This window comes from Triticum aestivum, chromosome 3A, assembly GCF_018294505.1.
Source record: "Triticum aestivum cultivar Chinese Spring chromosome 3A, IWGSC CS RefSeq v2.1, whole genome shotgun sequence".
In the NCBI taxonomy this organism is placed as follows: domain Eukaryota; kingdom Viridiplantae; phylum Streptophyta; class Magnoliopsida; order Poales; family Poaceae; genus Triticum; species Triticum aestivum.
The window spans coordinates 667474490-667536199 of record NC_057800.1 but is presented as its reverse complement, the minus strand read 5'-3'; the positions used below and the strand labels follow the sequence as shown (position 1 = coordinate 667536199).

Sequence of the window (61710 nt, the reverse complement as noted above, 5' to 3'; positions counted from 1 at the left end):
GCACGATCTTGTTGTAATCATATGGTGTTCTTTCCTCTCTATCTTTGTTGTGATAAATTGATTCTTGTTCTTTCAAGTTCGGAATCGAAACTACAAAGGACAATTCCGCTTCGAAATCAAAACTTCAAAGGACAAGCAGAGTCGTCGCTTTTCGGGTCGTTGTCGCATCGAGGGAATGCCACATCCACTTGAAATATTTTTCGCGCTTGAAAGATTATTTTCTCGACGCAAACATAGTAACGATGGGCCGTCCAAGTGCTTTCATAGTCTATTTAACCGGCCCAAAATCATCACATCGTTATCTCCAAACGAGTGCTTCAAAAATGTTATTTTTTGGCGGAATCAAATTTTCGCCCGTTTCCTAAGAGTCTGTAGGTGAACTTTGTTGCCATGGTTCACTTCAGAAAATCAAGAGCATGTTTAGATGCAAGTAAGCAAAAGCATCAGTTTTGCTGTTACCGAAGCATGTGCAAGAAGTATGCCATCCATCACACAATGACCGCAAATACGATTCCATTGATAAAGTTGAACAGAGACATCAATTTTCTGAAATATAACGGCAAATCACAAGCATATGTTCATCCTTCTCAAAGTTTCTAATCCTTTAATGCATCTTTGAAATCATCGTGTTCTCAATTACATCCACGAATTATATTAGAAAATTGTCGACGCTAGAATAGAATATGTACCCCCAAACCGCCACATTCAATCGATACAATTCCACTTCGGAATAGAAACTTCAAAGGACAAGCAGAGTCATCGCTTTCAGGTCGTTCTCACATCGAGGGAACGCACATCCACTAATTGATGGCGCGTGGGCGGCGCAAAGTCTTCGGCCCCATGGCATCACAAACGGCTGGTCACTGTTGCATGGGGGTGGCACCGGGTCACCGTGGCGTGAAGTAGCGCAACAAACCCCAATTTATCGCCGCTTGGCGGAAGATCGGCCTCGTTGAATTGCAGCCAAGTTCGTCAACACTGTTTGCCTCGAAGATCATGATGTTGCGTCGAGATCTGGGTACGGGTTCTCCAGATATTTATCTAATGAGAGATTATCTGCTAATTAGCATTTAAGTAGTTAGGTAGAAATTATGCTTGCCCTTGAGCCCCCCTCCCAACTGAGGTAGGTCGAAGCCGCTCCTTAGGTCATGCCTGTAGCACCGCTCGTCAAGACCTCCCACCCCTTCTACACACTTCTTGCTTCTTTTTGCTGAGTGCCATGCATCAGTTTGGGGAACAACACTCCACTCTTCTCGCTGCCGGCGTGCGGTATAGATGAATTCAATTTGGTGAAATTCATAGAAGGGGTAACTTGGTTTTTTCATGTCAGCTAAATTCTGGAGATGATATAAATTTTAGAAAAGGGGCAAAAGGCAAATGGTCAAACGGCAAATAAAATTAGGGTAAAATATCATGTATACCATGCAAAAGAAGGGCTAAAAAATATACAAAAATGATCAAAAGGCTTGGAAAAGATAGGGCAAAATCCCATTCTCTGAACGAAAATCCAACGGCTAATTCAGCCCAACCGCCGCGCACACATCCGTAGTTCTGTTTACTCCCACGCCGCTTCGTTTTCGTTCTTGTCGGCCGTTCCCCATCCATCTCCATCCAGATCGCGGAACCCCATTTGACTACCACCGGCTTCGCGGGACCCCCTCTCCCCTCCGGGATGGACGATGGGCCCGGCCTCGCCGGCGAGCCCGCCCCTGCGTCCTCGTCGGTATCCTCTTCCGGCTCGCGGGCCTCCCGGCCGCGCAAGGGGGTGCGGCTCCGCCCGCTGCGCCGGCGGCGCGGTCCGGCGCCCGCCGCACTGGCTTCTCGGGGCGGCGACGGCGAAGGCGAAGATAATGGCGGCGCCGCCGCGCAGGACGACCTCGCGCTGCCCCTGGGGATGTCGTTCGCGGCAGTTCTCGCGCGGGTACGTGCTCTGCCGGCCGGTGGTACACAATAAAGTCTCGAATTTTTTTGCTTGGTATTACATACATGGTTGCGCTAGTCCAGCATTTGTACTCCCTCCGATCCGATTTAATTGACGCTGACAATTAATTCGGATGGGAGGGAGTAGCATTTTCTTTAAAACTATATGCTGCCTTTACACACAGCTGATAAGTTCCTAGTATATCTTTCAAAAAAAAATTTAAGTTCCTAGTATTACCATCTTTTGGTTTTGAGGTTTGCACATTTGTAATTGTACTGCACCAATGCATATGCTGTAAAACCTCCTAGTCAACATAGAAACCGGAAGAAATGTTTGCGCCCTTAAGGTGTAGTTTCATGGAATGAAAGTTTAGTGTGCCTATTGGAAGGAGAACCTCCTTCTGCAAACTGCAGCAAAAAAATAAAGGAAAATTGACTGTTTACTTGTACTAGCATGGGGTAATAGAATTATAAGTAGATGAAATAACATGGGGTTTAATGTTTGCGAACCGTGGCTGCTTGTCCGATTGAGGACAGCTTGTCGATTTAGGCAACGTCTGCTATTGGTTCCAAGATTCGACGTTGTTACTAATTTCCATATCTGTGGTGAACGCTAAATGATCTAAAATTGAACTGTTGAATGTGCTGCCTTTCTTTCCTCCACTTCATCTTTCCAATGCCAACTTATGCATGTCTGCTTACATTCGCCGCCTTTTCATTCGTTTGCAGTTCCCACAACTGCACACTTGTTCTCTTTAGTAAACGATACATTGTACTCACCCGTGTACTACTACACATTTGCGTTTCATGATCATTTTGTTAAATGGTCTACCTTATTGGTCAGGGTAATAAGGAGTTACCTTCCCTGATGACAGGTTATGAATTCGAGCAATGATTCAGGCGAAAGATTGCATCCGGTCATCCTTTCCAAGGTACATGATTTATAATTTAGCAATAAGCCCTGTAAACCATTAAAAATGTTGTCTCAAATCGCAGATCTGTACATCAGCGGTGAAGGAATCTTTGGCAAATGTAAGCATGGCCCTCTTTTTGTTGGAGCTCACCTTTCTGTTGACATTCCTTGTATATCTTTTACTTATCAGTTGTATAGACATATGGTGACAGGTTTGACAGTTTCATGAGAAATTTTGAGAATTCATTTAGCAGCACACTGAGGACGCTTCATCGTATTAATGAGATACCTGTCTATGAGAGTAGTCCTACTCCTGAATACTCTTCTACACATGGAGGCTCTGGGGCTGTAGGAAACTCGAGCGCTGTTGATCTGCAAAATCATACAAAAGAAATCGAGCAGGACCTCATGAACTCTGTAGAAAGTCAACTTGTTCTTTATGCCAGAGACAATCGACAGCTGGCTGATCGTGCTCATAGCAGATCCTCTCGTGAAGCTGATCAGTGCATTCTCAGTGCTTTTGAGAGATCTGTGAAGGAGCAGGCTCGCTCAAACGAACTCAAGGAGCGTGAGATTAGTCTTAGCATGAGAAAGCTGCAGCTGAAACAGACTGAATTAGCTCTTAGCTCCTCCTCGCACATGTTAGAGAAGATTAAGTTGTCCTTGGGTTTTCAGAAAGCTTCCTTCCAAGGAGAGAAATTCAAGACTCAGATGCAGGACACAAGGCATGCAGAAATTCTGAGGACTCTTATAGATTTCCTTGTTAGTGCAGTGGTAATTATGTCAGTGTGTTTTGCTTATGGAACTTATGTTCACTCGTACCAACGGATAACTGATGTTACAGCAGCTTGTTCAGCTGCTTCAAGGGTACGTTCATCTACCTTATCGCTCAAAATTACTCTTGATAAGTCTCTTTGTTAATCAGAAGCTTCTCACTGTCTCTTTTCCCACCTCATACAGGGATCTAAATCTTGGTGGGTGCCAAATTCAGTGTCAAACTTCAATTCTGGCTTGCAGTTCGTCAGATGTCATGTGATAGCAGCAACACGTATGTGCTTTGGCATAGTCATGATTGTGGCAATTGCTTGGTTAGCATCCCAGCGTTCCGCACTGACTGGATCAAATATGCCTATAACTTTCAATTTCATTTTGTTGGGAGTTATTTGCGGCTTTGCTGGAAGGTTTTGTGCCAACACTCTAGGCGGTGATGGAAATATCTGGCTTGTATGGTGGGAAGTCCTTTGTTCCATCCATTTACTTGGAAACTGTTATCCATCTGTTATTTACCACGTTCTTCATGGTCCTATATCAGTAACTCACAGCAAGGATGGTATGTGGCTCCCGTACTGGTTTCGCCGGTGCATATTTTATGCTGTGCTGGGGCTTGTTATCCCAGCCTTGACTGGCTTACTTCCATTTGCTTCTCTCTCTGACTGGACGGACCATTTTACGGAAGAGATAAAATCCTTCTTTGTTGGTAACGAAGTTGAAGCCTGAAGTATCTTGTGTTCAAATAAACCTTTTGGACTTCTGGAGGAGTAACATATGTTGAATTTGATGTTTGCCTCAGAAGTTTATCTTTGGAGAAGGAAACTTTGGATGGGAGTTGATGGCATTGTTGAACCATAAAGGAAGAATAGTTGAAGGTATCAATGCTTGCAGTCAGGCGGTGCAAGCTTCTTCGTTGTAGTGAACTTGTGACCTTGCACTCAGATGTCAGGTATCAATGCTTCAGTTTGCTGTATATATTTTTGTTCTCAAGGTGCAAGGTCACAGTATAGTGTTAAGAGTGCAGATCGGTTAACTGCCACCTGTGTTGTAGTTATGTTTGTTTAATCTTTCTCCTGGAATGATGCTTTTCTTGCCTCACTTGGGTAAATTTAGAGACAATACAGTGTTAAAGAGTGCAGACCAGTTGACTACCACCTTTATTGAAGTTATGCTCTTCTAATCTTTCTCCTGGAATGGCGTTTTTCTTACCTCAGTTGTGCAATCTTTTTGCTCACTGTCAATATCAAGAGATGTAGTTCCTCTACTGTTGACCGCTTACGGCTAAAATGTTTATGCTGCCATTGTTTTAGCTGTATGCCTGTGTGTATGATCCTCAACTATTTTAGATGCAAAGCTCAAAAGTATGCACAATTATGTGTTCTGCTGAACATACTAGGCATTTATTTTCTCTCATTTGCATATAGTTTTTTTTCTTCTCCCACTCATGTACACAATTGTTAACCCCAAATATTATAATTTAATAAGAATTATCGGCTATTAATAACTGCCTAGTGAAATACCCCGTAACATAATATAAGACCTTTTTTGACACTGTCATAGTGTCAAAACGTCTTGTATTATGTTACGGAGGGAGTACTACTGAATATTTGAGCTGATCTCATAAAGATGCAGCAGTTGATGTAATTGAGAAGTACATTTCTGTTTTGATTATAAAAACTCCTTCCAAAAAATATTAGGAATATTAATTTCATCTCAAGTCATTTTAAAAAGTTGACCAAGTTTATAGAAAGATATCAATATCTACTATACTAAATAAATACACTGAAATTTTTTCATGATGTATGTATTGATACTGATTTGGTATTGTAGCTGTTGATAGTTTTTTCTATGAACTTGCTCAACAAAACCAACATGACATATTTTGGGAAGGAGGCAAATGCACTGGTTACTGATTTGATAATATTGATATTAGCATTTTGCGCCGATTACATCATCTTGGACCACCATTAGCAGATTTTCTGGCATCATACAAACACACCAATGTAAACAAGAAATACTAAATCTTACAACTGTTGCAACTGGGACTTGATACAAATCTGAAACTATGGCTCCAGACCACTCTACACATCTACACATAGCTTTAAGCCTTAGCCATGTCAGTTCACATAATCTCAGCTCTGCGAGTTGTTTCGAGTAACCAAGACTTGTGACACAAAAGTCTCAGTCTGCAGGACAGATTTGGCATATCATCGGACTCTCTTGCATGGGAGTGAGGTGACCATCTCCTCATCTCGTGCTCGCTTTCCATGCCCGTTGATGAAGCTGCAGGAGAATTTGACTGGCTGCTGTGTTTCTGCTCAATTGGTTGATTATCCAATGCAAGAACAACCAAATAAGGAAGAGTTCAGATTTCCGGATATGATGTATTTGATTTACGAATATGAATGATTAAGTTAAGAGACTGAACTTCGGCTGTTATAACTCACCTGAGTTGTAGTCTACTTGTTTGATCCTCTTAGATGGAGTCATGTCGTCCAACCTGAGTCTTCTCTTCAAACCAAGGGTGATCTCATCACTAAGTAGCTCCTCACTAGATTTTGAAAGAGCTGAGCTGCTGTGTTGGAGCTTGCTCTTCTTGGAACAATTTTCTGTCTCCAACCCAGACTTCCGCTTCGAGGACTGAAGAACTCCAGGATCTGACAGGAATATCATGCACAGATTCAGATCAAAATGTTTACATTAAGCTTTTTATCGAGTGCAGCATAACAACATTTTTCTAGCACGATGCACATACTACGTACTAAGTAACACAGCTTTGCAACAAGTAGATGAGAATGTTGTGAGCCTATGAACATAGTGTATGCCAACAGTTCCGAAACCAGGAAGAGCAGAGTTGAGTTGGAAAATAACAGACGCATTAGCACCGGAGCAGTTGAATATCCCAATGCCCTTGCTCGAATGTCAGGAAGAGTGGAGTTTCTAATACCCCTGATTTGAACATGCATCCAACTTGCTCAAATAAGTTGCTACTGCATCTTTGGACCCTTAATATCCTGTACTAATATTTGATGAAACTGACCCAAAACTCAACCAAGCATTGGACCCTGAAGGCCTGAACAACATTTGACTGCTATGTTGCTCTCTATCTCCAGTAGCGCCGGGAATCAAGAAGTCGGGGTTTGCTCAAAGAACACTGGCGCCGCAAGAACTTTTTTCATAGTACGTTTATACTGTAAGAGAGGCACACCTGGGCGTGGGGGCGAAGGCGCGGGCTTGCCGCGGATGGCGACGGGGGCGGCGGGGTCGGCGCCGGTGGGGAGCCCGCGCGCGGCGAAGAAGGCGAGGAGCGTGCCCCAGGTGACCGCCGTAGAGACGTGGCCGGGGCCGCGGCTGACGAAGTAGCCGTTGAGGCGGACGCTGGCGGGGTCCAGCCCCAGCGCGCGGCCCACCCGGGCGAGGTCCACCCCGCCGCCTCCGTCGACCACGATGGCCGCCGACTCTGGCGCGGCGTCGGGCGGCGAGGGATACCGGCGCAGGTGCACGGTCCGGAGCGGCGGCGCAGGCATCGGCGGCGATTCTTCTTGGATGCTCGCAGCTGGTACGATCGGGGGCTAGGGAGAGGAACAATGGCGAACACTCTGGTTGCTTTGGCTCTGCTGCTAGTGCTGGCGCTGGCGCGGATTCTTGCGGGGATTTCTGGAAGTGTCGCCGCGGCGCGGCGCGGTTGGTAGTCGGATACGGACTCTCGCTGCGGCAGGGTCCCGGCCCACCAACAGCGTGATCTTCTTGTAGCAGGCTCGGCCCTCGGCCCCCGCTCTCATCTCGGCCCATTTAAATCACACATACTTGATGCAAATACTTGAACGCTTTCTAAACAGGCCACTACTAGGCGCCGGTGCGCCGGCCCAACTTTGGGCCGGTTGTACTAGCAACGTCCGATCGAATAACTCATAGCCGTACGATTCTCTCCTTTTCTTTCACCGGGCGTCTTTTTCCTTCAAAAAAAACTCCCAGCGCTGCCATGGATGAGCGATGCGCCCAGCCTGAAAGTACCGCCCGCCTCGGTGCGGTCGCCTGTAGCCACCCTCCTCGCCGGTTGTCCTCATCGCTGCCGGCCGTCGGCATGGTGGAAGCAAAAACAAAAGCTAGATCTAGCAAAAACAGAACATGGTGGAAGCAAAATTTGAAGCTGTTTCTAGTAAAAAATTATGGTGGTGGCAAAATAATTTGCTGGATCCAAACTTCTGACGATGCATGTGCTAGCAGTCAGGGTGGCTAGATGCATCATCTCTGCGTCTCCAACTCGCCGGGTTCGAGTGCCAAGGCAACAAAAATCTTTCAGCAAAAAAATCACCCCGGGTCGAAGTCGGGTGGTTGGTTGAAGCAAAATCAAAAAATGCTTGTAGCAAAAACAAACTTAGGTGCCAACAAAAACGACATGAGCATTTGAGAGCTCTGTGTCCAAAGAAGCAAAAAATTATCTTGGTTCCAGCAAAAAAATACACCGGTTCCAGCAAAAACAAAAAAATTGGTTCAGCAAAAAATGCATCAGCAAAAAAGTGGCCACCCACTCTTACAGCTCCCCCGGTAGCCGGTTGCAGCTCCCGATGTTCGAACAGCGTTGGATACAACACTCCTTGCTGTTGGATGTAGCTTCCCCGACGAGGCACCGACCTTGTAGCACATACACCAGCTGGTTGCAGCAGACAGGGGCACCAATTCCAACAAAAACGAAGATGTTCATCGAAAACGAATGGGGATGGTAGCAAAAAACAAAGGGGTTGTAGCAAAACAAAATGGTGGACCCAACAAAAAAAACCCAGTTCCAGCAAAGCCCCTTGGTTCCAGCACAAACTCACCGCCGTGGCCGTGGCCGGATGTAGCTTGGCCATAGCGACCGAAGCACCCTAACTGCGACGACCATGGAGAGGGCGTGTGTCCAGCTGCCGGCGAAGGCGGACAAGGTGACGAGCGTCACAGCCAAGGAAAGGTAGGAGCCGCACGAGCACCATGGAAGGAGCTGCTCACCGGGGGGATGGCCGTGCCATGGCTGATGAGATTGGGATTGGGAGGAGAGAGACTTGAGGGGAACCAATGGCTGCAGTGTGTTTTCAAGAGATAAGATGAAGAGGTAGGCGGTGGGTGGTCCCAGATGTTCACATAATCACATGGAGAGAAAAACTAAAGCGAGCTACGCGGCGCGGCGCGACCGGGCGAAGCTTCGGCCGGCGCGCCGTCTCCAAACGTTTTCCTTCTAAATATTATTTAGAAATGAGCAATTTCTAAAATTTACATATAAATAGCTCTATATGTACGCGAACAGTTTTTCAACATGCGACTATTTCCGCTTTAGTTTCTAAACTGAATATAAGACATAAACATTTTATTCCCAAAAAATATACTACTACTATATATATGAAAAAAAGAAGCAAAAAGGGCTCAATAAAGCTCGCTGCAGCTCGCCACTGCGTACCAACGAGTCTTCCAGAATCGTACACGGTTTGCTAAGTTCTAAACCGATTCGTTTCCTGCCTTATCTCTGATCTTTCCGTGATTCTCAAGCTGATGTAATCCGTATACGCCACGGCCAGGCTTTGGCCTCGATCAATATATACGTACGCGGCCTCTCTCCTGAGGAGTAGAGAACGCTTCCTGAAATCCTGTAGAGAAAATCCTTCAGAGGCAATCATGGGGAAAGGAGCCCGCTCGAACGCAGCTAAAAGGACCGCCGTCGCTTGTGCGGGTGACGGAAAAGAGCAGCAGCGCAAGGCGATGCCGCCGGAGACAAACGCGCAGAAGTTGGCCCGGCTGCGGGCGCTGGTAGCGTTCGGCAAGGCGGCGAACGCGGAAGCCGCGCGCTACATCGACATGGAGGAGGAAGAGGTGGTGGAGTACCGGCGGGAGGGCAAACTGCACAGCTACGACCCGGACAACGAGTGGAAGAAGCGCTTCGCCAGAGTCTACAAACTCCACCCGTGCCCCTGCAGCAAGAAAATGGCCGCGGAGATCGAGGAATACACGTTTCACCTCGAGGAAAACGAGGACGACTTCAGGATGGGGCTTTACTCGTTAATCGGGCCGGGTGATGAATATTAGGGTTTGTTTTTAGCATGATGAATCTAAGATTACTGTGTGGTTGTTTGTGTATGGAGAATTTGATGCCAGATTTAGAAAAAAACGAGTTTGCGTGATTTTTCTGGAAGTATTTTTTCTTGTTAAATGCAGAAAAAGAAGTTTTCCCATGCAAAAAATGAAATGCATATATTTTTAAAAATAGCTAATTTATAAATGAAATAAAACGACACTTTTAAGCTTGACGTTTATAAGAAAGGAAAACCGCATAATTGTTTTTCCTATTTATCCATTTCAATTACTAGATTTGTTACAATTTTTTTTTATAAATCACCAAAAATGTTTGTACAAACCATTATCTGGTATCAAAATACACACAAAATGTTCATGTATCGCAAAAAACGTGTTAATGTTTATCAAAATAAATGTCCACCTACCCAAGAGAAAACATGAGGAGTTTATAGTGCTAAAATTAATTCCGTAAAACAATAGAAATTAAATATAAAAAGAATACCTATGGGAATTTTTTTTGCGGATGAGAAAATCAATCAGATGATGTGTTTGAGAATCTAATAATATGGTTGAAAAAACTGAAGACAAAATAAAGAGTTCTAAACCAGGCATAAATGAAAGGCGACTGATAGGCGCCGGTGCGCCGGCCGAAAATTTCGGCCGGTCCCGCCTGGGCCGTTCGATCTGCCTAATACGGAGCCCCACCGAACCGTTTGATCACGCTCGTATCACTGAATCACTACCCCACTCCAGCACGCCCCAGCACCTCCTCCCGTGCCGCCGCTGCCCGCCGGAGGTCCAAAACATCCACCCTGCATCTTCTATAGCGACCATGGTTCCAGCAAAAAATTGATGCAGTCCCAACAAAATTCACAGTCGGTTCCAGCAATTTTGTGGGAAGCGACCACCGGCGACCTATGGTTCCAGCAAAAAATTGCTATGGTTCCAGCATATCTCATAGTCGGTTGTAACACTGGCTCCAGCAAAATATCTCACAAACAACAAATCTCTGTCAAAATCGACTGTAGCAAAAAACACAACCATTTCCAGCAACAAATTAATATGGTTCCAGCAAAAATCCTACAAACAACAAATGCAGCAAAAATTCGCCTCACTGCCACAACTTGAAGAGAATTTGTTTCCAGCAAAAAAATCATGGGGTTTCAGCAAAACAGGATCACGGTTGTAGCACCTAGCTCGCCGAGCCCCATTACAAGCTAGGGAAGAAGGCCGGTTCCAACAAATTTTTTTGCTGCTTCCAGCAAAATGAATCGCTGGTTCCAGCATCGTGGGACTCCTCGTCTCGGGTGGCAGCATGCCGTACCGGTGGTTGCAGCTCCTCTGCGGCCGGTTGCGGCCACAGCACGCCACACGGGGGCGCGGTGTAGGAAGTCATCGATTCCAGCTCGCCGTGGCGCCATTGCAGCATCTCGCAGCGCGCGGACCAGGACGTCATTGCAGCTCGACGGCGCGTCGTTGCAGCATCTTCCTTTGCCGGATTCTGTCACCAGTAGGCGGATCTGCTGCCTTGGGCTCGCCTGATGAGTGGAGAGGAGGGGGAAGGATCAGTGGAGGAGTCACGCCGCCGGGATGGAGAGATGGAAGAGGAGGAGAAAGGGAGGTGTCTCGTGGAAGGGAAGAGGTTGAGCGGTCGACAACGATGGGAAAGGATAAGGTTGAGTGGTTGAGTGGTTGAACAGTCAAGCGACGCGCCGGTGGCTTAGTAGCGAGGGTTGCGCGAGCGATCGAGCGGTGCGACCGGCCCAGCGTTCGGCCGGCGCACCGATGTAAAACGTTTCCCTAAATGAAAGCAATTTCATGAAGAAATATTTGTGATCCCGACAACTTAAAAAGGACGATAGGGTTATTTAAAAACAACAGGAAAAACAACCATAAAATAAGAAATGGGAAAATCACTTCAACAAATATGCAATTAGCATGTTTTTAGAGTTGTTTAGTCATCCAACCGCCTGCTCTTGCTTTTAAAGCCACGAGCCATTCATTACATGTTTATATTAAAATGCCAAGAGCACCAATTTTGTGCCATGCCACAAGCTAATAATAAAAAAGAGTCGTAGAACATCTAAACAGTCTCCGGTCTTGACACCTTGCTTTTGATAGAGGACTAACATGAGAATCACAGCTGCGAATCTGTGCAAAATAGAACAAACAATTATAGAAGAATTAGTGGAAAATATAGATGAATAAGGGCTCAATATGTGATCAAATACAACTTCAGAACATAGTCACAGTTTGTTTGGAATCGTAGCTCCATTCATACTAGAATCCACAAAATATTTAGATAATTTAAAAAACATACAAATCATTTGAAACTAAATAGACTTGGATGATATCACTACTAAGATACTTTGATAAAACACTGGAATATTCAGTTCTCTTGCTATAATTTCCTTAACCAGTGTTATACTAAATCTCCCACCAAAGCCTATATGACACTATAAGATAGTGATATAAAAATTCCAACAAATGCTACACAAGAGTTGAGACATCACATAAATACAAAACAACTCATTATGGCTAAAGAAAAAATCTAATTAGTATATCAACCCAAAATCTTCTTGCAGACGAGAACCTTCTTAATTAAGATGTAATAGCAATTAAAAAAGTAGCAGTGCTGGTGCAACATCTTGCCGCCTTGTATTTTGGATTATTGCCAGAAATAGTCATGGACTGATTTGTTTGCTAGTGCACACAGAGAAAAATAGTCCATGGAGTTCTGAGAAGAATGCTACATTCCGCCTTGAAGTTCGAAGAACTTCATCGAAGAGCATCTGCGTCACAGAGAAGGAAGAGATACATTTCAAGAAAATATAGTACCACGATGACTGTGTGAAGGAATTGACCTCTTTAAATTATTGCTGATGCAAAGCAATTTTCACTCGGCGTGTTCGAAGAAGAATGACTGCAGTCTAGAAGATTGAAGGCGAAGCGAAAGCGTAGCATTTTGTTCCGTTCTTCTTCTTTCTCTTCTTTGAGTCATAGGACTACCATACTATTATGAGGGGTATAGGTTCTCGATGCTTAGGTCTGTTGTGATGCTTAGCCGTAATCTATGGAAGACCGGGAGAAATTGGATCTCTTTGAGCTCTGAATGATTACTTGTCAGCCAGAGACGATGTTCTTCTGTGCTGCAAGAGATATCATTTGAACCGAGGAGTTAGCATTACTTGTTTTGCAAGCAATGTTACCGCCATGCTCAAAATTTCGACCGTTGGAAATGTGTCACTTGGCCATTGGTTGGGCTTTGTGTACTAAATGGTCATTTCCCATCCAAATCTGAGAAGGCTGCGGTTATAAATAGCCACCCCCTCCAACGTTTTTCATTGGGTGCTTCGCTTGAGATTCTGAGAAGATTGATTGAGCACCCCTCTCGAGAGAAAATCAAGAACCGAAACTTAGACAACGGTTGAGCATCACAATAGATCTGAGTTAGAGTACTTGTACCAGTTACTCTTGAGAGGTGCACACTCTCTGGACGGATATGTGTCAGCTTGAGTGTTGAAGAGTAATTATATTCACCAAGCAAAGACTTCAGCAACCAATAGTAATTGTGGTTTGAGAAGAAGTCTGCCGAAAGTTTGGAGATTGCCGACAAGTATCTACCCTGAGTGAACTCAACCGAAGTTTGATCAGCTTTCGTTTGAAGGAGAATAGGACGGAGAGAGGTTTGCTCTTGTGTTCAACCACAAGTCCCTCAAACAAGACGTAGCTCTTTTTCAGAAGAGTGAACTGGTCTACCAAATCATCTGTCGCCATCGAGCATCACTGGTTCATTCTACTCTATTGCGATACTTTCAATAGTTTATCTTCATTACTCTATGTACTGATTGATTTCACTGGTCAAGTTTCTATATCTATATTTTATTCCTTGCGTATCTCTGTTGGTTGCCACTGCTGTGTGTGTATGTTCGTTCACTCTTACCTTCTCGCGCTACTAGCTTGTTAGTCGCCTGTCTAGTTCAGCTTTATATCTCCTTGCCAAATCAGTAGTGTAGATCTTCTGTCCTTTGTTGTTCTCTGGTCATCCATGTTGTTCATCTTGATTTCATTCTGTGCTACCATTGTCATAGCGGAAGTCTTATGCTAGTATACCCAGAAGACCATGCTATTTTTCCTTGAAAGATTTGCTTAGTCTTTCTCGGTGTACTATTTTTCAGTTGTGTCTTCAATCTGTTTCACTTGGTGCTCTGTCAATATCTTTTATTCCGCAGTTGTGATTGGTTTTGGTTTGAAATTTCGAAGAAATTTTGAATATCTCATTCACCCCTCCTCTGGTCGACATACTCTCGGTCCTAACAAGGAGAAAAAAATTCTCATTATCCATCCATACCTTAGTAAAGCAAAATGACTCTTCCATCCAGCAGTATATTTGTTACTACAAAGCAACAGAACAACACCACCACTTGCACCTTCGTAAGAAAGGATACACCCTTGCCCATCTTACTGATCTTTTGAGATGTAGTTTCATAAGAAGCAACAAAATCCCGCATCTTCTTTTTTGCACTACTGAACTCAGCCAAGACCGAACTCTCCATATCGGTCACGTAATACAAAACCATAATTGTATTAACCGACAATACCAAATACAAAAGCATAATTGCATTAATTGACAATACAACAATGCAATCGTAGTATAATAGGCAATTTCTGAAAAGTAGGCTAAATAATCTTCTGGTGACAATGTTTCTGCTCCATTGGTTGATGACCCAATGCAAGAACAATCGACAAGGAAGAGTTCATATTTTGGGATTTGATGTATTTAATTTACAAATATGAATGATTCGTTAAGACATTGTGAACTTTGTTTGTAGTCTACTTGTTTGATCTTCTTAGATGGACTCATGACGTCCAACAATTTCAGTGTTCTCTTCAAACCAAGGGTGATCTCATCACTAAGTAGCTCCTCACTAGATTTTGAAAGAGCTGAGCTATTGTGTTGGAGCTTGCTCTTCTTGGAACAATTTTCTCTCTCCAACCCATACTTCGGCTTCAAGGATTAAAGAACTCTAGGATCTAATAGGAATATCATGTGCAGATTTAGATCAAAATTTCATGGGAATATCTCTTCCTATTAAGCGTTTTATCGAGTGCAGCATAACAACATTAGTCTAGCACTATGCACATAAGTAACACAACTTTTGCAAAAAGTAGATGAGAATGTTGTGAGACTATGAGCATAGTGTATGTCAAATATGCGACACATAGTACCGAAATCAGTAATAGTAGATTTGAGTTGGAAAATAATAGACACATTGGTACTGGGGTTGTTCAATATCACAATGCCCTTTCTCAAATATCAGGAAGAGTAGAATTTCTAATACCCATGATTTGAATATGCTTGCATGCTTGCTCAAATAAGTTGCTACTATCTTTGGACCCTTAATATCGTGTACTAATATTTGATGAAACTAAACTAAAGTCAATCAAGCACTGGACCCTGAAAAACATTGACTGCTACCCCCTTCGTCCCATAATATAAGATGTTATTACAAGAGAGAGGATTTTCTAGCGGAATCGGTTTCAACCAGTGTCCTGGTAGCCAATTGCATTGCGCCATGCGTTCACGTACAGGTCACATACGAAGTACTCTGCTCATTTTCTTTATCATATGTGATTTCTCCTTATTGTTGGGGCCCACCCACTATTTAGGAGCAAGACTTTATTGCACTCAACATATTTTATTCTCTCACCCCACAGTCCATTCACTCATGCTTTTAGTTTTATTCTACACTTTGTAACACTTGTAACTTTTGAACCAATGATCCGATTTAAAATTCTTTTGTTGATCTGGGTTCAGAATATGTAAATCTTGAAAAAAGATCAATCTCAGACATGTTTTGAACAAGTCTAAATTTAAATGTTGATACAATAATGGAATTGTAAGGGCATATTTATCCCTAAGGTATTTTGGTGATTGATGACAATGTATTTGCAGACTAATCTTGTGTCTCGAGTATTTTAGATATTTCATGACTAGGCATGATAACCCACAAGTATAGGGGATCGCAACAGTTTTCGATAAGTAAGAGTGTCGAACCCAACGAGGAGCTAAAGGTAGAACAGATATTCCCTCAAGTTCTATCGACCACCGATACAACTCTACGCACGCTTGACGTTCACTTTACCTAGAACAAGTATGAAACTAGAAGTACTTTGTAGGTGTTGTTGGATAGGTTTGCAAGATAATAAAGAGTACGCAAATAAAAAGTAGGGGCTGTTTAGATAAAGAAACAATAAAGTAAATATAGCGAGTGTGGAAAAGTGGTGGTAGGAGTTGCGAAATTGCCCCTAAGCAATTGACTACTTTACTAGACCGATAGCAAGTATTATGTGGGAGAGGCCACTGCTAGCATGTCATCCCCGACTTGGAATTCTATGCACTTATGATTGGAACTATTAGCAAGCATCCGCAACTACTAATGTTCATTAAGGTAAAACCCAACCATAGCATTAAGGTATATTGGTCCCCCTTCAATCCCGTATGCATCAATTTCTATGCTAGGTTGAAGCTTCTGTCACTCTTGCCCTCCAATACATAGTCCTATCAACATACAACTAACCCTATGGTGTGATCCACGCGTGAAATCATATGATGGGCACCAAAGGACAACAACATAACCACAAGCAAATTAAATCAATCATAGCAATTCATCAACCACCGATAGGACAACGAAAATCTACTCAGACATCATAGGATGGCAACACATCATTGGATAATAATATGAAGCATAAAGCACCATGTTCAAGTAGAGGGTACAGCGGGTTGCGGGAGAGTGGTACGCTGTAGATAGAGGGGGGAATGTGATGGAGATGTTGGTGAAGATGGCGGAGGTGTTGGTGTAGATCGCGGTGATGATGATGGCCCCCGGTGGCACTCCGGTGCCACCGGAAGCGAGGGGGAGAGAGCCCCCCGCCTTCTTCTTCTTCCTTGACCTCCTCCCTAGATGGGAGAAGGATTTCCCCTCTGGTCCACGGTCTCCATGGCGTGGGAGGGGCGAGAGCCCCTCCGAGATTGGATCTGTCTCTCTCTGTTTCTGCGTTCTCAGATTCTTCCCTTTCACCATTTCTTATATTCCCGGAGATCCGTAACTCCGATTGGGCTGAAGTTTTAACACGATCTCTATCTAGATATTAGCTTTCTTGCGGCGAAAGAAGGGCATAAACCGCCTTACGGGTGGCCCACGAGGGTCAGAGGCGCGCCCAGGGGGGGCAGGCGCGCCCCCCTGCCTCGTGGCCACCTCGGGCACCGTCTCGCGTGGATTTTTCTTCCCAAAAATCATATATATTCCAAAAAAATCTCCGTCAATTTTTATCCCGTTTGGACTCCGTTTGATATGGATATTCTGCAAAACAAAAAACATGCAACAAATAGGAACTGGCACTGGGCACTGGATCAATATGTTAGTCCCAAAAATAGTATAAAAAGTTGCCAAAAGTATATGAAAGTTGTAGGATATTGGCATGGAACAATAAAAAATTATAGATACGAAGGAGACATATCAGCATCCCCAAGCTTAATTCCTGCTCGTCCTCGAGTAGGTAAATGATAAAAAAGATAATTTTTGATGTGGAATGCTACCTAGCATAATCTTGATCACATATCTAATCATGGCATGAATATTAAGATACGAGTGATTCAAAGCAATAGTCTATCATTTGACATAAAAATAATAATACTTGAAGCCCACTAATAAAGCAATCATGTCTTTTCGAAATAACATGGCCAAAGAATATCCCTACAAAATCATATAGTCTGGCTATGCTCCATCTTCACCACACAAAATATTCACATCATGCACAACCCCGATGACAAGCCAAGCAATTGTTTCATACTTTTGACGTTCTCAAACCTTTTCAACTTTCACGCAATACATGAGCGTGAGCCATGGACATAGCACTATAGGTGGAATAGAATATGATGGTGGAGAAGACAAAATGGAGAAGATAGTCTCACATCAACTAGGCGTATCAACGGGCTATGGAGATGCCCATCAATAGATATCAAATGTGAGTGAGTAGGGATTGCCATGCAACGGATGCACTAGACCTATAAGTGTATGAAAGCTCCAACTGAAACTAAGTGGGTGTGCATCCAACTTTCTTGCTCATGAAGACCTCGGGCATTTGAGGAAGCCCATCATCAGAATATACAAGCCAAGTTCTATAATGAAAATTCTCACTAGTATATGAAAGTGATAACTCAAGAGACTCTCTATATGAAGAACATGGTGCTACTTTGAAGCACAAGTGTGGAAAAAGGATAGTAACATTGCCCCTTCTCTCTTTTTTTGCTTTATTTTTATTTTATTTTTTGGTGGGCTTCTTTGGCCTCTTTTTTTATTTGGGCTTCTTTGGCCTCTTTTATTTATTTTTAAAGTCCGGAGTCTCATCCCGACTTGTGGGGAAATCATAGTCTCCATCATCCTTTCCTCACCGGGGCAATGCTCTAATAATGTTGATCATCACACTTTTATTTACTTACAACTCGATATTACAACTCAATACTAGAACAAAGATATGACTCTATATGAATGCCTCCGGCGGTGTACCGGGATGTGCAATGATCTAGCGTAGCAATGACATCAAAAAACGGACAAGCCATGAAAACATCATGCTAGCTATCTTACGATCATGCAAAGCAATAGGACAATGATGCTCAAGTCATGTATATGATGATGATGGAAGTTGCATGGCAATATATCTCGGAATGGCTACGAAAATGCCATGATAGGTAGGTATGGTGGCTGTTTTGAGGAAGGTATATGGTGGGTTTATGGTACCGGCGAAAATTGCACGGTACTAGTGAGGCTAGCAATGATGGAAGGGTGAGAGTGCGTATAATCCATGGACTCAACATTAGTCATAAAGAACTCACATACTTGTTGCAAAAATCTATTAGTCATCGAAACAAAGTACTACAGGCATGCTCCTAGGGGGATAGATTGGTAGGAAAAGACCATCGCTCGTCCCCGACCGCCACTCATAAGGAAGACAATCAATAAATAAATCATGCTCCGACTTCATCACATAACGGTTCACCATATGTGCATGCTACGGGAATCACAAACCTCAACACAAGTATTTCTACAATCCACAACTACCCACTAGCATGACTCTAATATCACCATCTTTATATTGCAAAACTATTGCAAGGAATCAAACATATCATATTCAGTGATCTACAAGTTTTATGTAGGATTTATGACTAACCATGTGAATGACCAGTTCCTGTCATCTCTCTAAATAGATATAAGTGAAGCAAGAGAGTTTAATTCTTTCTATAAAAGATATGCCCGTGCTATAACAAATATAAGTGAAGCAAAAGAGCATTCTACAAATGGCGGTTTTCTATGTAAAGAGAAACAGGCAATCCAAACTTCAAATGATATAAGCGAAGCACATGAAGCATTCTAAAGCCATACTCAAAATATATAAGTGAAGTGCAATGAGAATTCTATAAATAAACCAAGGACTATCTCATACCATCATGGTGCATAAAATAAAAATGAAAACTACATGCAAAAGACGCTCCAAGTGTGCACATATCACATGAACGAATAGAATCTGAAAACATACCGATACTTGTTGAAGAAAGAGGGGATGCCTTCTGGGGCATCCCCAAGCTTAGATGCTTGAGTCTCCTTGAATATTTACTTGGGTGCCTCGGGCATCCCCAAGCTTGAGCTCTTGCCTCTCTTCCTTCTTCTCACATCAAGACCTTCTCGATCATCGAACACTTCATCCACACAAAACTTCAACGGAAAACTCGGTAGGATCCGTTAGTATAATGAAGCAAATCACTACTCTAAGTATTGTTGCAAACCAATTCATATTTTGTTTTTGCATTGTGTATAATGTAATATAACTTTTTCATGGCTTAATCCACTGATATGAATCGATAGTTTCATCAAAACAAGCAAACTATGCATCAAAAACAGAATCTGTCTAAAACAGAACAGTCTGTAATAATATGAACATTCACCATACTTATGATACTTGAAAAATTCTACCAAAATTAGGAAAAATAAAAAATTTGTATAGGAAGACATTGAAAAAATAATCAGAACCATTTGACGTTCCATAAAAAAATGTAAAATCGCGCACTACAGCCAAAGTTTCTGTCCTGCACCGTACAAACCATCAAGCAAATGTAAACATCCTAAAGGCAAACCTTGGCACATTATTTTTATAATACAATGGAATTGTACAAGGGGATAATTATTTTTATTGAAAAGTTTCTGTAATCAAGATTCACAAAGTTTCCGTGAGCATGAACAAAGTTCAAGACTAGCTCCCACTTCAACAATGCTTGTCTTTCTCACTTTCGCTTTCCTTTTTGAAAAAGTTTTGGGTTCCCCTCTTTATTTTTGTTGTTTTTAAACTATATAAAAGCACTCAACAGAAATAAATGACTCTATAAAACTTCTGGGTTGTCTCCCTGGCAGCGCTTTCTTAAAGCCATTAAGCTAGGCATATAGTGCTCAAGTAATGGATCCACCCAGATCCCAAGGTATATCAAAGCCAATTTTAATTAACAATGATTTGTAATTTAGTAGTGAGCACAAAGTAACATATATCATATAACAACGAAGTCTAACTCTCTTCCTATGCATCGGCATGTCATAAAAGAACAATTCATGCACACATAGTAAAGGCCAACGCATAGCATAAGCAGTTTCTTGCAATTTTATCATATTGGAAACATAGAGAGGTGGAGATATAGTTCCTCTCTCATAATAATTGCAAGTAGGAGCAGCAAGCACATGAATATTATATTCATCAAAATCATCATGTGCAATGGTAAAAGGCAACCCATCAGTATATTCCTTAATAAGAGCAAACTTCTCCGATATAGTGTAGTTTGGAGAATTCAAAAAGATAATAGGACTATCATGTGTGGGTGCAATAGAAACAATTTCATGTTTAACATAAGGAATTATAGCAAGTTCATCTCCATAAGCATAATTCATATTGGCATCTTGGCCACAAGCATAGCAAGCATCATCAAAAAGGGGTATTTCAAAAGAATCAACGGGATCATAACAATCATCATAGCAATCATCCTTCGGTAAGCACGAAGGGAAATTAAACAATGTATGAGTTGAAGAGTTACTCTCATTAGAAGGTAGGCACAGGTAGCTAATCCGCTCTTCCTCCTTTTGTTCTTCACTCTCCTCCTCATCTTTTTCATCCAATGAGCTCACGGTTTCATCAATTTCTTCTTCCATAGACTCCTGTAAAATATTAGTCTCTTCTTGGACAGCGGGGACTTTCTCAATAAGCGCATTAATATAGGAATTATATTCATAATTATCATAGCAATATTTTAAGATAGCTAAATTTTCAGGCCTATAAACATCATCATCATAAGCTTCATGCTTTTCAAACAAAGATTCAATTTCATAAGCACCCTTAAAAGCAACAAATTCTTCTATTTGTTCCACATCATAGTAATCATATATACCATTAGCATAAGAAGCTAAGGTTTCATTATCATTAAATTCACATGAAAAGGGAAGGTGTGGAGCCTTCACCTTAGAGCAACAAGTATAATCATATCTCAAGCATAGTTGCCTAGCATACCAATTCAATATATGAATTTGATCCCATAATAGTTTCCCTTTTTGTGTCAAGCGGTAATCCCTAAAGTATTCACGTTGATCCAACGTTACTCCCATTACATAATTGAATGGGGTTTTCTCAGGATTATTAAAGTAGTACATAATATTTTTCACATAACCAGCATCAAGGGTTTTAGGAGGTTCCCCATCTCCATGAGTAGCAAGTACACCTAATTTTTTTTGATATTTCGTGTTCCATATCCATAACTAAAGATAGAGAAGAACTAAGAACAGAAAATAAAAATTACTTAGTGATAAATCAAACAAGCACACACGAGAATATTCACCCCACGCTATTGCTCCCCGGCAACGGCGCCAGAAAAAGGTCTTGATAACCCACAATTATAGGGGATCACAACAGTTTTCGATAAGTAAGAGTGTCAAACCCAACGAGGAGCTAAAGGTAGAACAAATATTCCCTCAAGTTCTATCGACCATCGATACAACTCTACGCACGCTTGACGTTCGCTTTACCTAGAACAAGTATGAAACTAGAAGTACTTTGTAGGTGTTGTTGGATAGGTTTACAAGATAATAAAGAGTACGTAAATAAAAAAGTAGGGGCTGTTTAGATAAAGAAACAATAAAGTAAATATAGAGAGTGTGGAAAAGTGGTGGTAGGAGTTGCGAAATTTCCCCTAAGCAATTGACTACTTTACTAGACTGATAGCGAGTATTATGTGGGAGAGGCCACTGCTAGCATGTCATCCCTGACTTGGAATTCTATGCACTTATGATTGGAACTATTAGCAAGCATCCGCAACTAATAATGTTCATTAAGGTTAAACCCAACCATAGCATTAAGGTATATTGGTCCCCCTTCAATCCTGTATGCATCAATTTCAATGCTAGGTTGAAGCTTCTGTCACTCTTGCCCTCCAATACATAGTCCTGTCAACAAACAACTAACCTATGGTGTGATGCACGCGCGCAATCATATGATGGGCACCAAAGGACAGCAACATAACCACAAGCAAATTAAATCAATCATAGCAATTCATCAACCACCGATAGGACAACGAAAATCTACTCAGACATCATAGGATGGCAACACATCATTGGATAATAATATGAAGCATAAAGCACCATGTTCAAGTAGAGGGTACAGCGGGTTGCGGGAGAGTGGTACGCTGTAGATAGAGGGGGGAAGGTGATGGAGATATTGGTGAAGATGGCGGAGGTGTTGGTGTAGATCGCGGTGATGATGATGGCCCCCGGTGGCACTCCGGTGCCACCGGAAGCGAGGGGGAGAGAGCCCCCGCCTTCTTCTTCTTCCTTGACCTCCTCCCTAGATGGGAGAAGGGTTTCCCCTCTGGTCCACGGTCTCCATGGCGTGGGAGGGGCGAGAGCCCCTCCGAGATTGGATCTGTCTCTCTCTGTTTCTGCGTTCTCAGATTCTTCCCTTTCACCGTTTCTTATATTCCCGGAGATCCGTAATTCCGATTGGGCTGAAATTTTAACACGATCTCTATCCGGATATTAGCTTTCTTGTGGCGAAAGAAGGGCATCAACCGCCGTGTGGGTGGCCCATGAGGGTCAGGGGCGCGCCCAGGGGGGCAGGCACGCCCCCTTCCTCGTGGCCACCTCGGGCACCGTCTCGCCTGGATTTTTCTTCCCAAAAATCATATATATTCCAAAAAAAATCTCCGTCAAATTTTATCCCGTTTGGACTCTGTTTGATATGGATATTCTACAAAACAAAAAACATGCAACAAACTGGAACTGGCACTGGGCACTGGATCAATATGTTAGTCCCAAAAATAGTATAAAAAGTTGCCAAAAGTATATGAAAGTTGTAGGATATTGGCATGGAACAATCAAAAATTATAGATATGACGGAGACATATCAAGGCACAAGACGGTTAGGAGCCCCTCGAAGATTATTAAAGATGGTGTTTTTCTATGTTCCTTTTTCGGTGGATTTGAGTCATAGGAAAGCCGTACTATTAAGAGGGGGTTCGCTTTGGAAATGTTTGGGTAGAATCGTCACGTACACATTTACTCCTCTTTGCACCGCCTTTCCCTTAGCACTTTGGAGCATCCTCCATTTCTTCCTATTTGTGCAAAAAGAAGATTTCCTTTGTTGCTGTTCTGAGGCTTGCGGTAGTACTGCTTTTCGGAGCGGTAGTACCGCAGGCCCCTGCGGTAGTACCGCATGCCTTTGCGGTAGTACCGTAGGTGGTCATGGTAGTATCGCTCCTTGGGAGCTGTAGTACTGTGAGCCCTGGTCCGACACAACACCAGTAGCAGAAGTAGGAGCATATGTAATTTTTTACATCCGCTCCCCGCGTGGTAGTACCGCTTGCCTTCAGCGGTTGTACTGTGTCGGAACTTTTGCACTATTTGAAAATCAGCGGAACTGGCCACGGACGTTTTTTTGTCCACGGCCTTCCCTGGCTGGTCCACCCCTGCCTTGCGGTAGTACCGCAAGGGGATGCGGTAGTACCGTGAGGCCTTGCGGTAGTACTGGTTGGCAGGCGCGGTAGTACCGCATGTCACGGGCTGGTTAAGTGGATAACGGTTGGATTTGTCTCTCTACTATATAAGGGGTATCTTCTTCTCTGAGTTGACTACCTCTTCCAACCCTAAGCTCCATTGTTGCTCCAATCTCCATTTTCGCCCGATCTCTCTCTCTAGCCAATCAAACTTGTTGATTTTCTAGGGATTGGTTGAGAAGGCCTCGATCTACACTTCCACCAAGAGAAATTCAATTCCCTCCACTAATCCCTTGCGGATCTTATTACTCTTGGGTGTTTGAGCACCCTAGACGGTTGAGGTCACCGCAGAGCCATATTCCATTGTGGTGAAGCTTCATGGTGTTGTTGGGAGCCTCCGATTAAGTTGTGGAGATTGCCCCAACCTTGTTTGTAAAGGTTCGGTCGCCGCCTCCAAAGGCACTAATAGTGGAATCACGGCATCTCGCATTGTGTGAGGGCGTGAGGAGAATACGGTGGTCCTAGTGGCTTCTTGGGGAGCATTGTGCCTCCATACCGCTCCAACGGAGACGTACTTCCCCTCAAAAGGAAGGAACTTCGGTAACACATCCTCGTCTCCACCGGCTCCACTCTTGGTTATCTCGTACCTTTACTTGTGCAAGCTTATTTGTGTTATTTCCCTTGCTTGGTAGTGTTCTTGTCGTTGTTGCATCATATAGGTTGCTCACATAGTTGCATGCCTAGACAACCTACTTTGATGCAAAGTTTAATTTGCTAAAGAAAAGTTAAAAATTGTTAGTTGCCTATTCACCCCCTCCTCTAGTCAACTATATCGATCCTTTCAATTGCTATCAGAGCCTCCACTCTTTACTAAGGACTTTGCCGTTCGAAGAGTATGGTTGACACCGTAGACGGTGTGGAGGAGCACTCCGGTGTGAATCCGATCTCGTCTACGGGCGATGGGGGAACCTCGATCTCTCATGAGGAATTCAATGTGACCTTGGAGACACTGAAAACCTCCATGACGACCGAGGTTGAAAGCATGTTTACTAAATTCACTGAAGGGCTTAAGCTATCCACTGCACCGTTGAAAGTGGGTGATCCCACTAACAAGGTGACGGATGCTAACTCCGACAAGGGGGAAGCTACTAGTGAAAAGGCTCCTTGAGGGAGTCCTGGATTAGGGGGTGTCCGGATGGTCGGACTATACCTTCAGCCGGACTCCTGGACTATGAAGATACAAGATTGAAGACTTCGTCCCGTGTCCGGAAGGGACTTTCCTTGGCGTGGAAGGCAAGCTTGGCGATACGGATATGTAGATCTCCTACCATTGTAATCGACTTTGTGTAACCCTAACCCTCTCTGGTGTCTATATAAACCAGAGGGTTTTAGTCCGTAGGACAACATACAGAACAACAATCATACCATAGGCTAGCTTCTAGGGTTTAGCCTCTCCGATCTCGTGGTAGATCTACTCTTGTACTACCCATATCATCAATATTAATCAAGCAGGACGTAGGGTTTTACCTCCATCGAGAGGGCCCGAACCTGGGTAAAACTTCGTGTCCCTTGCCTCCTGTTACCATCCGGCCTAGACGCACAGTTCGGGACCCCCTACCCGAGATCCGCCGGTTTTGACACCGACATTGGTGCTTTCATTGAGAGTTCCTCTGTGTCGTCGCCGCTAGGCTTGATGGGTCCTAAGATCATCAATAACGATGCAGTCCAGGGTGAGACCTTCCTCCCGGGACAGATCTTCGTCTTCGGCGGCTTCGCACTGCGGGCCAATTCACTTGGCCATCTGGAGCAGATCGAAAGCTATGCCCCTGGCCGTCAGGTCAGATTTGGAAGTTTAAACTACATGGCTGACATCCGTGGGGACTTGATCCTCGACGGATTCGAGCCACTGCCGAGCGCACCGCACTGCCACGACGAGCGTGATCTAGCTCCGCCACCGAACAGTGTCCTGAAGGCCGCAGCTGCATCGGCTTTGACCCTTAATGCGGAGCCAACTGCGCCGATCGAGGATGGGTGGTTGGATGCCGCCTCGGGGGCTGTGATCCCAACGGCGATAAAGCCGAACACCAGCCCCGCAATCCGTGAGACTCGTGACTCCAAGGAGACGGACTCCTCTCCGGACTCCGAACCCTCCGCGCCCCTGCCGATCGAATCCGATTGGGCGCCGATCGTGAAGTTTACTGTCGCGGACGTCTTTCAGCACTCGCCTTTCGGCGATATTCTGAAGACACTAAAGTCTCTCTCTCTATCAGGAGAGCCCTGGCCGGACTACGGTCAGCAAGGTTGGAATACGGACGATGAAGAAATTCAAAGCCCACCCACCACCCACTTTGTACCCACTGTCGACGATTTAACCGACATGCTCGACTACGACTCCGAAGACATCAACGGTATGGACGCCGATGAAAGAGACAATGAAGAACCAGCGCCTATTGGGCCCGGGAAAGCCACCTCGTCATATGACATATACATGGTGGACGCACCAAAAGATGACAACGAGGAGCGGAAGGACGCACCGAAGGCTTGTTCCCTCGAGAAACAGTCAAAGCGGCGACGCAAGCGCTGCCCCAAATCCCGCCTCGATAGAAATAACGATCACACAGACCCAGCGCTGGAGCAGGGCGAACCGCTGTCGGACAACAGCAATCCGGATAATCAAACCGAACAAACAAATTCTATCAAGGATAATAGTCCGGACGACATAACGCCGGACAGACACCCGGAGCAGCAGAATGCCCGTAAACGGCTTGTTGCCACCGCGAGGAGTCTTAAAAAGCAGAAGCAAAGGCTCAAGGCTGCGAAGACACACTCCAAATCAGATGGAGTAAAATACTCAACACAGCAGCGAGGTACGGCGACAATCGCCCCTCCAAGAGCTACCCAAAGCGGAAGCTGCTACCTGAATTCGATGAGGAGGCCTCAGACCCCCCACAACCAAATATCAAAGGAGCCACCTGGATGGATAGACGACCCCTCTACCAACACAGAGCGGCATACAACGCCACTCAAAATACAACACGCGACCCATGCGAGGGCTCGCACCCAAAGGACGACACAACAAGATCCATCTATGGACCACGCAAGCGCGCCCCAGCATACAATGCAACACAACAAACATCCGAACAACGCGGTACACCCAGCTACAAGGGTGCCGCACACCCTCTATGTTTCACCGATGAGGTGCTGGACCATGAATTTCCAGAGGGATTCAAACCCGTAAACATAGGGGCATACGACGGAACAACAGACCCTGGGGTCTGGATTGAGGACTACATCCTTCATATCCATATGGCTCGAGGAGATGATCTCCACGCCATCAAGTACTTACCCCTCAAACTCAAAGGGCCAGCTCGTCACTGGCTTAAAGGCCTCCCCGAAAGCTCCATTGGAAGTTGGGAAGAGCTCAAAGACGCCTTTCGGGAAAATTTTCAAGGGACTTATGTCCGACCTCCGGATGCGGACGATTTGAGTCATATAACTCAACAGCCCGGAGAGTCAGCCCGAAAGCTTTGGAACAGGTTTCTTACTAAAAAGAACTAGATTGTCGACTGTCCGGACGCCGAAGCCTTGGAAGCTTTTAAGCATAGCATCCGTGACGAATGGCTCGCCAGACACCTTGGCCAAAATAAGCCGAGAATGATGGCCGCATTAACAAACGTCATGACCCGCTTTTGCGCGGGTGAGGATAGCTGGCTAGCCAGATGCAGCACTAGTGCCCCAGTACATCTGAAGTTAGAGATGGAAACGGGAAATCACGGCGCAATAGCAATAACAAACGCCGGAATAAAGAAGACTGCACGAAGGGCACAGCAGTAAACGCCGGATTCAAAAGCTCTCGGCCAGGTCAGCAAAAGCCGCCCTCTAAAGGCACCAGGGATGAATTGTCCAACCTCAACAAAATTCTGGACCAAGTATGTCAGATCCATAGTACCCCTGGTAAATCGGCTAATCATACCCACAAAGAATGTTGGGTCTTTAAGCAGCCCGGCAAGCTCAACGCCGTACACAAGGGGGAGGATACACCAAGTAAAGACAAGGACGAGCCTCCCAAGCAAGACACTGGGGAACAAAACAAATTTCCACCAGAAGTCAAAACAGTAAACGTGTTACATGTGATCAAGGGAAAAAACAACGCGGCACTCCCAGGAAAATATACCCAAGTGCCTGTCACCGCGAAGTCCTGCCACTGGTCGTCTCAACCGATCACCTTCGACCATCGCGATTACTCAGCAAGCATCCGACACGCATGATGGGCTGCCCTGGTATTAGACCCAGTAATTGGCGGATATCACTTCAACGAGTCTTGATGGACGGTGGCAGCAGTCTAAACCTAATATATCAGGATACAATCCGCGGGATGGGGTTAGACCGAACAAAAATTCGCCATAGCAATACTACCTTTAAAGGAGTAACGCCAGGCCTAGAGGCTCGTTGTACGGGCTCCCTCCTACTACAAGTTATATTCGGCTCCCCTGATAACTTCCGTCGCGAGCATTTAACCTTCCATATCGCTCCGTTCCAAAGTGGCTATCAAGCACTGCTCGGACGTGAAGCTTTCGCTCGCTTTAATGCAATACCACACTACGCCTCCCTCACACTCAAGATGCCGGTCCACGTGGCATCATTTCAGTGAAAGGAAATATCAAGCGATCTCTGTGCACCGAAGAGAGCGCAGCTACCTTGGCAGCCGCACACTAAAGGCGCCCGGACCAGCGAAAGCATCCAATAGGTTGTCAAGACCTCAGACACAACTAATCAAGTCCGGCGCCGCTATTTATATCGAATAAATGGTCACACCCCTATTTGTCAATACAAGGGGCTCAATGCGCGCAGACAAGTGGCAATTTCTTCTCATCTTGAATTATACATGGTTTCTTTAAAAACTATCCTTTTTGCACGACAACTTTTTCACCTAAATTCCTCTCTTTTACAAACGATCATCGTGCCACACCCGTCCAGGATACAGCACAATGGAGACACAGGCGCAGACGTGCAGCAGAGACCCGCCCCAAGGATTCTTTTTAGATTAAGACCCTGCGTAAACCTTTTTTACTGTCTCTTGTTGATACATATCCACCGTTGAGAAGGATGCTGACGTCTTGGCATGTGGCAACGCCAGAACAATGCACGTACCTGGACACAAGGGGATTCTTACAAAGGCCATTATTTAGGCCCGGTTTATACCACAAAGACCGAATACCTTAGGGAGTGTTTGGCGTCGCGAGTTTAGCCCTATATGCATCAGGAGAACCTTATGTTCCGCTTTAACGGCTAAGGTAGCACCAGGAGAACTACTGCGATTGTGCCCTGGTTCATCCGGACGAGCACCTCAGTAGAGAAAGCCGAAAACTGACTGTCATGATATAGCGTGAGACTGGTCAACCACTCGATGACCTGTTGGAATGTTAGAATTCCTCCGCCTTAACAAAGGGCCGTCTTCCGGCCAGGCATGTACGCACCCCGGGATCGGGAGAGTGCGGAGCCACCAGGGGCTATCTAGTAGCCCCACTGTCAAACTCCTATGGCTAAGTGAAAGTGTTAAAGCATTATAGTCCGGTTGCCTCGCTTGCTCTGCTATCACCTCCTTAATAGGACCAAGACGTTGGGTTAAGTGTGAATGCGTGTTTTTTGCGAGCACCTTCGCATTATATGCGTGGGGGTCGAAGCCGACGGCTGCAATCTTTCAGGTTATACACATGTATACATAAACGGCCGCCCAGGAGGCATCATATTACTTTCAGGCAAAAGTATAAAAATAGGCTTATAAAAATTTATAAAAGCATTTCGCTTACAATGAGATTACATATCACTCAAACATAATATTTTTTGAGCACAGGGTCTCTATCAAACGAGCACCCTCAAGAACTTCTTCAAAGTAGTGCTTAGCAACCATTCGACCTATGGCCGAATCCCGCGCTGCAACAGTGGTAGCATCCATCTCCACCCAGTATGCTTTAACACGGGCAAAGGCCATCCGTGAGCCCTCTATGCACACCGACCTCTTCACCGCATTAATGCACGGCACCACGTCAAGGATCTGCTGCACCAAGCTGAAATAGCTGTTCAGTTTTGGCCTTTCCGGCCATAGCTGATCCACAACAGACCTCATGGCGAGTCCAGACAACCTATTCAATTCGGCCCATTCGGCTAATTGGTCAGTCAATGAAAGCGGACGCTCGGGAGAATGGAATTGTGTCCAAAACAGCTGGTCCACTTCACGGTCCGTCTGACCCTGGAAGTACTTGGCCGTATCGGCAGCGCTCGCCGCCAAATCCATATACACATCCTTCGAACTCCACAGCCGATCCAGAGAGGCATACCGTGGATCTCCGAACTTCCTCCGCGACATAAAGGATTTCCCAGCTACAATATCCCCGGCTTCCGCAGCTCCTCCTTCTTCGCCCTCATAGCAGAGCGGATGTCTTTTCTCGTCGCAGCAGCCTTCTCAAGGTCTGATGCCTTCGCTAGGTTTTCCTTTTCAAGAACCCGGCAACAGTCGGCGGCGGCTTTTAATTCTATGGCCATCTTGGCCATCTTATCTCGGTTCTCGCCATGCGCGGCCTTCTCGGTTTTCAACTCTTCGGCCGCCTTCAAAGCAGCCGCATTACTAAACCTCGCTTGTTCCTTGGCTCGGGCAAGTTCTGCCCGCAAGGCCTCAACAGTGGCAGCTCCATCTGTAGTCACAACATATTAAAGATATTGGCATCATGCTGCTCTTACTATGTGGCGTTTACCAGATAATGACACTTACCCTGTGCCTCATCAAGCCTTTGGTTAACAAACTCGATGTCGGCGTCTTCCGCATTCAACTGCCGTTTTAAATGGGCAAACTCGCTAGTCCGGCTAGCCACCGGAGCTTCCATCACCTGCACATAGAGGTAGTATGGTTATTACCTGGGAATATGATCCTCTGTTCGTCGTCGTTTTCGACGACAACCAGAGTCTCAGGGGCTACTATCTACACAGGGCACACCTAGCATGTGCAGGACTATCATACATTATTTTACGTACCTCAAAGCCTGTCAGTAGACTCATAAAAGCTTCATGCAATCCGCTTTCGGTGGACGAGATTCTCTCCATCACCGTATTCATCAGCATACAATGTTCATCTGAGATGGCCACTCACCCCACCAACCCCCTCAGAACATCCGTTCGCACACCAGACGGTGCCGGACTCTTTTTTCCGCTCTCTTCGGGGGCCAAACACTGGGAGCTTCGGGGGTCAATGGGATTATCTTCTGGCCTCACCAGACCTGGAGAGGCCCTCCGCGACGACACCCCGGGGTCGCCCACTTTCGGATCGGAGGAGTCCGGAGGGGGCGTTTTGCTCTCCATCATCTCTGGAAGAAGATCCCCCGAAGACGAGCTCATTTGAGAGGGTCTAAGACCCGAACTGCAAAGATATATGCGGTGGTTATTTTCTCAGAAGAAAAAGATGGCATACCTGTACTATTAAAGTATTTCGAGTCACTTACGACTCGCTGGAGGATTGATCCCCCCGCGGACTTTGTGCGACAAAAGCACCCCCCGAGGTAGGACCCTCTGTGGGAGACTTATTCTCCCGTTTGGAAGCTTCGGCTTCCGAATCCCCGGCGCAGTCCTTTTCCTCCTCCGGTCGTCTTCCTTCATGGAGACGCTCGCTCCCTCGGTTAGAATGGGCAGCGTTGGGGGCCCGCGTCCGCCCGTATTATCCTCCCCAGTATCTTCCTTCAAGGGCTCCGGGCAAGGTGCGACCTGGAGCATCTTTTCCAATACCGGATTCTCCAAACACTCAGGGAGGGGGGCCGAACACCGAATCAACTTCGCCTTTGTCAGCCAGTCCTGGTCAAAAAGCAAACTCTCAGAAATAACTTCATAACAAGTGAGAGATAGTATGTTCGGCTAGAAGATTCCTTACCTGTTCGGCGGCGCGGTTACTGCTCAGGCCCACGTCCTCGGTAATTTTCGGACACTCTACCTGATGTCCGAAGAATGACTTGTACATCTCCTCGTGCATCAGGCCGAGGAAATTTTGAATGACACGCGGCCCCTCGGGATTGAACTCCCTCAAGTGAAGGGGCCGGCGTTTGCAAGGTTGGACTTGACGAACCAGCATAACTTGTATTACCGCAACCAAACTAAAATCTCCATTGAAGAGATCTCGAATGCGGATTTGCAGTATAGGCACGTCCTTGGCTGGACCCCAGCTCAGACCTCTGCTGATCCATGACATCAGTTATGGTGGAGGGCCCGAGCGGAAAACTGGGGCGGCCGCCCACTTGGCACTTCTAGGAGCCGTGATGTAGAACCACTCCTGTTGCCACAATTCAGACACTGCTGGAATGGAACCTTTGGGCCATGGAGCTCCCGTCATCTTGCATATTGAGGCACCTCCACACACTGCATGTTACCCCTTGATCATCTTCGGCTTTACTTCAAAGGTCTTGAGCCAAAGGCCAAAGTGAGGGGTAACCTGGAGGAAGGCCTCACACACGACAATAAATGTCGTGATATGAAGAAAGGAGTCCGGAGCTAGATCATGGAAATCTAGCCCGTAATAAAACATCAAACCCCTGACGAAAGGATCCAGAGAAAGGCCTAGACCTCGGAGGAAGTGGGATACGAACACGACGTTCTCATTGGGTTCGGGGGAGGGGACGGCCTGCCCTCGGGCGGGCAGCCGATGCACAACCTTGGCGGTCAGATATCTGGCCTCCCTCAACTTTTTGATGTCTTCTTCCGTGACGGAGGAAGGCACCCATCGGCCTTGAAGGCTAGATCTGGACATGATTGAAGGTTCAGAGCACCTGACCTGAACCTTGGGTGTTTGAGCTTGAGGTGGGGGAAGGATTCGATTGAGCACCGGAGGGAAAAAAAGTAAGAGCCTTGCCCCTTTATAAAGAGGGTGAATATCAAGCATCCTCTCTGTGGCCGTTTGGACTTGCCTATAGTCTAGGAGTCCTAGAGGCGGTTGGGTTACCCACGCCCGTATTGATGAGAATCCCGAAATAAGGGGACACGATCTCTGCTTTAACAAGACGTGCCAAGGAAACCGCCTCGCATGACGCGCTGAGGTGGGATAATAAAACGATTCGAATAAAGGCTTGGCCATGGTGCGATGTCGCACTATGGAATACGTCAGCGGATTAGATCTGTGTAAATATTATTCTCTCTATGGCCATATGTGGAAACTTATTTTGCAGAGCCGGACACTATCTTTGTGTTCAGAATCTTCTATGAAGTACTTGGAGGAGGAACCCGCCTTGCAATGCCGAAGACAATCTGCGCGCCGGACTCGTTGTCATTGAATCCTGGTTCAGGGGCTACTGAGGGAGTCCTGGATTAGGGGGTGTCTGGATGGTCGGACTATACCTTGAGCCGGACTCCTGGACTATGAAGATACAAGATTGAAGACTTCGTCCCGTGTCCGGAAGGGACTTTCCTTGGCGTGGAAGGCAAGCTTGGCGATATGGATATGTAGATCTCCTACCATTGTAACTGACTTTGTGTAACCCTAACCCTCTCCGGTGTCTATATAAACCAGAGGGTTTTAGTCTGTAGGACAACATACAGAACAACAATCATACCATAGGCTAGCTTCTAGGGTTTAGCCTCTCCGATCTCGTGATAGATCTACTCTTGTACTACCCATATCATAAATATTAATCAAGCAGGACGTACGGTTTTACCTCCATCGAGAGGGCCCGAACCTGGGTAAAACTTCGTGTCCCTTGCCTCCTGTTACCATCCGGCCTAGACGCACAGTTCGGGACCCCCTACCCAAGATCCGCCGGTTTTGACACCGACACTCCTTCTTCTAGTGGTAAAAATGGCACCGACATCTTTGCCCATGTGGAACCTCCACTTGTTTATTGTGGACCGATTCCTTCCACTCATTTGAATCATGCCGGTCCTCCCCCTAAGATTGTGAAAAATGAGGACTTTGATTCTTGGGTCTATCGGTTTAAGCGTCATTTAAATCATGTGAATACTAATATTGGGAGAATCATTGAAGAAGGTTTCTATCCACATGACTGAAGCAACTTCACTCCAAGAGAAGCCGCGGATAATGAATTCAATGAGAATGCTATCTTCATCATCCAAGATGCAATTCCACCCAAAGATCTTCCTCACCTCCGGCCCTACGCCATAGCCAAAGATGCATGGCACCAAGTTGTTTCTCTCTACTGGGGAAGCGCAAGCATTCAACTCTCCAATTATGAAGTGGTGCAAGATGAAGCCGATGAGTTTGCAATGAAGGAAGATGAAGAACCTCGTGAGCTTTATCGAAGAGTAACCAAACTCGCGGTTTCACTCCAAGATCATGGGAGCAAGGACATGGATGACAATTGGATCAAGCGCAAATTCCTCAAGGCAATGATGCCTTACCACAAGGCCATGTCCTCCATCATTCGCCAAAGACCGGACTTCCACACCTTGTCCTCAAGTGAAGTGTTGGATGAGTTTGTGGCTATGAGCATCTTGGACAAGACCGCCGACAATGCGGTGCTTCGCTCTCAAAGGGCAAAGAAGCCCAACCTTGCATTGAAGGCCAAGGTTTGTGTTGAAGAAGAAGATGAAGACGAAGAAGAGGAAAGCAACCCCGAAGATACAAAGTATGCCTATCATGAACACATGACACTTGCTTCAAGGCAATTTTGGAGCAAGAAAACTCAAGGCCAAACTTCAACAAGAACAACTCAAGTGGCACGAAGAGCAAGCAATGTGTGAAGACTTGCTATAATTGTGGGCATGTGAGCCATTTTGTTGCGGAGTGCCCGTATGAGAAGAGGGAAGACAATGGTGGCAAGCTCATCCGAAAGGACAATGCCAAGTCTTACCCAAACAAGAGCAACTTCACCAAGAAGACTTCTCACAAGGCATTGGTGGTTCAAGAAGAGTACCATGAGGATGATGATGATGATTAAGATGGTGATTCGGTTGCCATGGCCTCCGTTTCCATTGCGACAACTCCATGAGTGTCTCTCTTAGACTCACCCAACGAGAACATCACCGCCAAGTGCCTCATGGATAAAGCCACCAACAAGGTAACCCCCAACATCAAAACTACCATCATTAATAATCCTTCCTTGATGGATTGCATTGATGAATATGAGGGATCTAATGTGGAGGAAAATGAGTTTGAGTCCTTTATGGGTAAACTCAAGAGTAAATCCAAGAAGCATTTCGTTGCTCTCTTGGAACAACTTGGTGAAGACAATGACATGATCGAGGCTCACGAAGATACTATCTCCAAGATGGAGGGGCATAGTCGTGACTATGCCGATGAGATTTCGGATCTTTCCAATGCTCTTGAGGAATAGTGTGGTCTTGTTTGGCTCTTGAGGAGTCACACAACGTTGATCACACTAAGTTAAAGAAAGATTTTGATCATGCTCTTGTTGTTTCTTGTGTGCTAAACTTTGAGAAGGCCAAGCTTGGGGTTGATCTTGCTAGACTCAAAGAGGAGTTTGACCTACTTGACAAGGTTCACAAGGTCTTGAAGAGTGCTCATTCTAGCCTCAAAGAGTCTCATGATCAACTTCAAGTAAAGCTAACCAAGGAGAAAGCCACTTTTCCTCGTATGATGTTAATTGATAATGCAAATGCTACTCCCATGTTGTAAGCATGTGCATCTTGTTGAGGAGAACGCTAAGTTGAAGGTGCAACTTGAGAAGGGTCTTGTGTCTTGCATACAAGGCGAGAAGAACCTCAACGACCTTTTGAGCAACCAAAAGGAAGTTGTGGCCAAAGAAGGGATTGGGTACGTGCCCAAGTCCAAGAACAAGAAGAATAATGACAAGGCCAAACGACATCCTCCTCTCAAGCAGCTCGTAAGGAGAAGGAGAAGAACACCGTGAGGGGTTGTGATGCCAAGAAGGGCAACGCTTCCCCTACAAACAAAGTCGGCGACTTTAACCCTTCTTATGTGTTGTGTCGTGCTAGTGATGGGCATGTTTATGCCAAATTGGTTGGTTCTCCTTATGAGTACATTGAATGATCTATTTGGGTTCCTAAGAACCTTGTTACTAACATCAAAGGACCCATTACAAAATGGGTACCTAAAACCAAGCATTGATCTCTTGTAGGTGTTTGCTTCCAGTGGGGGATCATGGTTGCTCAATAGTGGAGCTACTAATCATATGACCGGAAGCAAGGACTTGGTGGTGGACGTGCAAAAGATTCCATCCATGCCCAACAACGTCGAGTGGGGTGACGGCTCGTCCTCTAAGGTATTGGGACTCGGCAAGGTTGTCATTTCTCATGATCTTACGATCGAGAAGGTCATGCTTGTTGAGTCCCTTGCATACAATTACTTTCCATTCGTCAACTAGCACTCATGGGTTTTGCCACCTTCTTTGATGTTGATACCGTGGCCCTCTTGTGGAGCAAGACTATTAAAGTAGCCTTTGTTGGGCATGTCAAAAACGGTCTCTATGTGATTAACTTTTCGGGGTGACTCACTAAGACCGCGACATGCCTAATGGCTAAATTTGACGTGGGATGGCTTTGGCATCGCCGTCTAGCCCATGTCAATATGAGATCTTTGCAAAGTCTTCTCAAGTGGGACCATGTCCGTGGACTAACAGATGTTACCTTTGCCAAAGATCGTGCTTGCAGTGCTTGTATCGAAGGAAAGCTACATAAAAAGGCTCACCCTCCCACGACTATCATTTACTCGAAGAGGCCTTTGGAGCTCCTTCACATGGATCTCTTTGGGCATCCATCTTTTGATAGTCTTGGGGGTAGGAAGTATTGCTTGGTGATTGTGGATGATTATTCAAGATACACTTGGGTATATTTCTTCAAGAGGAAGAGTGAGACCCAACAAACCGTCATTGACTTTGCAAATGAAGCTCAACGTCAACACAATGCAAAGGTCTTGACAATAAGAAGTGACAACGGCACCGAGTTCAAGAACTACGCCTTGGATGAGTTTCTTAGTGATGAGGGGATCAAGCATCAATATTCCGCACCATACACCCCTCAACAAAATGGTGTAGAGGAGAGAAAGAACCAGACGTTGATGGATGCGGCAAGGACCATGATGGCGGAGTTCAAGTCTCCATACAACTTTTGGGACGAAGCCATCAACACCGTGTGTCATGCATCAAATCGGCTCTACCTCCGCAAAGGCTTGAACAAGACTCCATGTGAGATATTCATCGGGAACAAGCCCAACCTCAAGTACTTCTGGGTGTTCAGGTGTAAGTGTTTCATTCTCAAGAAAGGTGTTCGTTTGTCTAAATTTGAGGCTAGAGCTCATGAGGGCATATTTGTTGGTTATGCTACAAACTCCCATGCTTACCATGTCCTAAATAAGTCCACGAGACTTATTGAGGAGACATGTAACATGGAGTTTGATAAGAATAACGGCTCCCAAGTGGAGCAAAGTGGCACTTGTGATGTAGGTGATGAAATTCCTCCCCAAGCCATAAGAAGAATGGGTGTTGGTTTCATCCTACCCATTGAGGAACCCCTTGTGGCCGAAGGAGAAGGACAATGCTCCATTCAAGTGGAGCCATCACCAACCCAAGGCCCACACGCTTCCGAAGAACAAAGTGAAGGCCCTCAACCTCAAGAACAAGACCAAGGGCAAGGTCAATCTCAAGATGGTGTTGTAACATCAAGTGATGCTCAAGGTCAAGTTCTCTCCTCCGAGCAAGTTCAAGATCAAGAGCTTCTTCGAGATCAAGAACAAGCTCAAGACAACGCTCAAGATGATCAAGTGACCGCTCCTCGTCTCACCCCCGAGGAGGAATTGGAGCGTCGTGCCGCCAAGATTGCTTCCAAGCTCTCCACCAAGGATCATCTCATTACAAATGTGCTTGGAAGCTTAATAAAGGGGGTAAGCACTCATAGACAATTAGCAAACTATTGTGAACATCATGTGTTTGTCTCTTGTGTTGAACCCCAAAAGGTCTATGAGGCGCTCGAAGATCTGGATTGGCTCAATGCCATGCATGAATAACTCAACAACTTCGAGCACAATAAGGTGTGGAGATTGGTGCCAAGGCCAACGGGGAACCACAATGTCATTGGAACCAAGTGGATATTCAAGAACAAGCAAGATGCTCATGGGATTATCATTCGCAACAAGGCTCGTTTGGTAGCACAAGGCTACTCCCAAGTCGAGGGTATCGACTACGGTGAAACCTTTGCTCCCGTTGCTTGTCTTGAATTCATTCGCATGTTGATTGCATATGCTTCTCATCATAACTTTAAGTTACAACAAACGGATGTGAAGAGTGCTTTTCTTAATGGTCCTATTAATGAGTTGGTATATGTCAAGCAACCCCCGGGTTCGAGGATCCCTACTTTCCCGATCATGTGTATCAACTCGATAAGGCACTCTATGGCCTTAAGCAAGCCCCACGTGCGTGGTATGACCACCTTACCGAGTTGTTGCAAGATCGTGGTTTTATAATTGGGAAAATCAACCCCACTCTTTTTACTAAGAAGGTCAAAGGGGAGTTGTTTGTGTGCCAACTATATGTTGATGATATTATCTTTGGTTCCCCTAACAAAGCTTTCAATGAGGAATTTGCCGCACTCATGACCTCCAGGTTCAAGATGTCCATGATGGGAGAGTTGAAGTTCTTTCTCGGGTTCGAAGTCAAGCAACAAAGAGAAATGACCTTCATCAACCAAGCCAAATACACTCAAGACATGCTCAAGAGACTCAAGCTAAGTCATGTTAAGCCGGCGTCCACTCCTATGCCCGTCAAATGCCAACTTGACATAGATCCCAATGGTAAAGTTGTGGATCAAAAGGTATATCGCTCCATGATTGGCTCCTTGCTTTACCTTTGTGCATCTAGACCGGATACCATGTTGAGTGTGGGAATTTGTGCACGGTTTCAAGCCGCACCTAAGGAAAGTCACTTCGTGGCGGTCAAGCAAATCTTTCGATATTTGGCTCATACCCCAAACTTTGGCTTATGGTACCCAAGAGGAGCAAACTTCAAGCTTGTAGGTTATTCGGACTCAGATTGGGCGGGAGACAAAATGGATAGGAAGTCCACTTCCGGAGGGTGCCAATTTCTCGGTTGCTCTTTGGTGAGTTGGTCTTCCAAGAAGCAAAGTTGTGTGTCTCTCTCGTCCACCGAAGCGGAGTATGTGGCGGCCGGTAATTGTTGTGCACAACTCTTATGGATGAGCCAAACTTTAAAGGATTACAGTGTCATTTGTGACAAAGTGCCTCTTTGGTGTGACAATGAAAGTGCAATCAGGATTTCTCTCAACCCGATGCAACACTTCAAGACGAAGCATATCGAGATCCGGTGTCACTTCATCCAGGATCATATTAGGAGAGGGGAGATCGAACTCAACTATGTCAACACTCTTGATAACCTTGCAGATATCTTCACGAAGCCCTTGGATGAAGCAAGATTTCGCGAGTTAAGGCATGAGCTAAATATCATTGATTCGAGCAATGTTGCTTGAACCTGTGCACACCCCACCATACTCAACTTGTTATCTTGTTTAGGTGTAGGCATGGACATAGGGGGGGTGTTATTCTCTCAATGAACTCTCCCTCCCCCATTATGCATAAATTGATCAACTCTTTCACATTAGCCATTTTGTATGGCACTTGTGCTTCAAAGACGAGTTTTGGTCATGGGCCCAAGAATAATTCTTCGCGGTGCCATGCCAATTGACTCAAACATAGGTGGCTCCGGCCACCGCCCTCTCCTTGGAGAGGTTGTGTCTCGTGGTTGGTCCTTGTTGTCTCTTGCCTTTTTTTCTTTGTGCTGAGCGTGTTCTTGCGGTGTCTCGTTCGCTTGTAGTTTTCTTGCGTAGCCCCTTTCTCTCTTTTTTTTGTTTGAAACTTGCATCGTCTTGAGCTCACGATACGACCGCGGCCGGCCATGGTACTACCGCTTGTGGAGTGCAGGGTACTTCCGCACCCAGCGCGGCAGTAATTTTTTACTGCCGCTTTGGGGAGCGGTACTACCACTTCGGTGCGGCTCTTCCGCCACAACGGTACTACCGCGATGAGGTGCGGTACTACCGCGCTGCCGAGGGCGCGTGGGGTTAAGACCCGGGCAGGGGGAGTTCCAACTCCCCCATACCCATTCATCTGTTTCTCTCCCCACTGCCTCTCTCTCTCCTGCTCAGGAACGGCGCCGGAGACCCTCGCCGGATCTCCGTGCCCGGCCGCTCTCCTCGGATTCCGACCGGTGGGATCGTTCCGCACCACTTCCTCTTGCCATGGATCAAGGTCTCTCCCCAAATCCCTCTCTCTTTTGTTCGTGCTTTCGCTTCTAGGTTTTGGGGAGATGCATGTTGATTCTTGAGATTTTAGGCCAAATCTTTGCAAGAGTAGGATGTAGGAGAGTAGTGGTGCATAGAAAGTGTACTTGATATGTTGTCCTGTGGTAGATTTGATCAACCATAGTACCGCCTCGTTGTCACGGTTGTTCTCAGATTCATTTGTTCAGATCTGATGCTGTGCGGTACTACCACTCCTCGAGCGCGGTACTACCGCACGGGCCACGGTACTAAAGCTCCACTGCCGCTCCGAGCCTGCCCCGGTACTACCATGCCACCACGCGGTACTACCGCGACTAGGAGAAGCACTGAAATTTTAGTACCGCGCGACTAGCCCGTACTACCGCTACTGTCAAATCTTCTTCATGGCAATTACCATATGCACTTTCTACTGGTTTCTTGTGTTTTGATGTGGTCTTTGTTTTGACCCATCTCGCTTCTCGTGTGTGTTTGTGTTTTGTGTGTGTCTTAGGTGGTGGCTCCAGTCTCCCTGCTCTTCGTTCCAATCCAAGTCGTGACACCGGTTCCAAACGTCTGCGCAACTAAGAGGATGTTCTGGAGGGCTCCAATGCCCCCAAGCGCAATGTCAAGACCATTGCTAGCAAGGTCAAGGCACCATCAAAGGACATGGATGAGTTACCTCTTGCTGAGTTTGTCTCTCTAAGGAAGATCAACCCTTATACGAATCCTCGTGCCAACTTCAGAGGGAATGAACTGTTCTGGACCAAGCAGCAGAATCTCATTTACCTGGATGTGATCAAGGCCAAGCAGAACTTGTATGTGGATGTGCACTGGATCGACATGCACCACATGAGGGATGATATGCATCGTCACTACTTTGGTGAGGCCTTGGATCTCATGGAGCAGTTTGCCATTGAGGATGTGATCTCTTTCCACCTGGACTATGACCCTGGGCTGGTGGCCCAGTTCTTTACTTCGGTCCACTTTCATTCTGGGGAGGATCGGAGGATGACTTGGATGACCAATGGACGTCAGTTGACTGCTACTTGGAAGGAGTTCATGGATTTGCTCAGAGTGCCTGATGAGGGGCTCCACACGCCGGTTGGTGTTCGCCCTCATGCCAACGCCGAGTCAGCTAACAAGGACAAGCTTCTGCTGTTCTATGTTGAGAAGAAACTAGCCAGTGGCAAGTCGACGTGGGTGCTCAACCCGTTCCTTGACATCATGCACCGGATTTTCCGCCACTCCCTCTTTCCTCGCATTGGGTACAAGGACAAGGTGCATGCCTTTCTTGTGGACACGTTGCTCATTTGTGAGGAGGCCCGAGTTTCTTAGACTCGACCACTTGATGTCTCACATATCATGTGGTGTGAGCTTCGGTTCACGGTATTCACCCGCAAGGTACCCATCTATGGTCCATATCTGTTCCTCCTGATATTGAAGACTTGGGAGAAGATCTATCCCACTGAGGAGTTTCTGGCCCCTGACTGGATCCGTCATGACTCCATCAGACTCCACATCAAGCCCCAGTGGGCTAACACTACTACTCGTGCCGAGGCTGAGGCTGCTAAGAGGGCTGCTGATGAGGAGGAGATTGAGGAGGAGAGTGCAGCTGAGGACAGCTCTGCGGGATATGCACCTCCGTCCATTGATCCCTCATGGGCGAAGAGGCTGAAGGCCAAGATGAAGGCCTTGTTCTGCATGCAGGCCAAGGGGTAGTATCGGACTCACGTGGCCTCCAAGGAGAGTCGCCGCCGCGACAAGAAGATCATGAGGGTTTTTGGAGAGGATGTTTCTGGCGGCTCCGAGGAGCACATCACTCCAGAGGCTGAATGGATGGCAAAACAAGGCTACATGTGGACTGATTCTAAGGAGGAGCACATTCCCACTGCTGAGTCCGACGAGGAGCGTGCGAGCGACTACTCTGCTTGAGCCACCACTTGTGTTGTAGGTGTCCTCTCTGCCTTTTTGGCGTATCGATGCCAAAGGGGGAGAGAGTGTAGGGATTTGTCGTGTCGTGTCGTGTTTGCTTCGCTTGTGTTTGGTTTGTTGAACCTTGTTTGCTTTGGTTTGGTTTGAGTTTATTTGAGCGTGTGAGACTTATCTATCATATGGTGTAAGACATATGCACTCTATCTATCGCACCTTACTGAGCTTATGATATATTATTCTACTTAGTTCATGCTCTTATCTACTATCATGCTTAGTGATAGCATTGTTATTGCAAGATAAGTCATGTCTATAAAATATAGGGGGAGTTTTGATCCTAGTATGTGTGTCGTGCAGTCCAAAGCACTCATCTAAATAGCACACATCTAGGGGGAGCCCGTCTATATTTTAGAGATGTATGGTTTGCTCATGTTCTATTCTTTCTCCCTTGTGCAAATCCCGTATTGTCATCAATCCACCAAAAAGGGGGAGATTGTAAGGGCATATTTATCCCTAAGGTGTTTTGGTGATTGATGACAATGCATTTGTGGACTAATCGTGTGTCTCGAGTATTTCAGATATTTCATGACTAGGCACAAGACGGTTAGGAGCCCCTCGAAGATTATTGAAGACGACGTTTTTCTACGTTCCTTTTTTGGTGGATTTGAGTCGTAGGTAAGCCGTACTATTAAGAGGGGTCCGCTTTGGAAAGGTTTGGGTGGAATCGTCACGTACACGTTTACTCCTCTTGGCACCGCCTTTTCCTTAGCACTTTGGAGCATCCTCCGTTTCTTCATGTTTGTGCAAAAAGAAGATTTCCTATTGTTGTTGTTCTGAGGCTTGCGGTAGTACTGCTCTTCGGAGCGGTAGTACCGCATGCCTTTGCGGCAGTACCGCAGGTGGTCACAGTAGTATCACTCCTTGGGAGCCGTAGTACCGTGAGCCCTGGTCCGGCACATCACCAATAGCGGAAGTAGGAGCGGATGTAATTTTTTACATCCGCTCCCCACGCGGTAGTACCGCTTGCCTTCAGTGGTAGTACCGTGTCGGACTTTTGCAGTATTTGAAAATCAGCGGAACTGCCCACAAACGTTTTTTGTCCACGACCTTCCCAGGCTGGTCCATCCCTGCCTTGCGGTAGTACCACAAGGGGATGCGGTAGTACCGTGAGGCCTTGCGGTAGTACCGCTTGGCAGGCGCGGTAGTACCGCATGTCGCGGGATGGTTAAGTGGATAATGGTTGGATTTGTCTCTCCACTATATAAGGGGTATCTTCTTCTCCGAGTTGACTACCTCTTCCAACCCTAAGCTCCATTGTTGCTCCAAGCTTCATTTTCGCCCGATCTCTCTCCCTAGCCAATCAAACTTGTTGATTTTCTAGGGATTGATTGAGAAGGCCTCGATCTACACTTCCACCAAAAGAAATTCGATTCCCCTCACTAATCCCTTGCGGATCTTGTTACTCTTGGGTGTTTGAGCACCCTAGACGGTTGAGGTCACCGCGGAGCCATGTTCCATTGTGGTGAAGCTTCGTGGTGTTGTTGGGAGCCTCCGATTAAGTTGTGGAGATTGCCCCAACCTTGTTTGTAAAGGTCCGGTCGCCGCCTCCAAGGGCACCAATAGTGGAATCATGGCATCTCGCATTGTGTGAGGGCGTGAGGAGAATACGGTGGCCCTAGTGGCTTCTTGGGGAGCATTGTGCCTCCACACCGCTCCAACGGAGACGTACTTCCCCTCAAAAGGAAGGAACTTCGGTAACACATCCTCGTCTCCACCGGCTCCACTCTTGGTTATCTCGTACCTTTACTTGTGCAAGCTTATTTGTGTTATTTCCCTTGCTTGGTAGTGTGCTTGTTGTTGTTGCATCATATAAGTTGCTCACATAGTTGCATGTCTAGACAACCTACTTTGATGCAAAGTTTAATTTGGTAAAGAAAAGTTAAAAATTGTTAGTTGCCTATTCACCCCCCCCCCCTCTAGTCAACTATATCGATCCTTTCAGGAACTTATATGAAATATGAGATGACCATGGAGATCTTCTTGGTGGCAGCTTGGAGCCTGTGGAAAGAACGAAACAACAATCACTTTAGACAAGTGCTACCCTCGGTCACCTCCTGGAAAAGAAGATTCAAGAATGACTTTCACAATCTTATTTATAGAGTGCCTTCCCACAAAAGGGAACTAGTCTATGCCATTCTTGAGGTTGTCCCCTAATCCAGCCCATTGTGTATTATTTCACATTGTTGCACTTTTGATAGAACTCCTACTTCCCTCACTTGTTGTACATATGTAAGAATTTGCTGGCTTGAACATATATACATGCAGTAGGAGCCTTTCCTATTGTCCTAACATTCAAAAAAACGAGATGATACATTAATGAAACCACGATGAACCAATAATAAAAACATGCAAAAGAGAATGTAATAAATCATGATGAAACTTACATCAAATCCGAGATGAAATATTAATGAATTGTGGAATGTAATAATAACAAAAAACATGCAAAAAGGGAATGCATTAAAAATAATGTAACATGTAAACTTGCGATGACATAGAAATGAAATTGTGTAGAAAATATGTGAAAAAACACTTTAGAATCCAACCTAACCATGAAAGATAATTTAACAAAATGATATGAAAAACTATTTCAAAATTCTAAAAGTAGAAATGAAACATGAATGAGATAGTACTGATATCAGGATGGAAAAAGAATGAAAACATTTAACGAAAAAATATTTTGAATATGAAAAAAATTCGAATGTGTTTAAAATTGATCTTACCTTGAAGATTTAAAGTATCAATATCCAAATGGTTTGTGAATTGGATATAATCAAACTGAAAGCATGGATGGGTGGGATGTAATACTACCTTTTAATGTCAAACATTCCCACTAGTCACTCTGCTGTGGGCTCCCCTCGCTAGCTGTCCCACACATCACAGAGTCACATAGCTAGGTAAGAAAGTTGGATGGATTGAAGCAGAGAGAGAAAGTAGTATGATGTATATGTGTCACACAATGCTTGATTTACAGTAATATGTGCACACATTCCAAAGCAATATGGGCGACATCATCTGATCGGATAGAAACTGGTTTCGCTAGAAAATCTTTTCATGTTATACTCACACATTGGTTGTAACAATATCTTATATATGAGACAGAGGAAGTAGCTAAATTGAGCAATTTCAAAGAATCAGAGATCAACAGGTTGCTGGTTGGACTCTCGGTCGCACAATGTACGTCCACAACGACAAACTGACAGATTAAATGTCACAAAGCAAACACGTAATCTTCCAATCTTCCATCCAGCTTGTTGCTCTCTATCTCCCGTAGTGCCATGAATCAGGAAACCGGGGTTTCCTCAAAGAACACGGCGGCACCGCAAGAACCTTCATCTCAAAAAAAATTGTCTTAGATTAGATACAGATATATCTAATTAATTTTAGATACATATCACACCTAGACAAATTTAAGAAAGGAATTTTGGGACAGAGGGAGCACTATACTGTATAAGAGGCGTATCTTAGCGTGGTGGAGAAGGCGCGAACCTACCATGGACGGGGACGGCTGTGGTTGGGTCGGCGTCGGTGGACATCCTGCATGCGACAAGATGGAAATGAGCGCACCCCAGCTGACCGCCGTGGAGGTGTGCCCTGGGCCGCGGGTGACGAAGTAGCCGTTGAGGCGGACGCTGGCGGGGTCCAGCCCTAGTGCGTGGCCCACAAAAGCGAGGTCCACCCCACGACCTCCGTCCACCGCGCTTGCCGCCGACTCTGTCGCGGTGTCGGGCGGTGAGCGAGACCGGCTTAGGTGCACGATCCGGAGCAGTGGTGGCGTAGGCATTGGCGGTGATTCTTCTTGGATGGTCGCAGTTGGTGCAATCAAGGAAAGAGAGGCAGGGACGATGACGAACACTCTGGTTGCTTTGGCTATGCTTCTGCTAGACCGTTGTCATGGAGGGAGTTCTGGAAGTGTCCGCCGCGTAGCGGTTTGTAGTCAGATACGTACTATCGTTGCAGCATGGTCCAATAGCGTGATCTTCTTTCTAGCAGGGGCTCGGGCTCGGGCCTTGGACCATGGGGAGGTCCTTGCTCCCATCTCAGCCCATTTAAATCATATACAAAATCCATTAACCCTATTTAAATCGGCGGTCCTATTCCCCCGTGTACCGCAGGGGATAGAGATGAAACGCGCACCCCCGAGGCCACACACAAGCGCCCTTGTGCTATATGAGCCAGCCCATCCAGGGTGTCCTCCACACCTAGAACCTTCCTAGAACAAATTTCTGTTTTTTCTTTCTTCTGTCCTTTTTCCCTTTTTGGTTATTCCTTTCCTTTTACTTCTATTTTTTTGCTTTATTTAAAAATTATGAATATTTTTTCTCAAATTCAGGAACAATTTTTGAAATATGAGAACAAATTTTGAATTTCAGGAACACTTAATATTATTTTTTGAAATTCATGAACATTTTTTAAATTCACGAACATTATTTTAATCATGAACTTTTTTGAATCAGAAACTTTTTGTCAAAATTCTTGATTAGTTTGAATATTGTAAACAACTTCTGAAGTCCGTGAACATTTTTGAATTTTTTGATATTGGTGAACATTTTTTGAATCAAGAATAATTTTTGATTTATTTACTTTTTTTATTTTTTGATTTTTTTCAAAAAAAATTCAATAATAGGTTGGAAATCGAGGAACATTTTCCTAATTCGTGATCATTTTCTGAAATTCAAAGGATTTTAAATTTTATGAACATTTGTTTTGAAATTGGAACATTCTTTCAAATTCATGACTATTTTTATAATCCGGGAATATTTTCTCAATTCATGAGAATTTGTTGAACATTGGAACATTTTCGAAATTCAGATTATATTTGAAATCCCAAACCTTTTTTAAAGAAGGAAAAAAAACCGAAACAGAAACAGTGGAGCGTCGCCGTGCTTTTGGCCAGGCCGAATCTAGTGCGGCAGAAGGAGGGGTGTGCGTTTTCTGTCTATTCTCTGAGTTGGTCGGGGAATAGTAGGTCTCTTTTAAACTAGATGATTGTTTTTATGTATTCCTGAACATTTCCAACATGTTATTTTTCAATTTATACATGTTTAACAAAATATATCTTTCATTTAAAATATGCTGTATCAAAGTTACTTCTTTAATGGATACCAACACGTAAATAATTTTCCATTTAAATCATACAACTAGTGAAATAAATATATTTTCAAAAGAAAATATGAAAAGGAAAAAAATGTTCATGTAGCCCAAAAATCATTCATGATTATCAGAATAAATGTTCACCTAACCAAGACGAAACATGAGGACCTTAATAATGGTAATATTTTGTCAATGAACAAGAAAATTTTAATATGACAAAGGAATACCTATGGAGATTATTTTTAAACCTTTTTTATAATAAATAATGAATACCTGAATTGAATAATAAATAAAGCGAACATAACAAGAAAAAAATATTAACTAATGTAAAACTTAAAAATTAAAAAATAGAATAAGTAGAAACAAAAGTGGAAACACAAAATGAGACAACAACTAACCTCGTAATGGGTGTGACCCAAGACATTAGAGTTGTGTGCGGATCACCTCTTTTTCACACAATGAGTGGCGAATAGGAATTGCCTTGGATCATATGCACAACATCTTTCAGAAACTAAGAGCATCTCCAGCCGTTGGCCCCTCAGGAGGCATAAAAAATCGCCGCTTGGGGGCGAGCCGGCGGTACAATCGGCGCTGGGGGTGGTTGGGCATCCAGCCGTCACCCCTAGGCGCCGATATTGGTCCAGTTTTTGACCCACTTTTGACGAATAAAGGCCCAATATGGATGAGAACCGGCTCATATTTGGCGTGGTTCGGCGTTGAATTCTCAACATAAATATTTTTCAAATCACATAGTTAATCACAAAAATCAAATAGTTCAACAAAATAGTGCAACAACAAATAGCTCAATACAAATTATATAGTTCAACAAATAAAAACTCATATTTCATCACACGTCGAGCCCGACGTCGCCCTTGAGCCTCCATAGGTGCTCCAATAGATCCTGCTGTAGTTGATGATGCACCTGTGGGTCTCGGATCTCCTGATGAACACTGAGGTAGGCAGTCCAGGTTTCCGGTAGATAGTGATCAACTTGGGCTAGAGGACCCTGCCTGTAGTATGGTTCAGTGACAAACACTGGCTCTTCCTGTTCGCTCTCGATGATCATGTTGTACAAGATGACGCAACAAGTCATGATCTCCCACGTTTGATCTTTCGACCAGGTCTGAACAGGGTACCGGACAACAGCAAATCGAGATTGGAGCACACCAAATGGCCGCTCGACATCCTTCCTACAAGCTTCTTGCACCTTGGCAAAGTGGGCCTTCTTGCCTCTTGGCACATCATTTGAGATAGTCTTCACAAATGTAGATCACCTCTTATAGATGCCATCAGCTAGGTAGTACCCCTTGTTGTAGTGCCGCCCATTGACCTCGAAGTTCACCGGAGGATAATGACCTTCAACAAGCTTGGCAAAGACAGGGGAGCACGTCAGCACATTGATGTCATTGTGAGTTCCTGGCATATCAAAGAAGGAGTGCCAAATCCAGAGGTCCTGTGTGGCCACCGCCTCAAGTACCACACTGCAACCGCCTTTGGCGCCTTTGTACATCCCCTGCCAAGCAAATGGACAGTTCTTCCATTTCCAATGCATGCAGTCGATGCTTCCGAGCATCCCAGGAAATCCTCTTGCTACATTCTGTGCTAGGATCCGAGTAGTGTCTTCCGCATTGGGTGTTCGCAAGTATTGCGGTCCAAACACTGCCACCACTGCCCGACAGAACTTGTAGAAACACTCAATGATGGTGGACTCGGCCATGCGCCCATAGTCGTCGAGTGAATCACCGGGAGCTCCGTATGCAAGCATCCTCATCGTTGTCGTGCACTTCTGGATCGAGGTGAATCCAAGTTTGCCGGTGCAATCCTTCTTGCACTTGAAGTAGCTGTCGAACTCCCGGATGGAATTCACAATCCTGAGGAAAAGCTTTCGGCTCATACGATAACGGCGCCGAAATGTTTTGTGCCGTGCAGTGGAGCGTCGGCGAAGTAGTCGGAGTAGAGCATGCAGTAGCCTTCGAGACAATGCCGGTTCTTTGCTTTCATCCGCCCCGGCGCCAAGCCACCTCACCGCGGCTTTTCATTGCTTGCCAGCAGTACGGCAAGGACCATGAGATGCTCCTCTTCCTGGACGTCGGCCTCGGCTTCCTTCTCCAGCAGCGCGGCGAGTGCTTCCTCGTCGTCCGAGTCCATTGCCGAGGCAGACAAATCGCTGAACACCTTGCGGGCGTGATGGGCGCGTACCCGCCGATAAACTGCCCCTCCGCGGCCGGAAACGGCAGAAAAATCACCCAGCTACTGGCAGAAGGGCTACCTCGCCGAAACCTATGCTCTTTTTCCGGCGGGGATGGCTATCTAGTGATGACGGCGCCGGGATACAACCTGTTGGCGGCTGAGCGCGCGGGGTGTGTGAGGCGAATCGGGAAGAAAGATTTGACTTTTCGCCTGACGGTGTGGGCCAGACGTGCTTTTCTCTTGCACCGGAGCCCCCGAGCCCCCCCCCCCCAGTGCGTCGGGTTCGGCCTGCGAACGTCGGGCCCAAAAACGGGTCGAACCGGCGAATTTCGGCCTTCTGGGAGCGCGACTGGGGCATTTTTTCGGCACCAGCGGCGAAAAAGTCGTTTGAGCGGGAGGGGGGCCTGTTGGGGACGCGACTGGAGATGCTCTATGTTAGTTGAAAATTAATATGTCTTCGATGCAGGGCTATTGGGTTGACTCCATAGGCTAGGCTATTGAGAGAATTAATATGTTTTTTCTTTCTTCTTTCCATTAATATCTACTAGTAGCTAGTTTTTTAAAGGTATTACTCTATCAACCAGTCACGGTCTTGGTCTATGTTGCAGCGTAGAAAGCACCAGGAGCACATCATGGTGGGGGCTTGGAACAATAGGTTGTACTAAGCTATCTGGGAGTTAAGCCCCAACATTTTTCGCAATAGACGTTGCTTGCTGCTGTTTCCATCTTTGCTTGCCGTGTTGACCATCTAATTATTTAGGTTGTCTCTATCTTTGGAATGCATAGATGATGGTTATTTATTCTCATCCATTATCTGGGAAAAAACAATCCAATTTCTTGAATAAATCAAAGATGACCTGTCCATGTGACAATGCTATTCTCCAACAAAGCAGGATGAGCTGTCCAGTTGGATAATACTCATCCAATTGTTTATCAAGCTGACCGGTCAACACGGTAATTTTAGATTGTACCCGGCGTAGTCATGCACTTATCTTTACCTCTGTAATAAACTCGGTTCATGACGTTGGTGTGTCTGTTATCCGTTATTTTTGATCGTCAGATTTGCATCTAACACATTTAAGTTAAGTTGTGACATTTTTTTTGCAACATAGCCCACCGTCTATTCAAACGAACTATATTCCTGCCTTACCGCATCCAAACAGCCTCAGAAGTCTTTCGCTTTGCTTTATATATAAAGCAACCATCATGTCTGGACAACAAGTTCAAGGCAAGTTAAATATAAAATAAGTTTACTGAGGCAACAACACCAACTCTGAGTTAAAAGGCCACCAAGCGGCCAATACATAAGGGCTAAGCGGCGAGGCAAGGCGACATGTTGTCACCGTCATCATGTCCATCATACTGCTAAACCATTCCTGGTCCTGTTACCTAAGAGCATCTCCAACAGGTGCTGCAAAAGACGCGCCCGCGCGATAAAATTTGGGTTTAGCGTGCGCCGGCTGGTTCCGCGCGCTCCAGCGGTGGCGGAAAGTTACCGCGCGCGGGAAGCGTTTGCGCGCGCGGGGGAGAAAGCGGCACGCGGCGCGGTAGATTTGGCGCGCCGCTTCGCGCGCGCCTATAAAATGCCGCGCTCGCCACGCGCACAGACACAGCCACGCGCCCTCCCCTCGCAACCTCGCCGCTTCGCCGCTTTCCGCGCCACCACCGCGCCACCATGCCGCCGCGCCGCCGGGGTTCGTCGGGCTACCGCGGCGTCCGCGAGCGCCCCAACGGCTGGTACTCCGCCGAGATCCGGTCCGGCGACGTCCGGCTCGGCATCGGGTCGTTCCGGAGCGCGTACGAGGCGGCCCGCGCGTACGACGCGGCGGCGTGGCGGTTGGATAGGCCCCGGACGCAGATGAACTTCCGGGACGTCTTCACGCGCGAGCAGGCGCAGCGCGTCGCTCCTCCGCCGCGTCTCATCACCGACATGGACCGTGCCGACCACGCTCGGCGCTGCCGCCGCCTCCTCATCGCCGAGGAGGACAAGCGAGCCATGGCGGAGTGGCGCCGTCGCCACCCGGAGGACGTCGCCGACGAGCGTGCCTACTGGGCGGAGAGGACGGCAAGGCACCGCGCGGAGCGGGCGGACCGGCGTCGGCTGAAGGCATTGGCGAATGCGCAGTGCGACATCGTTTCAGCAGGTGGGAGGTCGATCTTCACGTCAGACGATGAACGTTGGGACGACATTTGGCTCGATACCTCAGACAACACCGACGAGGATGATGATGGTGATGATGGTGGTAGCGATTTGGAGTAGTTTCTATCTAGTATGCCGTAGTAGTTTCTATCTAGTTGCACCGTAGTTCTATCTATCTATGTTTTCGAACTATCTATCTAGTTGCATCGATGTAAAATACCTTTGTATCGTTTTTTATCTATGCAATTTATTTTTATTTTTTATCTATGCAATTTATCTTTATTTTTATGCTTCCAAAAATGTTGTCGCGCGCGCTGCATTTTAGCGCGCTGCTGGAGCAGCGCACGTGCGCTGCTAGCGCGGCTGCTGAAGCCAGCGCTGCGCGCCGTGCCAAATCAAGCGATGCGCGCGCGGCAAATCTGTTTTTTGCGCGCGGCGCGTCCGGCGCCTGTTGGAGATGCTCTAAAGAGCATGTGTCAGAGCTGCGAAAAAGCCAAGAGTTTGAATGTAGAGTCAGAGGCCCCGCCGTAAGAAGACCGATATACCATCTTGTTAGGTGTCCTCCAGATGGTCCAGGTCATCGCCATAAACACTAACCAGAAGCGGCGTCTCCTCCTTTCGGTCCGGTTGGTTCGAGTTTCAAGAAACCCTGCCAGGTCTAGGGCTTTCCAGAGTGTCAGGTCCGAGAACATCAGGTCCTAGAGCCTCGTGGACAAAAGACCATAAAAACTAGAGTGTTTTTTCTTTAAGTTTGTGCACATGTATTTTTGTACTTTGAATCATGCAATGCACGGACAATTTGCTAGTATATCCAACTCGAAAGTATGTACTTTCATAAATTCAAATGTTTTTTATTGTCATTTGCTTTCCACATGTTAGATAAAAGAAGGTATCTTTCCACATGCACCTATAAATTATATTTGAATTTAATTCATACTACCATAGTGCAGTTGACAGGTGATACCGTCGCAAGGCTTATAAAACTGCTAAGAGCATTGTCTTGCTGTTCGTCCTCAGCAAAACAAACCAAGCCAACACATCCACATGGAGCTAAGCGCAGCCACCGTCTTCCTCTCCGTCGTCTCACTGGTGATCCTTGCGTCCTTGCTTAGCCGCAGATCCAAAAAGAAGCGGCCTCCAGGTCCATGGTGCCTCCCCTTGATCGGCAACCTTCTCCACCTCCTCACCTCGCAGCCGCAGGCGGCGCTACGGGACCTGGCCAGGAAGCACGGCCCGGTGATGTCCCTGCGGCTGGGCCAAGTCGACGCCGTCGTGATCTCCTCTCCGGCGGCGGCGCAGGAGGTGCTCCGGGACAAGGACCTCACCTTCGCGTCGCGGCCGAGCATGCTCACCTCGGACATCATCCTCTACGGGAACATGGACATCGCTTTCGCGCCGTACGGCCCGTACTGGCGGATGCTGCGCAAGCTCTGCATGGTCGAGCTCCTCAGCGCGCACAAGGTGCGGCAGCTCGCGCCTGTCCGGGACGGCGAGACCCGCTCCCTCATGAGGAAGGTCGGCGCCGCGGGCCGAGGCGGCGAGCCGGTCAACCTCGGGAGGCTGCTCTGTTCGAGCTCGATCTCGATCACCGCAAAGGCGACGTTCGGCCGGCTGTGTGGCGAGGAACTCCAGGAGCAGTACATGCCGGTCGTCGAAGTGGCTGTGAAAGAAGGCGGGGGTTTCAGCGCCGGGGACCTCTTCCCGTCTCTGTGGTTCGTGGACGTCGCCACTGGGCTGACACGCCGGCTGTGGCGAACGCGCCGTCAGCTCGACGCCATATTTGACAAGATGATCGCTGAGTGCGAGGCACATCGAGCAGAGAAAAAGAAGACAGCAACGACGTCGAAGACCACCGGAGATGAAGAAGAACACCTCCTGAGTGTCTTGCTTCGGATCAAGGATGAGGGGAAGCTTGAGGTCCCCATCAGCATGACAAGCATCAAAGCAATCCTATTCGTAAGTGGTGACATATATGCTCTCAAATTAAACCATGTCCGGCGTTTTCTCTTCTTTGAGTCATACATGTTCGTCGTGGTTTAGGACATGCTCACCGGAGGCACGGAGACAACGTCGTCGGCCGCCGAGTGGATCATGTCGGAGCTCATGAGGAACCCCGATGCGATGGCCAAAGCGCAGGCTGAGGTTCGACGAACATTCGACGGCAAGAGCCCGGACGACCATGAGGGTCTCATCGACAAGCTACGCTACATGAAGATGGTGATCAAGGAGGGCCTGAGGCTGAACCCGGTGCTGCCGCTCCTTCTCCCCCGCCTCTGCGGGGAGACCTGCGACATCGGTGGGTTCGAGGTCGCCAAGGGAACCAAGGTCATCGTCAACGCGTGGGCGATGGCGCGGAGCCCCGAGCAATGGCCCGACGCGGAGGAGTTCAGGCCGGAGAGGTTCGACGGCGGCACGGCGGGGGACCTCAAAGGCTTGCAGTTCGAGTATCTCCCGTTCGGTAGCGGGAGGAGGATGTGTCCTGGAGACACCTTCGGGCTCGCCGTGCTGGAGCTCATCGTTGCGCGACTTCTCTACTATTTCAACTGGAGCCTCCCCAACGGAATGCGGCCGGACGAGCTCGACATGGACATGATCGTCGGCTCGACGGCGAGGAGGAAAAACCAGCTGCACCTGTTGGCGTCGCCGTACAGGGAGCTTCCCGTGGAAATCTGAAGGCTGAGCACGCAGCTCTCATCGTTGTATACTACGTACTTTTCATGGTTAACTTTCCTTTTTATGTGTGTTCATATGGTTCACTTTGGGGCTTGCGTTAACTGTTGGATAAATATAAATATCACTATTCGAATTCACATAGGGAAACGTCTCGGGACGGAGCGCCGGCCGAAGCTTCGGCCGGTCGCGTCCACGCGCACTCCCTCGCAACAATTCGGTTGGCGACACGTGGGATGTGGGCCCTGCTCACGTGTGTGCGTGTCTTCTCCGTCTTTTCTTCCACCTCCTGTATCGTCCTTCCTGTTAGGAATTAATTAATTAGGTTAATTAACTATTAATCACTGCTATGTCGGTGCCATTTTTGGCAACTGCCTTCTTTTGTAACCGCCTTATAAACTGGGTATAAATACCCCAATCTTCAATCAATAGAATAACTGTTCATTCATATATCTGTTTTCCATTCGCTCCTCTCTCTCGATTCTCTCTAAACACGTTATCACGCACGCCTCTTCCAGAGAGCAATTAGGCCAAGAACTCGACGGCTCCACCGTCCCTGACCCTCCCTCCGGCCCCAAGGACACGAGGACCCTCGGCCTCGACAGCGCTCCAGCGGCGCAGCACCAGCGCGCGATGCAGGCGGCTGAGGCACCCCATGGTTGACGACGCCCTCCTCTGTAGGCGCGTCGAAGCGGCGCCCTCCGGCGCTTCAATCCGCCACATGACTGCCGACGACAGCGGCGGCAAACGGCAAGGCCTCTCTATGGCCAGAGGAGGCCACTCCGGCGATCTGCAATTGCCGCAGACGATGACTGGAGAAGTCTGGAGAAGTTGGCTACTAGAGTTTCGGCCACCACGCGATTCACGGCGAAGACGAGATGTTCCTCGTACAAAAAGGAAAGAAACTAATCAGGGAGATTGATTGATTGATCTTGTCTTCTTGCAATCATCAATTAATAATCTAACAATGAATTGTTTTTCTCCTGTATGTATATGCGCTCACACGAATCTCACGAAGAATTGATCAATCGTGAACTACAAAGAAAGAAGAACCGATGGAAGAACGCAGCGCCAGCCTCCATCGATTCAAGAATTGGAAGCCTCGAACACACTCTGCCAAAGGACAGAAAATCAATCAATTGAGCGGATTTATCATACTCCAAGCAGGAACATCAGAACTTGAAATTGGGCACAATTTTCAATTACACAAGGAAGACGCACAGAAAAGGATATGGGCGTTGGCATCCAGGATCACTCGATCGAAAATCCATACCAATAACTGCCAAAAAGAAGACAGAGGATTGAGGAGAAAAATCGTCCTCACAGACGAAACACCAAGTTCGGCCAAGAACAGAAGAAGAGAAAAGGGGATCACATGAAAAATAACGAGGATCTGGGCCGCCCCTTCTCCAAGACGATGAAGCATTAATTTATACAAACACCAAACTCTCGATCTTAATTGCTACATCATCAGGTGACCATATTCCATTCTTTTTGCTCTTGCACACAAGACGCACTAACCTCCACGCCGAAGTTCTCAACGCCGGCCCGACGCTGCTTCCCCTGGCACGAGGGCACCTGGGGCTAGAGGCCCCCGGCCTTCCCAGCGGCATCCTCCAGCGCTCGTCCGAGTGACCACCTAAGGCGCTGCAACCGCACCCGAAGATCATCGGCGCTCGACGCGAGTGGGCGGCCAACGTACTCCGGTGCGGCACAGTTTCCTGCGCATGGCGGTGCCCTCAGGCGCTGTGCGACACGGCCTCGCTTCCCAAGCAGCGGCGGTGGCGCAACTACCGGCCGGTTCGCACTGAGCGGCGGCAGTTACCAGTGGCCAGGAAGCACACACGGGAGAAGAAATTGGGGATTTCTTATCTCTTTGGTGGATTTTCAATTCAGCCCTTAGATTCGAGCCTAATCTAGTATAAGTCCCTTAAAATATCTGTGTAAACCACAGTTTAACAGGTCTCTGCCGTTTAGCCCTCTGGCTTGCTGCATTTTAGAACCGGGCCATTAGGCCAATGGACTTTGCTGTTTAGTACTCGAACTTACTCTTTTCAACAATTTAACCCTATGGTTATCGTAGTTTACAATCTAAGCCCTCGGCTATAGAAAAATGTATGTGGTTGACCTCAGTTCATCCTAAATTTCATACAACTTAATTATACACCATTTTACAATGTGTAAAATTGTCTTGTGAAGCCCTCATGTCTTCATATATTTGTATGTATATAATTTTTTTTTGGTCCATATGTATTACCTCTGTAATACTATTGCAAAATAATGGTTTGCTTAAATTCCAGACTATATTCCTTTGAATTTAAGATATCATCGATGTCTTACCACAAATATTCCCTATGACATGCGTTTTGGGACAACAACTATAAGTTTGCAACAGAAACATATTTTTCTTGCAAACGCAGACATAAATTCAAATAAGAATTATGAAGTGTCATGCTTAATATGACCGACTCAAATATTATTTGTGAATCACAAGGTATTGTTGGCATCTACTGCACAATTTGCAGATTATCCATCACTATTGTGAGGTCTACGTCTTATCAGTTTGATAAGATGACTACCTTCAACGTGCTCTTCCAAATTAATATTAGATGTGACTATCTCAAGATATCATAAGGTAATACTGGCATCTACTGCGAAATTTGCAGATTATCCACTATTACTGTAAGGTCTACATCATGTCACTCTGACAGATGATTACCTTCAAAGTGATTTCATACATTTTACATAACATAAGGTAATAGAATTATGAACATCTATTGACAAAAGTCAGACTATGTTTTCTATTACTGCGAGATCTACACCAAATTGGTGATTATCTTCAAAGTGTTATTCTATATAAATTGAGGTCTACACATATGGTTATAAAGCATCAGTTGTTCTAAAATTGGCTCCTCTGAAGCATTTGTTGTTGTTCACTAGAGTGATTTACTCTCATAGTAAATATTGTTCTTGCACACTTGATGTATGCCGAAATGGTATTTTTGGGGGTGCTATCAACAATTTAAGCCCCATTTTGCTTGAATATGTCATAGAAAATTACGCAAATATTTGCATACCATGGTGATTATTTTCTATTACATTGGTAAAATACATGGCAATGGAGCCTATGTCACTATTTATAATTATAGTGTCGTTCATCCATCAAGATGGATCCCATAATTTATAGCAACGATTGAGTGTCTCAACACTTTTGCAATGTCCACATCACATTGTGGTAATGTATTCATAGTGACTAATCAATGTTAAACGTGCAACGTCTATATTTTTGGCGGTGACTCTAAAGTTGCAACGTTCATATGCATTTTATGTGTCACCAACTTCACTTAGTTCTCAAACTAAGTACATAATGGATGAATTTTTATTCACCCTGGATATTCCCCTTAAGATAAACATGATGCCATGAGCACATCACGAATGATCACCCATTCGTTTTCAAGACCTCAAGTCTACCGCAACTCACAATTCTGTCACTTAATCAACTTTCAAGTTGAGATCCCGTGATCAAATATTTTCATATGCAGATCCGGTTGAAAATTCCTTATACAATTTACCTCCTCTTAAGATGGTACTACCATTTTTACGATGAAGAAACATGGAATTTCTTAAAATCATCAGATTCACCCAATGGGTGTTATACCATAATTTAAAATTCATGCTAGTATCGAGAATAGTATGCAAGTTAGTTGTCACAAAATAGAACTATGAGGAATTCAAAGTAAAGTGGAGGCTAATAGACAACCAAAGACGGAATTATCTCTTAATAAGAATCGGTCATTTTCAAGTGATCAAAAGACAACTCTCAAGTTTATCAGATGCGTGGTTATATAAATATTGTATCTATCATTACCAAACCCTCAAACATATGGTCGAACCACACCACAAATTTATTAAAAGGCCAATAAGTTCAATGGGATAAATTTGAAAATTTGCAAATAACAACCAGATTCTGGTAAAGAATTGTTCTCAGAATCTTCATCAGAAGGAGGACCAAAATCTAGTCCAGAAAATGGAGGATGAACTCATTTGCACTCAATAATATCGGAGACCTTAGGTAATCTCCTAATTATTCCCAAAAATAGCATTAACCTATACTTCTACTACTACATGTAGTAAAATGTCCAATATCATATCCCTTGGATACATTATTCAATAAATTTGAATGTATGTTTCAATTCATACTTATTATTGTTGCGTACACAATGATTTTCTAAGTATTAATAAATTAAATATTAGGCTTGATAGCCTTGTCCATCCTGGCTTGGAGATGATTAGAAAATTATTGACAATTCTATTTGATCACAACTTAACAAGTTGCAAAATATCCCAAATCATCAGATTTTACGCGCACTACATGTGCCATAGGGGATATTAGTTTTAAGGCACTCTCACCTTAAAATTCTAAATGAGCCACTCGATCTTCCTTGAATACATTAAGAAGACATATGTGGATTAGTTAACCATTATGTGGAATTATTTAGATACTTCATGGTACTCATAGGAACATTTATAAAATGATTTCAAGTGTGTCTCTTATGACACACAAACATGCATGATCTTACTAAATAAATTGCTCAACTTATCAAAGTAGGAGCAAATTCTCCTGAAAACATGATTGAAAAACCCATTCGAATGGACAATGTCATTGAAATCATTTCACAAGCAATGTCCGATTATATTTTTGTACTCTATGTACATACCCAGAATGGTTTAACTAAATTTCTTATGAAAGATAGTGAAATGAATTACATGACCAATCTTAAAGAATTGTAAATTTACCAGCCTCTTGCTAGACACATACGGCCTTACACACCGTAAGTATGATCTAAATCATACCAACTGCATTTCATACTACTTTCCCCTTGTAGTAACTACGTGGAAATCAACAAAGTATTTCCCATCTGCGATAATTCGGTTACATACCGATATCACCACTCCAGCATACATCAATGGGCACTCACAGAAAATCGGGGATCTATGTGAGGAATAATAATTTAGCCGTCAATCAAAATTATTCATAGTCCGTACGCTGATTGCATCAGCAATAAGGATATTTTCGGCATTAGGGGGAGATAAGTACCACAAAGAATGCTGAAAAATAAATTAGAAATGTTATTGACATTCAATCCTTATATCCACGTCTCAAAGAATCTGAACTAGAAGTTTAGAGAATTATATATTTGCAACACATTGCAAATCTGCCACATACATTTACTAATGACAAGGTGTTACTAAATTATATATTCCTGCAGTAAAGTGTCAGAAGAGTGGAGGTACCTGATAAATCACTCTTCTCCCCAAATGAGAGCAAGAGGGGAGAAAATCTGACAATACGAGATATAACTTCTCATATGCTTCCGCGGAAACAGAGGAAATCACATCCTCAACTAGTAAATGTAATTCAACATCAAGTTGAAAGACACCTCACTGGATGCTCATCATCCAATGCCCGGCATAAAGGTGCACAAATGTTTTGGTGCCGGGACATCGAAACACCTTGATTCCATTTGTTGTAGGAAATCACAAGGAGTTAAAAAGGAGTACATATTTTATCCACAAACTTCAATGATTCCATCAGAATCATATAAACTAAAGACTACATTTGTCGACATATATTTCTTCTCAAATTGCTAAAACCTTTTGGGCCTAGAACCAAAATCCATGGTAGAGGGCCTCTTGCACTCATATTGGTTCACATAAAAAGGAAGCAACTAATGAAGGATAGCACTCGCTCAACAAATGAGTGGTATTTACTGCAGTAATACCTACTCCTCATAAGTATCTTCCATATGGAATACTAAAAACTTCTCATTCATAGACAAAGTCAATGAGGTGGTGAGAAAGCGAGGCTTGTAGCAAAAGGGTTCACGCAGAGATCCGACATCGATCACGATGTGACATACCCTTCTGGTATTAGTGGAATTATGTTTCGATACTAAATATCATAGGCAGTACGAATAATACCATGCAGTTAATGGATGCAGTGACTACATACTCATATGGATCACTCATTTCGGATATCTATTTTAAAGTTCCTGAAGGGCTTAAAATTCCGAACCCAAAGATAAATCTTAGCATGTTTTGTGTAAAACTTCAAAGTCACTCTATGACTTGAAATAGTCGGAAATCATATGGTACTACCGACTAAATGAGTTCCTTCTTCAAAGGGATTACTCAAAGAATGATGATTGCTTCTCTGTTAATAAGGAAATCCAAAATTTGTTTTCCTTATATCACTTAGTGTATATCGATGACTTCATCATCAATGTCTATACAAGACCTAAACATATACAAAATCATCTCAAGGCGGAAAATTTGGATTAAACCAAATTTAGCTTAAGTTTACAACTTGAGCATTCTCTCAAGAATACATATCAGTCTACATATATCCAAAACATATTTGAGAACTTCAATGTGGATATATCACACCAACAAAACATATATGGTCGATATGAGGAATATTAACTTATATCTCAAGTTCATAATAAATCTTGAACAATTCCATCAGGAAAATCAAGATTTGACCATGATATTGGCTCTTTACTTGATCCCAACAAAGCCATATCAATGACTGAATTTGATGGAATAGCCTTCTTATGGAATTCATATAAATAGAATTTAATGGCTACTTCCCCTTATCATTCTAACATAATTACTTTATCTAAAGGCATTGAAAATATGGTTGGCTTAGCAGAACGATTAACCACACTCAAAACCATGTGGTTGAGATTCATCAGAGTAACATAACTTGATTTATCAAGATGCTACCACTTGTATTACTCAATACATACAGGTTATATGAAGAGCAATATCACAAAGCACATTGCTCGAGATCACTTATCCTCATGAATTATAGAAAAGTGATGAAACAGTTTGCAAACAAAATATTGGAAAAACTGACATATTATTCATAATGTCATGATCATGTCAATGTAATTGATATGAGACATCCTCCAGATTTGCAAAGTTTAGGGGGAGTAATCTCCCAAAGTATAACCTGTTAACAAACATCAGATTACATATATTGTACTCTTTTTTCCTTCACGAGTTTTTCCCTAATGGTTTCTCATAAAAGGTTTTTAATGAGACAATATAGATACAAGTGTTCATATATGTCATATCATTTTCTCCTTATATTTTTCCCATTGGGTTTTAAAGGAGTTTTCGATGGCATATATAATCGCACTCTTTTCCTTTATGAGTTTTCTCTCAAAGTTTCTCATAACGGTTTTTAACGAGGCATGTCATACTTTCTTTTTTCCCTATCGGGGCTTTTAAAAAAAGTACTCAAGACATATTAATTGTTCTCTAAACTCATCGATGATTTTTCTCCTTCTTCAAAGGTTTTTATCATATGAGTTATCAAGAGACAATAATCATTATATGTTGCATCATTTTCTCCTTATTATTTTTCCCACTGGGTTTAAAGGAGTTTTAGCAACATATCTGCACTATTCTCCTCATATTTTTCCCACAGGGTTTTTGGAGGAGACTTTCAAGATGAAGATGATGAACGTTCAAGGCAAATACATACTAGGAGGAGTCTATCAAGATGATGTATATTCACAAAGACAAGCATTGATTAGGGGGAGTGTTAGGAATTAATTAATTAGGTTAATTAACTATTAATCACTGCTATGTCGGTGCCACTTT

At 45.2% G+C, this 61710-nt stretch overlaps 3 protein-coding genes, 1 long non-coding RNA gene and 1 pseudogene across 7 annotated transcripts; 2 read left to right on the top strand and 3 right to left on the bottom strand.

The window, feature by feature from the left end:
• The first annotated feature begins 1568 nt into the window (after window positions 1–1568).
• Window positions 1569–4786, top strand: LOC123063083 (protein CPR-5). 2 transcript variants are annotated; one of them, XM_044486819.1, is made up of 6 exons: window positions 1569–1921; window positions 2796–2852; window positions 2917–2952; window positions 3032–3700; window positions 3794–4310; window positions 4404–4786. In XM_044486819.1, exons 1-6 carry the CDS (start codon window positions 1673–1675, stop codon window positions 4460–4462), a joined length of 1587 nt encoding a protein of 528 aa, XP_044342754.1. In that variant the 5' UTR covers window positions 1569–1672; the 3' UTR covers window positions 4463–4786. The 2 variants fall into 2 exon arrangements, with proteins under 2 accessions (XP_044342754.1, XP_044342755.1); XM_044486820.1 differs by having other exon boundaries at window positions 3794–4786.
• A 721-nt stretch (window positions 4787–5507) lies between these two features.
• Window positions 5508–8711, bottom strand: LOC123063084 (uncharacterized). 3 transcript variants are annotated; one of them, XM_044486822.1, is made up of 4 exons: window positions 8425–8711; window positions 6813–8258; window positions 6052–6261; window positions 5508–5918 (listed from the first exon to the last, which is right to left on the bottom strand). In XM_044486822.1, exons 2-4 carry the CDS (start codon window positions 7129–7131, stop codon window positions 5812–5814), a joined length of 636 nt encoding a protein of 211 aa, XP_044342757.1. In that variant the 5' UTR covers window positions 7132–8258; window positions 8425–8711; the 3' UTR covers window positions 5508–5811. The 3 variants fall into 3 exon arrangements, with proteins under 3 accessions (XP_044342757.1, XP_044342759.1, XP_044342756.1); XM_044486824.1 differs by having other exon boundaries at window positions 6813–7716; window positions 8425–8703; XM_044486821.1 differs by having other exon boundaries at window positions 6813–8705.
• A 5718-nt stretch (window positions 8712–14429) lies between these two features.
• Window positions 14430–45789, bottom strand: LOC123057118 (uncharacterized; annotated as a pseudogene).
• A 6604-nt stretch (window positions 45790–52393) lies between these two features.
• LOC123063080 (cytochrome P450 CYP99A1) lies at window positions 52394–54181 on the top strand. Its single transcript, XM_044486818.1, has 2 exons — window positions 52394–53325; window positions 53410–54181. Exons 1-2 carry the CDS (start codon window positions 52414–52416, stop codon window positions 54040–54042), a joined length of 1545 nt encoding a protein of 514 aa, XP_044342753.1. The 5' UTR covers window positions 52394–52413; the 3' UTR covers window positions 54043–54181.
• A 278-nt stretch (window positions 54182–54459) lies between these two features.
• LOC123063081 (uncharacterized) lies at window positions 54460–55973 on the bottom strand. The gene is made up of 2 exons (XR_006430051.1): window positions 55261–55973; window positions 54460–55152 (listed from the first exon to the last, which is right to left on the bottom strand). It is a non-coding gene; the product is annotated as an uncharacterized lncRNA (long non-coding RNA).
• Window positions 55974–61710: the final 5737 nt, after the last annotated feature.

What these genes read in the sequence shown, in the direction of transcription:
- LOC123063083 (XM_044486819.1), top strand. Translation starts at nt 1,673, where the DNA reads ATGGACGATGGGCCCGGCCTCGCCGGCGAGCCCGCCCCTGCGTCCTCG. An exon ending in TCGCGGCAGTTCTCGCGCGG is followed by an intron (nt 1,922 to 2,795) that starts GTACGTGCTCTG and finishes CCCTGATGACAG; the next exon opens with GTTATGAATTCGAGCAATGA. An exon ending in CTTGTTCAGCTGCTTCAAGG is followed by an intron (nt 3,701 to 3,793) that starts GTACGTTCATCT and finishes CACCTCATACAG; the next exon opens with GGATCTAAATCTTGGTGGGT.
- LOC123063084 (XM_044486822.1), bottom strand. Translation starts at nt 7,131, where the DNA reads ATGCCTGCGCCGCCGCTCCGGACCGTGCACCTGCGCCGGTATCCCTCG. An exon ending in GCCTTCGCCCCCACGCCCAG is followed by an intron (nt 6,262 to 6,812) that starts GTGTGCCTCTCT and finishes TATTCCTGTCAG; the next exon opens with ATCCTGGAGTTCTTCAGTCC. An exon ending in ACAAGTAGACTACAACTCAG is followed by an intron (nt 5,919 to 6,051) that starts GTGAGTTATAAC and finishes CCAATTGAGCAG; the next exon opens with AAACACAGCAGCCAGTCAAA.
- LOC123063080 (XM_044486818.1), top strand. Translation starts at nt 52,414, where the DNA reads ATGGAGCTAAGCGCAGCCACCGTCTTCCTCTCCGTCGTCTCACTGGTG. An exon ending in GCATCAAAGCAATCCTATTC is followed by an intron (nt 53,326 to 53,409) that starts GTAAGTGGTGAC and finishes GTCGTGGTTTAG; the next exon opens with GACATGCTCACCGGAGGCAC.